At 41.4% G+C, this 72089-nt stretch overlaps 2 protein-coding genes and 2 long non-coding RNA genes across 4 annotated transcripts; all 4 read right to left on the bottom strand.

Moving 5' to 3' along the window:
• Positions 1-33755: 33755 nt before the first annotated feature.
• Positions 33756-34971, bottom strand: LOC131254014 (uncharacterized). The gene is made up of 3 exons (XR_009175431.1): positions 34933-34971; positions 34680-34753; positions 33756-34564 (listed from the first exon to the last, which is right to left on the bottom strand). It is a non-coding gene; the product is annotated as an uncharacterized LOC131254014 (long non-coding RNA).
• Positions 34972-35098: 127 nt separating this feature from the next.
• On the bottom strand, positions 35099-36718 carry LOC131254013 (uncharacterized). The gene is made up of 3 exons (XR_009175430.1): positions 36169-36718; positions 35263-35346; positions 35099-35168 (listed from the first exon to the last, which is right to left on the bottom strand). It is a non-coding gene; the product is annotated as an uncharacterized LOC131254013 (long non-coding RNA).
• A 30283-nt stretch (positions 36719-67001) lies between these two features.
• Positions 67002-67924, bottom strand: LOC131254280 (probable CCR4-associated factor 1 homolog 11). The gene has a single exon (XM_058255273.1). It carries the CDS (start codon positions 67842-67844, stop codon positions 67002-67004), a length of 843 nt encoding a protein of 280 aa, XP_058111256.1. The 5' UTR covers positions 67845-67924.
• A 3333-nt stretch (positions 67925-71257) lies between these two features.
• Positions 71258-71932, bottom strand: LOC131254279 (uncharacterized protein At2g29880-like). Its single transcript, XM_058255271.1, has 2 exons — positions 71660-71932; positions 71258-71569 (listed from the first exon to the last, which is right to left on the bottom strand). Exons 1-2 carry the CDS (start codon positions 71930-71932, stop codon positions 71258-71260), a joined length of 585 nt encoding a protein of 194 aa, XP_058111254.1.
• Between the last annotated feature and the right edge of the window lie 157 nt (positions 71933-72089).

The raw sequence follows: 72089 nt of genomic DNA, 5'->3' as shown, positions 1-72089 counted from the left end.
TGAGGTGATTGATGTGATGTTTTAGGTAGAGATTCTCTTAGGTTTATAAAGCACGGTGTTTCTTCAAAATATGCGTAGGCCCACATCTCCTGGCTCGGGTATCACATCGGCATGGGATACGCGGCATTGGAACCGCGCCGACGGCGTGGTCGCAATGGTATAAGTCTCGGGTTGAGTTGACTTTGGAATATACGATATGACTCAGGGTCAGGGCAACTGCTATTTACATATCGTGGGTCACCGAAATTTGACCGAGATGACCGCGGAAGCCTACGGAATGGTACGGGCTAGGATACGGGTCTCACAGCTCTCCTCTCCTAATAAAAATTTTATCCTCAAAATTTACTATCACATAAGACAAAGTAAGGGAAGAGGAAGTATCGTCTCATAATAATCAATATCATACAAGGCATAATCAATCTATAAATAAATGGAGATAACACTCCCTAATCTCAACCTCGTGCTCCCAAGACGTCTTCTCAACATAATGGTGACCTTTACTGAACCTCGGATCCTAGATTAGGAACGATCGAAATGGGAACACTATGCAGCCTCACAATCTCAACGGTAGGGAGCTATCTCAGAAAGTCTTTAAGTTATTCGAACTCAGGGATCTAATCATTCTAAGTTCTCAACAATCATAGAGTGTAAGGTAGTTATCAGCAGATATCTGATGTCATTCTCAGGTATTCCCAGGTTATGCTCTGATACCAACTTCTATCACGCCCCAAACCCAGAAATCGAGCTCATAAAATTCCCGTTTGCCGAATCCGGTGCCGACAGCCTCTGTAATACCCCATTCTCGGCTCCTAGCGCCCATACACTAGATTCCAATCCTGGGATCCTACAAGGAGGATTTTCCAATGTACATTTAACTCTTATTAAGCATAACCACAAGTTTACCCAAATCACAAAGGCAACATCATCATCACATATCCACTAATATAAACAATTGAATACAGTGCTGAAAGGGAAATACATATATTCAAGATGGGCCACGTTGGATGGCCTGGATGAAACATATATACCAGGTGAGTCCACAAGTGTGGGACCCACCAGAAATGAATGGACGGTGGGATATAACATATACCTCGTGGTGGGATCCACCGATTAGACGGCTAGATATAGAACACATCATCAAGGTAGGCTCCATGGATGAACGGCCTGGATGAGATATACAGTCCAGGTGGGTCCCATCGTCCTAGGATGGACGGTGTGATCAGAATACATACATTAGGGCCCCACCGTCCACTACTGGATGGTGTGGCAAAGACACAAACATCTGGGGGGCCACCCACCATCCAGATGATGGACGGCTGGGATAAAACACATAATATCAAGGTGGGCCCCCACCCCACATGTGGAGCACATGTGGGTGGGTCCCACGTCCATCAAAGGGACGGACAGCGAGCATAAAATGCATACGTCATTGGCAGCCCACTGTCCAGATCTGTTGGACGGTGTAAATACAATAAATACAACAGGGGGTGGCCCACATGACAGATGGATGGGTTGGATCAACACACACAACATGGTGGTGGGCCACCAGGGTCCGGATCAAGCTGATGTTTATTTCCCTTCATCTGAGCCTGTCCAAAACAGACAGCCTAGATGTAACAGGTGGGTCTCACCGTCCAGATCTGCTGACGGTGTGGATCCACACGTTCATCAGGTGGGCCACAATAGGAGAGAGAGAGAGAGAGAGAGAGAGAGAGAGAGAGAGAGATAGGAATAGTGAAGGGACCCCACCACTATGGGCCCCTCTTTAATACAAATCATACATCAAGATGGGTCCCACCACAAGTGGGCCCTCAATTAGATCTCTTCTTCTTGGATCAATGGCAAGCTAAGCTCCTCGGCTTTAACTTTGATGGAGGTTGATGAAGTTTGGATGGTGAGATTGGATGGTAGGGAATAGGCCACACCTAGCTTTCTCTCTTCTTACATGGAAAGGCTTGGACGTTGGTTGCTTGGGAGTGAAGAAAGAAAGAGGGAGTGAGAGAGGAGATGGGATGGAGTGATAGATGAGAGAGAGGGATGGGTGAAGTGATGGAAAGTTTGACTTTTAGGGTTGCTTTTGTACTTGGGGATGGGATAGAGTAATGGGTTGAGTGATGGGTGTACTTTGAAACGTGAGGTGATTGATGTGATATTTTGGGTAGAGATTCTCTTAGGTTTACAATGCGCAATGTTTCTTCAAACTATGCATGGGCCCACATCTCCTAGCCCGGGTATCACATCGGCACGCGAGACGCGGCGTCGAAACCGCGCTAACGGCGCGGTCGCAAGGGTACAAGTCTCGGGTCGAGCCGACTCTAGAATACGAGTACAACTTAGGGTCATCCGCAACTGCTATCTACGCATCACGGGTCGCTGGAATTCAACTGGGAGGACTGCGGAAGCCTATGAAACAATACGAGCTAGGATAGGGGTCTCATATATATGATGAGATAGAATCAGATTCTGCGGCTGATCCAGATTTTCAACCATCTGATTTTGATGAGCGTATGAGATCCTTAGAGGAAAAGGTGGAAGGTATGCATGTGTGCCAGGAAAATCAATTCAAGTACATGCGCAAATACCTTAGGCACATTAACAAGGGACTACATCAAATAGATCCATCTATTCCTACTCCATCATCTGGATCTGACTAGCCTTTTATTTTATTCTGGACATGTATTAACTCTTTCTACTCTTTATGTTTGGATAATTCTTGGTCTTATACTTTTACTCCTTACTATGTGGACATGATATTATGCCTTAAGTTGATATTAAGATTGTCATGGTGATGCTCTTTCCTCTTATTTCATTTACATCTCTTATCTTTATGTCTTTCCTTTATTATATTATGACAAAAGGGGGGAGAAATTATGGAGATGATTGTGTGATTGTGGAATATGGAATGTAGGGATGTATGGATTTTTTTACAGGTTCTGCAAATCACCTCTCCTGGATTGAGGGGGAGTAATGGAATGAGGGGGAGATGAGACTGTTGATCATTTGTTGCTCATATGGTGCATGATTCGTTATTGTGCGTATAACTGGTGCATGATTCTTTATTGGTGCATGATTCTTTATTGTACGTGATTCTTTATTTGGTTTTGTCATAAATTTGACAAAGGGGGAGATTGTAAATGCTATAGTGTAAATCTAACACCCGAAGAGTTGTCAAATTTTGTTGTGCCCAACCATTTAGAATTTGTGTCATGCTTTGAGTTGAATTGTTCAGGTTCGTGTATTTTAAAGTTGTCTGCATCTTCGTCAAACTTGCCTACATTTTCAAGTTGAAGAGAAGATTGTTGAAGTTCATAGTTTCAAACTCAAATTCAAGAACTAAGGCTCAAGAACTTAAGTTCAAGTTTGAAGTTCAAATACTATACGCTAAAGACTCAAGAACTTAAGCGTAACTTAAGCTCAAGTTCAAGAGATCGAACTCAAGCTTCACGTATCACAAGAAATCAAGGTTCTGAAGAAAATGATGTTTCAATTGTTCCAACTCACAAACAAGGTATGGATGACCCTAGATTGACTATAGGTTGAGTCATATTCATTGCATATTTTACGTAGGTCATTTCATAAGTTTATAGGTCATTTTCTCGACTAGTCTTAGTCCTTGATCGACTAGTCCAAGTACTGGCTCAACCTGTCTAAGAGTTTTCTCGACCAGTCCAAGGTTTGTTGCAATTTTTCAAAATTTTCTGTTGGACTTTTGACCAGTCCTGGAGACTGCTCGAGCAGTCGAGTGAACAGTGCTCAACCGGTCATGCAGTGCTCAACTCAAAGTCTAGCAAGCTTTTCTGGTCCCACTCGACTAGTGGAGCTAGACCAGTCGAGCAGGCCACTCGACCAGTCGAATAACAATCTTATCTTATCGCGCCAGAAATTTTCAAATGTGATTGGTCCTTCGACCAGTCGAACCGACCCTTAAACCAGTGGAGTGAACAGTATTTTCACCTATAAAAAGAGCACGAATTTTAGAGTTTTTTCATTCATTCTAAGCTAAATCAAGACACTACTCTGAGAGATAAGTTTGTGAATTTATTAAGCTATATTGTGCTCATTTTAGATTCTTTTTATTAGCTTTTGTAATTTGATTTTGTGATCTTCATTCCAATCTTATATTAAGAAGGGATTTGTGTTTTACCCTTTCTTGATATCAAAATCAAATCAAGCTAGACCAGGTTGATTTAATTAAAAATCATTTAGAACTAGGACCTTTTCATATGTGAGACTAGACAGTGAACATCTTCGTCTACATCGAATTGGTTCTACCGGGCTTCTTCAGAAGGAGAATTTTTAGATAAGTACTATTTATATTTTGTATATATTTTGTGGTTTGTGAGGTTGTGCCAGGAAAATCTCATTTTTGATTTTGTCTAAGGTAATGAAGAAAATCTCAGAGTGTGGGGTTTTTGTAATTGTGTAAGCCCAACTATAGACACAATTGTGAAGGTTTTAATGCAAACCTTGGAAAACCTTTTTCACAGTGAAAGCCAATATCCCGTGGGTGTGGATATTGGGAGTGGAGTAGTTGTGTGGCTATTTTCTAACAATTGGTGTAAACACAAATGAACCACTATAATTCCTGGAGTTGTGGTGGGTGATTGAATGTGCTTATGTGTGTGAATGTTGTAATTTACCTTGAGCATTTATGGTGAATGGTGTAATTTCTTTTATGCACTTATGGTGAATGTTGTAATAACTTAGTTTATTTTCTTTACCTCTTTATTGGTTTGGGTTTTTTATACTTACAAACATTCTAGTAAGGTTGTGCTGCCATAAGCCTTTGGTTTTTTGTGTTAACTTGTCCTTAGAACTAAGTTTGTATCAACCTCTCAAGACTAGTGCATTTGAGGTTGCTATTTACTTGTGCTTCTTTATTATTTGATTGTGTTATCTTTCATTTCCTCATTTATTTTTAATTTGGCATTGTCCCATTCACCCCCCCCCCCCCCCAGCACGTTTAGCTCGGCCTTTTCAGTTGCTTCCCTGATTACCGCGCTACTACATTGACATATTCGATGGGCACTTGGGGGTAACCAAGAGCCACAACCGGTGTTACTGCTGGCATCATATTACACTACACACATGTTTGCTTGGGCTACTTTTTAACCCTGCTGGTATTCCTTTCTCCTTCTTCTCAGCTACAGGTGGTCTACCAAACCTGGTGAGCCCCTTCCCTTTGGTAACTTCCTCGCCTTTTCCTTTCTATAAGCCTGTGCCAGTTTTCCAATCTTTTACGACTGTTGACCAAGGTCCATGGCTCTTCGGCTTCATGAAATGGAGATACAGGTGCAGATACTGTCGTAATTACTCTTGATGTCATTGGCAATGATAACACCACCGCGACTCCCATTTTCTCGGCCTTGTCCGGATCTAGGTTATTGACTCCTTGATTAATCATCTTTTAGGTTATGCCTTTTAATATGAAGTAGTCTCTTGTCTTGTGACTAATCATTCAGTGAAATCTGCAATATTTTAGGTCCTAAACATGCCTCACTTCGTTCAGTTGGCATGGCTCAAATAACTTTTACACACCCTCCTCGACCATGCAATCCATTAGAGGGACCATATCTTCTAATTAGAATGTATACGACCCATTGGCCAAATTTCTCTTCAATTATCATAGGGCGAGCAATCCTAAATGTTTTCCTTTCCCTTTCAAGTTTTGTAGCTCTTCCTTCCTCTTCTTGATCGGAGTTGCTTTGGTTCCTATCTTTGAAACCTTTCCTCTTATCCACATAGTTTGACACAACCACTTGACATGCCTCCCGTCTTGACCGCTCTGTACTAAGGGATGCCTTAGCAACGACTTTGTGGCCAAATCTTAGAACATCTGGAAGTTGTTGCTGGCCAATCCATATGCTATGGTGGACTCTCTACCCCTAATGCACATTATGACTTGTTATTCTTCACTAGACAATTCCATGTACATTGTACCCACACATCTCCAACTGTTAATGCATTTCTCCACAGGCTCTTGCGACCTTTGCTGAACTAATACCAAATCTGTCTAAGACACTTCTCTCCATAAAGAAGAACTTGGTTATAAACATATCTTACATTTGATCCCAAGTCTTGATTGATCATGCCGGCAGTGTGAAGTACCATCGAAAAGCTTGCCCCTATTAATGTTGACTCAAACAATCAGAGACAATACTGTGGAACTGTGGTGAATTTTTTCATCATTATGATGAAGCTTGTCAAATGCTCTTCAGGAGACCCACAGTCGTTGAACTTTATAAAGTCAGGGCTCTTGAAGTTAGTTGGGAAGGGCACCTTATCCACTTCGGCAGAATAAGGCACTCAATATGTATATTTACCTCTTCTTTCCTGTTCTCTTTCTTGACGCAATGCATTGGACAATATTTGGGACAACACCTCCCACGAGATTTATAGTGGTTGAGAAGGTGCACATTCATACGATGTTGTTCTAGGTTGAACTTGTGGCTCTTCAGGTGGGGGACAATTTGTGGCTGCTTGTGACTCTTCCATAGGCTGACGAGTTGGCAGTACGACGGCCCGATGATGTTATGGGCAATTACTGCCATCATCATTTCCTGCATCACCTCAAATTTCTTCATAAGGTCGGCCTGAACCTATGATATTTCATTTATTTGCCCTTGCATTGATATCGTGTCTTCTTCTTCTGCTTCAGTCACATTCACCATCACTCAATGAGTTGGCCAAACCTTTCGACACCAACCTCCTTATATTTGTCAAAGCCTTAATAACCAGGGGATCAAGGAACACCTTGGGAGTCTCTCGGGTTAATGACATGTTTTGACCATAGGGAGAATGTGCTACTTTGGGAAGTGCCAGGAACTCTTCAGTTGTCATTGTAAAATCGCCCTTTTTGCCAACAGCATTATGCTTTGGTCCAATGGCTCTTACAAGGCACATTGGCAGCCACTACCAATACTTGTGTTGCATGCAACCTTCATTATCTTTAGGTAACAGGCCCCTGTCCTTGCCTTCCTTAATTCTTACCTCTCTTTATGCCCTTGAACCAATTGCTAGCCCTACTCTAGCGCCTCCGTAGCATTCTTAGTGATGCGAGGGAAGTTGAACCCTCCTTTGGGTAGGAAGCTGCACATGCTAAGTTGGTAGAAAGCCATTGTCTCTTCCTTTTAAAGTACATGTTTCTGCCAGTGCACCACAATCATAGAATATTAGTGCAACAAGTAACGATAAATAAAGAAGATCATATTCTTACCAATTGCGGAAATTATATAAAGGAAGAAGTTTCTTTCGCCTTAAAGATGAAGGGAAGAATATTCTCGATGAGAGTCGCTAGGTGCCGAACAGTCCTCCTTATGATAATTTCATACATACCAGTTCACACCATTCATGTATGCCTGAATGAAATGCCCCCACTTTGACCATAGAACCAGAGACTCTCGGTTCGATCCCCAACAGAGTTGCCAGTTTGTTAACACATATTTTGTGACGAATTTTTTCATTTATTCGGCAAATTTTATAGGCATTCATAAATAAAATAAACAAGCACATAAGAACACAATATAAAGGAAGACATTATATTCTAGATATTCATAAGTTCTATACATTTCAGGTCGTAATCTAGCACATGCCCTTAATTACATCATGTAAAATACCCTTGATTAAAATGCGGAAACACTGTCTTTAAGAGACCATGCCATTAAAGAGGATCACTTAGACTATGTGAAGCTAATCATTAGACTACACCATCTCTGATGGATTAAGTGGCTCTAACTTATTTTGTTCAAGTTATGGGCTAGGTACTCATTAACCCTCTGATTGAGTGGTGCAGCTATAGGATCTGCCAATGGGAAGAAGACCTCTAGAAGACCAACTATGACTTTGTGCTCAAATAGTCGGGCCCACAGAGATTAGTTTTTTAATGAGTAAGCCACTGACCTAGTCCTTAGCATTGACAAGACCCATGTGAAGGTAGGTTATTCGGTAGTGGTTTTAATTGGAATGCATACCAGCCTCAGTAGATATATTGGTATTGTAAGGCCCGTATCTTAGCCCGTACTATTCTGTAGGATTTCGTGGTCATACCGATCAAATTTCGACAACCCGCGATCTATAATTAGCAGTTACGCGTAACCCTGAGTCATATCTCATATTCTAGAGTCGGATCGATTCGAGACTTATACCCTTGCAACCGTGCTATCGCCGCAGTTCCGACGTCGTGTCTCGCGCATCGAGGCGATACCCAGGCTAGGAGATGTGGGCAGCATTCAGTTCGAGGAAAACACCACGCGTTGCAAAATCCAAGAGAATCTCTACAACATGTCTCATCAATCAAGTGCACATCAATCACCTCATATCAAGTACAAGAGCAACCCCAAAGTCAACTCTCTCTTACACACCCATACATGTCAAGTACATACCCATCACCGTTCACCCATCCCTCACCCATCACTCACCCATCTCTCTCTCTCTCTTACACCTCTCTTTCTCTCTCATCTTTCTCTCTCATTACCTCCCAAGCGACCCAACCATCCAAGCTCTCCATGAGAAGAGCTTGGTGTGGTCCATCTTCCTACCCCCACATCTTTCATCTCAACCCTCCATTCTTCATCATCTTCCATCAAGATTGAAGCTAAGGAGTTCGGCGTTCCATCAAACCAAAAAGGAGACCAATAGGTAGGTGATCGACCGTTGGATTTCATTTTTTTAGGGATCACTTGTTGTGGGACCCATCATGATGTATGCAGTGTATAGAGGGGCCCATAGTGGCAGGGTCCCTCCTATTTCCACTGATCTCTCTCTCTTTTTCTCTATTTCTCTCTCTCTCTCTCTTTTAGTGTTGGAATGTGGCCCACCTGATCTAGACCATCCATGTGTTGGGCCCCACCTCACTGCCTGTCCATTTAAACGGGCCTGAATGAACTGAAAACACAAATATCAGCTTGATGTTCCAAACTGGTGGGCCACACTCATGTGGACCCACCTTGATATAGTGTATCCACGTCATCAAACCAATGAGGCAAATTCAAATCTCAAGCAGAGTACACCACTAGACAGCACGCTTTCCACTGTGTTCTCTAACGTTGTGGGGCCCACTGCAGGGTCCTGTCCTGCATGTGTGATACTCACACCGTCCATCCACTCCCTTGAAGTTCGGTCCACATTGTGGGACCCACCAGATGGACGAATGAGAGCTCGCATGGATGAGGATTAGCTACTGGCTGGTTGTCTGAAGTGATGTCACTAAGTTCTGTGGGGCCTGCATGATGATGTGGGCCATCTGATACCCATCCAGACCATCTAGGTCATGTGGATCCCACATGAGGTAAGTATTTTATCAATACTGTCCATCTGCTGGTGGGCCAGCAGCCCACCCAGCAGCTGTAGTTGCTGCTGACGTCAGCAGTTCTTTAGACCCACCATGATGGATGTGTTTTATCCAGGGCCGTCCAGTCCCTGGACGTGGACTGGACCCCACATGATGTGTATGTTTTACAGCCACACCGTCCAGTAGGTTTGGACGATGGGGACCACCACTGTGTTGTATGGGTTTTATCTACACCATCCATCGCGTGGACCCCATCATGATATATGTATTTTATCCTGTCCGTCCAATGATCAGGACATGGACCCCACCATGTCGTACCTGTCCATCCAGGGCATCCAGGGCCTGGACGACGCTGGTGTGTATACATATTAAATATTATATATAATACATTATATATAATATATATTATACATATAAGATGCATATTTGGTGGGCCCCACTTGGGACCCACCTAGATCGGAAGTGGATTAGCTGGAATATCTCCCACCAACCATCATGATGTATGTGAACTATATCCACACCGTCCACCAGCAAAGGACGGTGGGACTCCACCTGACGTATGTATTTTATTCATATCGTCCATCTGTTTGGTGGAGTGGGCCCACCCCACACGTGTGACATGTGTGGGCAGGTGGGACCCACCTTTATTTTGTAATGTATTCCACACTATCCGTTTGTCGTGGAGCACACCTTGATGTTATGTATTTTTAGCCACGGTGTCCATTCCGTTTGCTGGACAGGTGTAGCCCACCATGATGTATGCGTTGTATTCTCACCGTCCATTTGACGGTGGGACCCTCTTTAATGTACTTCACAGCCACGTTGTCCATCTGTTTTGGCTGCCACGTGAGGCCCAAATGATGTGTATGGAGCCCATTTGGAATGTGCAGGGCCCACCCCGATATGATAAGGCCCTTGTGTAAGGCCCGTCGTGATGTGTTTATGGCCTTTGAATCAGGCTCATGTGACATATTTTTGGCCCATTGATGAGGCCCGACATGATGTATGCGAGGCCCATTGTGATATGTATTAGGCCCATGTCGTGTGACCCATTTGATGTATTAGGCCCAGATACATGGCCCATTTAATGCATATGAGGCCCATGAGCGAGGCCCATTATGATGTGTTCGAGGCCCATGGGACGTGGCCCATTGTGATATATTTTCGGCCCATATGATGAGGCCCGACTTGATGTATGTTAGACCCATGTGATGCGGCTCATTGTGACGTATTTGAGGCCCGTGGTTGAGGCCCATTGCAATGTATGTATGGCCCGTTACGTTGTGTATGAATCCCTTGTATAGGCCACTCCTTGGGAGTAATGTTGGTTAAATGTCCACATTGATGGGTAATGATGGTTGAAAGTCCTCAATGTGACCCTCCCTTAGCCCCTTTGTTAGGCCGATTGTTGAGGCTGATTCCAATTATCGAGGCCCATTTCGATTGTCAAGGCCAAGTCCGATTAACGAGGCCAATTCTGTTAGTTGAGGCTGATTGTCGAGGCCGATTCCAATTGTCGATTCCGATTGTTGAGGCCGAGTCCGGTTGACGAGGTCGATTCTGTATGTCAAGGCCGATTTTCAAACCCAATTCTGATTGTCGAGACCAAGTTCGATTGACGAGGTCAATTCTGTTAGTTGAGGCCGATTGTCGAGGCCAAAACCAATTGACGAGGCCAATTCCATTAGTCGAGGCTCCAATTGTTGATTTCGATTGTCGAGGCCGAGTCCAATTGACGAGGCTGATTCCATTATCGAGGCCGATTCTGATTGTCAAGGCCGAGTCTGATTGACGAGGCCGAATCCGTTAGTCGAGGCTGATTGTCGAGGTCGATTCTGATTATCGATTCCGATCGTCGATTTCGATTGTCGAGGCCTAGTCCAATTGACGAGGCCGATTCCATATATCAAGGCTGATTGTTGAGGCCGATTTCGATTGTAGAGGCCGAGTCCGATTGACAATGTCGATTTCGTATATCGAGGCTGATTCCGATTGTCAAGGCCGAGTCTGATTGTCGAGGCTGATTCCATTAGTCGAGGCCGATTCTGATCATCGATTCCGAGTATCGAGGCTAATTCTGATTATTAAGGCCGATTCTGAGTATCGAGGCCGATTCTGATTATCGAGACCGATTCCGATAGTTGTGGCTGATTCCGAGTATCGAGGTCTATTCTGAGTATGTGACAGCATAGCATCATGATACATGCCCATATGCATCATTTGCATGTTTGATTATGAGATATGGTTGGCTATTGCATATGACAGGTTGTTCATAGGACTCTCTGATAGGCAGAGTTGCCCCACATGAGTGCACGGTATGCGCAGGATTGATGCATGATTGGACTGTATGACTCATGTATCTTGCATTGTGTGTTGTGATTATGTACACCCTAGTGAAATCAGGGTCGTAGCCTCCACAGGCATTTCATGGATGGCCAGATGGGACATAAAAAATCTGTTCTACATGGGGTGTTATAGATATCCCTTGGTGAAAGTCCATAAACCCTCTTGGTTCCAGAAGTTGCTCTAACATCTAAACCGAGTGGATGTATGAGGGTCGTATACCGTTAAGCTGCGTCTCCCACTATGTCGTGGTCAGTTGGAAAGGGGTGTAGCCTTACCTACCAGAGAGGAGAGGACAAAGCTAGGCTGAGTTTGATCAGCTCGAGGAATGGGTCCGCTATCGACAAACCGGGCCCGATATTAGCAGGCAGATAGTGAGGTCTCTTCCACTCACCTTGTTGCATGCGATGGGGCGGCAATCTGGTTTGGAGTATAATAGACTCCGGTGATTTTTCAGAGAGGAACCGTACTGATATGTGGACTTATTGAGTAGGAGTTTCATACTCATTCATTCATTCATTCATTCACTATCCACTCGGGCTGGTGGTGTACAACTATTTATTACGTGTACCTTTGCAATGGCTAGGATTTTGGTTGGGGCGCTCGACTAACCTGAGATCAGGAGTTTACCACATTGAGTTTGACTATCCAAATTTAGGTATGGGACTGGTTTGGATGGAAGTCCCTTGTGATGGACCTTATAGCCTATGATACTATGTGCTATCATCCCAACTTCACACTCCAGCATGGTCATTCAATTCGCACCGCATATCACATTACATCCGCAGCATATGGCATTTTGGGTTACTATGTTTCTGCATTTATACGGCCTAGATACGACTGACGGTATTCATGGACTCATCTGGATTTGCATATTGCATTGCATCATCGGCATCTGATATTTGGTTTGCTATCTCCGCATTGCATAGCTGATCTATATTGCTTCATCAGTATATGATATTGTTTTTATTATATTTCTGCATTGCATAACCTGGATAACGCTGATGGTATTTATGGGCCTATCAGTATGTTTTCGCATTACTTTGATATCGTATGATTTATGAACTTGCCAGTATTTCTGATATTATATGATTTATGAGCTTATCAGTATTTCCACTTACTTTGATTTCTCTGATATTGCTTACTTAGCACTTACCTTATGCACACACTTTCGCCACCTACTAAGCTTTCTATAAGCTTATGCACGATAGATGCGTGCAGGTGGCGTTAGGTTGCAGCAGCGTTGAGTATGGAGCATGCAGCGGTCTTCTGGAGCTTTGATTTTGATGTATGTATTTTCCCTTCAACATTGTATTAAAATGTTTATATTAGTGGATATGTGATGATGATGTTGCCTTTGTGATTTGGGTATACTTGTGGTTATGCTTCTTACAAGACAAATGTACGTTGGAAAATCCTCCTTGTAGGATCCCAGGATCGGAATCTGGCGTATAGGCGTTGGGAGCCGAGATTGGGATACTACGGGGGCTGTCGGCACCGGATTCAGAAATCGAGAATTTTGTCAGCCCGATCTCCAGGTTTGGGTCGTGACAGGTATCACATGTTAAAGCTATTTAACTATGTTGATAGGAGTCGGGCGAATGGCCTAGTAGTTATCGCTGTGGCTCCTCGGACAATGAATTATGCGAGATGTGTGTGTCATATCCAGTGTAGGCCTATTGTGGCCTTGCCAATAGCCTGGACTGCACAGATGCAAAGAAACCAATGATATGACTGTTGCAGCCAGAGCTTATCAAATAAGAGCTCGGTTGGAATCCTGATGAACTTTTAGAAAATGTAGGTTAGCGTTCACTAAACAAGTGCTGCAAAGGACAAGATGACTACCGTAGAGGCCTAGTGGACTGCCACATAGGCATGATGGGTTGCCGCAGAGGCCAGATGGGCTGTTGTAGCCATAAAGGTCTGACGGGCTACCATAGAGGCTGACGCACGAGGTGACTGGTTGATGCACCGGGCGGTCGGATCGACGCGCCTGAGCCACATACTTAAGTTTCTCCTCCCTTTCTTTTCTCCAGGCGTGACATGCTTTGCTAGAAGCTAGCCAACCGATCTTTCCACTAGAGTAATACCACCATACTAGAGATATTCTGATTGATCCTTCCCTGACGTTCATGGGGTGTTGGAATGTATCTCATCTATTGGTGGTCAAAACTTGGGATTCATGTAGCCAAAAAATGAAATTCTAATGAACAAAGTTTGGAATTCCAGCGAGATCTTCTTGCTCTCTCTCTCTCTCTCTCTCCATCTTTACCAAACAGTCAAAAGCCCCATTCTCTAGAGCAGAATGGGCTATTTATAAGCAAGAATGTCGATGGACGAAGGTGAATGCGTACGCTCGTACCAATCGAACTTGTCAAGTAACCCGATTGGCCTACTATGTGTTTACCATGTATGAACACTACTGCTTGAACCTAAGGTACCCCTTACCAATGTAAAGACCCATTTTAACCATGGTACCATGATCCGCCAAGACTCATAAGCCGGGCATGGTGGTATGGGACACCTTGGTCGAGCTGTCGGCCTAAGCTGGGGTGACAAACCTCCCCGTAGTGACCAGTGAGCAACCCAAACTCTTGAGCCGATTATGGTGGTATGTGATACTATATTCGAGCTGTCGGCCTACACTGGCGCAGCCTGGTTGTGGTCCCCAGTCGGGTTGGTGACGAGCCTTCGAAAATAGACTGTCAATTGGTAGGGCGTTAGTGGAGTGACCTCGAGTATGAAATAGGCCTACCTCGGTACAGCCTGGCTGTGGTCCCAAGTCGGGTTAGTGACGAGCCTTTGAAAATAGACTGCTAGTTAGTAGGGCGTTGGCGGTAGTGACCTGAACTTGCCTATCGTATGTGATTAATTAGGATTGATGACCCTAGATGGATCAATGTTTAGTCAATGATATAAAGGGTCGTACCTTAGCTTCCCAACCTACTGTATGAATAAGACTAATTAAGAACTTGGCTAATCATGTGCATGCACCGGATTTGCATGTGCCTTTGGCGTTGGAGTTGAGCACAGAGGAAGGGGTGTATGCCGCGATCATAAGATGTTGTCGCAAGAGGGAGTGTAGGCGAGGGCATACATCATTATCATATACCATCCTTGCATTAATAAGAGTACTTAGGACCTGATTGTTGTGTTGCTTTATCATTACTGCTTGACTAAATTGATAACATGTTAACCTTTGCTTTATAGCTCCACTGAGTTTATCACTCACTCTCACGTTACGGGACAGTGTTTTAAACACCAACCAGACCCTGTTTTGGTTTCAGATGATGGTGATGCTTACGAAGCAGAGCCATACTTTTATGATGATGAGGAGGGTTTTTCCTATATGCAGCTATCAGGCGAGTCTATGTAGACCATGTTCTGATCGACGGGGTTACAGGGATGCTGATTAGACGCCATTACACTTGTTATTTTGTACTTTTGGAACACCCATGTATATTCATTTTGTTCATTTTTGGAGTATACATGTATATATTTAACCTGGTAACATGTCACACTCTAGAGACTTACAACAGTATATATATTTTATATATCTATCACAGTCTTCCGCTTACGTAATTTAACAGTCTTTGGAGTATGATATGCTGATTTGGTATAATCTCATTCATGTTTAATGCACTAATATGGACAACATTCAATCATCATTACCTATGTTGCATAAGTGATGCGTTGGAACTCGGGAGCTGATCTTCTGTTCGACCCTCAATTTTCAGGGTATTACAAGTTGGTATCAGAGCATGATTTGGATTAAACTAGACCTGGGTTATGGTCACACGACACACACTGACATACTCTGACTTAGGAAGGAGCGTTGAAACGTAGAAACTAGCACATGATTTCCAATTTCGTCGATTGACGAAATTGACCGAAATTGACCTTTGGAATCGGGGCCCGTACGCATCTGAGATCATGCGTGGTGACCCCAGATCATTTCTAGACCGTCAATCGATGGGTTTAGACCCTAATTCAACCCATTCCAACCTCAAACAACCCAAAACAAGTGAATATACATGAAACGGGACCCGAAATGACTCAAACGGACTCGGGGGCCAAAACAGTGTGAATCGGGGGGACCAAAGTGGACCCCACACATTTTCAGCACCCCAGGGGGGGGGATGACATCGCCCCTGGGGCGAGCCATCGCCGGATCGACGAGCCCTCGCCGCCTAGACGGTCCAGGCCTGTCGAGCCGATGCAGGCCAATCGGGCCGGCTCGTGTCCAAGGCTGTGGGGCCCACCAAAACTTGTGGAGACCCCCTTTTCGACCTCATTTGCTCTCCTCTCCCCTCTTACACAATTCCAAGCTTTCCTTTTCCTTAAAAACCTATTTTTTCTCTCTCAAATCTTCCCCCCATCCTCATATTTCCTCTTTTTTCTTCATTTCACACACCCCTCCACCGTTTTTATCAAAACCCCTCTCCTATCTCCCTTATTTCCTTTCATTTGAGTGCACAAACCTTCCTTTGTGTTTCAAAAGTCTCAAGGTTCAACAACCCATTCCATTTCTCCACCTCATTTCACTCTCATGGCTCTTTTCAAGCTTGTGACGGCCATTTTCTCCATTTCCACGCTTCTTTCGCTCATGGGGAAGAAGAGAGCTTCCACAGATGAAGCCGAGCCTAGCCGCCCTACTCGTTCAAGGAGGCCGAAAAGCGCCACGACAGGTCCGAGCACCAATCGAGAGATAAGGACAAAACAGGACCTTGATCCCCAAGCACCCCTCAAGAGAGCTCTATTGGCGGATCTGTCCTATGGAAGATTCAAGGGCTGTAGGGTCTTTATTGAAGCACACGTGGACGAGAAGCTCTTTGGAGAATATCTGGTGATGGACCACTTGGTGGATGCCGAGTGGAGTCCCATATTTGAGGGCAAGTCTCGTACGAATGTGGGCACTTTCTGAGCCTTCCATGCCCATATTCGAGAGCCAACGCTGGAGCCTTTGCAATTCAAAATCCCCGTGGGAAGGCGGGAGGCCACAGTTGATGTTGGCTTAATAGCCCGACTCATGGGGATGCCGCTTGGCGAAGTCCATGCTAGCGGGAAGAGTCTTAGGAGTGCACGTGAAAGGAATTGCCGCATACGATTCTTTTGTGGCCAACTGGCCCATTGAAATCCAAACAACCTGGCATCCAATATAACTGACGACTTCCCCCTACTCCACCACATCTTCACGCACAACGTGTAACCCAAGTGGAGCAATCACAGCGAGTGCACATGCCTGATGGTAGACTTTCTGTACCGAGCTGGGCAAGGAGAGAAGGTATGCGTGCCTATGTATGTACTACTACTGATAGTGCAAACTGCGCGCTCTGCTAGGACGTCTGTTTCGCTCCCCTTCAGCCGACTTATGTGCAAGCTTGCACGTGAATTTGCCTACAGACTTGGCGCAAAACTTCCTGTGTCGATCCATTTCATCAATGACACCACTCTCAACAACATGGAGATGGGGCCACGATAGCGTCAGGCCCGACTCGATGAGAGTGAGGATGAGACAAAAAGCGAAGAAGAGGAGAGTGATGAAGATGGCGGAGATGGGATTAGGGAGAAAGGAGAGCAGGGAGAAGAAGAGGAGGCCCAGGAAACTGATGAGGGCTCCCCTCCTGCTACACAGGAGCGCTCTGATGATCAGGCTGCCATGGAAGCCCGCTTGGCTTAACTCAAGGAGGGCCAAGTCACCCTGAGACAGGAGATCCAGGAGACCCGGGCTGAAGTGAAGCAGAAGCTTAAAGAGAACAAGGCCTTCATGAAATGAAAATTCAACGTGTCTCGCACCCTGAGGGCTATCCTGTGTTATGTGCAGGACAAGGATACACCTCCACCATCACCAAATTCGGACGAATAGCCATACATGCGGTTGTATTTTAGTTTGCTTTGTTGCATGTTTACTTGTTTCCATGTATAGCCTTGATAGGCTTAGTAAGGTGGTAGAGTGGTTTGTAGGTTTTAATGTGAGGAACCTTGCTTAGATTAGCTCACATGTATCTTCTGTCATGATTCATGTAATGCTGTATCTCATGTACTGTGATAATTTTGTTAAATGAAATGCATGGAGTTTCTTTGAGCTGAGAGGTGAATGTTATGTAGTTGAGTTTGTGAGTATGCTAAATCTGACCTGGGTTGCACCCTATGTTGTATATAGGGAATACCACCTAAGGCCACACAGAGTACAGTACGTCTCTCACTTGGTGATTCGATTGACAAGGCACCTCCCCTAAGCGATGTCAGACGGACCCCATTTCGGGCCCGACTCACAATACTATGCCGAATTTTCAGCCGGCCACTGGCCCTACTAATAGGCCGACACCTGTTGCACCACCAGTTCCTGAGCAGAACCGTGCTTCTACTTCTACGCCGTACCTGCCTCAGTCGGCTCTCCCTACTGATAGGTTGGAGCAGATGATGCTCTTGATGCAGCAGCAACAACAGCAGCAACAATCGCAGGGGTCTTTGCTCAGAGCATGGGTGTGGTTCCACCTGTACCTCTTGTGCAGCCTGCGGGCAATATGAGCGCTAGTGGCCTATTTGAGCAATTCCAGCACTTTTGACCTCCTACTTTTGCGGGTACTCACAGACTCGAGGAGGTCGAGTATTGGCTCGACGGCATCTCTAAGATGCTGAAGCCGCTGCACTGCACTGAGGCAGAGCAGGTGGAGTTGGTCACCCACATGTTTGACAAGGAGGTCAGCCTCTGGTGGGATAGCGTTCTTCGGACCATTGCTATCGGTTACGTATGGACGTGTGAGGCCTTCGAGACATGCTTTCACGATAAGTATTTCCCCCTCACGTGCCGCCATGAAAAAGGGGGAGAGTTTCTTCGCCTCCGACAGGAAGGGATGACCGTGTCGAAATATGAGAACAAATTCACAAAGCTAGCTAGATACGCCCCTTTGATCTTAGCAGATGAGTCGATAAAAATGCAGCATTTTTCAGATGGTCTACGGCTTGAAATCCGTGCTAAGATGTGTTGCACTAGCATTTTCAACTATGCTGAGCTAGTCAACATATCTCTACAAGCAGAACAAGATGGAGACAGAGATTCTCAAACACGTATACCAATGGGCTCGTGGCCTTAGCCCGAATTACAGCACCGGCCAGTCCTAGGTAAGAGGCCACCTATAGACTAGCCTCTCAGGCTCGTGGCTCTGCCGACCCAGCAAAGGCGAACAAAACGTTAGTGTACATATTGCAACAAAGGGGGACACACTGACCCCTTCTGTTTTACTAAGATGAAAAACAATGGTATCTCGCCGCCTCAGAAGATCGACCGTCAGCTACCACATGGTATAACGACTCCACCTCTATGATCTGCACTACCAGCACAGCCATATTACTGATCGCCTATACCTCAAAATAGGCCACCTCAACGACCTATGGCAGCGCAACCAAATCATCCTCAACAAGCCCATGTGCATGTACTTGCAGCTAAAACACTTGAGTCAGCAACTGCAGCGCCTTTGACCTTTAAGGTCACTGCCTATGGTCAAGGTACACCTATATTCCTATTAGTAGACATTGGGTCAACTATTTTGATAATGTCATGCTCTATAGTCAAGTGTTTGGGGTTGAACACTACCCCTACGAGTGTGTTGAGAGTCCTTATCACGACAAGGACCTTCTCCAACACTACGAAACCTTGTAAGGATTGCCCGATAGACTAATGAAACAGAACGATGCACATTGACCTGATAGTCTAACTAATCATAGGTGCGACGAGAGCTTGGTGGGCTAATAACCCAATGGCCCAAGATCAAAGGAAATTGATTCAGGTTATACTTAAGGTTATGTCACTAAGCAGGAGCTGGATCTTCCTTAGAAGGTCAATAATGAAGTCGTCGAAGGAAAGCAATTAGGATCCAAGTATTAAACCAATTCATGTGAAAGAATAGGCCTAACAATGGATTACTATAAAAAATTATAAAAATAATATGGTAACTAGAGGTGACAAATATGTTATAAATAATAGAATGGTTGAAACGAAGAAATTTGTACAACTTTGAGTTACCAATAGACTGGTCATATTTTTTCATATTAAAGGTTAGTATGTAGTGTCTATTTAGGAATTATTGTAATCATACTAGGAATTATCCTGTGATTAAATTTGATTACGTAAAGATATATATATTTTTAGTTATTTTTGTACAATTAAATTAGGACCCTCGGGTAGGATTGAGTTTCATAGTTTCATACTCCATAAGCCCATGTTAGTGGCAGACTATAGTAAAATATTATAAGTTTCTTATTCTCTTATAAAGTCAAGGTTCATACCGCGTCAAGGAGATGTCCCTCTTCTTTCCTTTCCCGCAGCTTTATGTTGCTAAGACCCTAAATTCTGAAATATTTTAAAACTCTTGACTCTTCCTTCCCTCCCCAAGTTAATGAAACCGAAGTGCAATCTGACCATAACCCCCTAACTGTATGATCGAAATGGTGACATACAAATATAATTTTAGGAGATTGAGAACCCTTCTAGTATAGTCTTTCGACTATGAGCACCATGGAAGAACTTATTATCCACCAAGTTAAACATAGGTTAAATAAGAACTCTCGTTAAACAAGACCCAAAGGACAACCTAATTAACATGAGGCTTGAACATCCTAATGAATTATAGTACTCCTTAAATACTTAAGATGATCAGATTTCAGAATTTCAGAACCATATCCCTACGGGGCGTTCGCGGCTTAAACTCAATTCTCAATCCTGGGTGATTACTAAAGGACTCACTGCTTTGACCGAGCAGAAGACCAAGATCCATCAGGATGTTATCTGCCCTGGTCAGGCGGACAATCGACGTATCAGATTTAAGCCTACCACAACTGTCTTTCCGTACTAGCCCAATCATAAAAAGTATATTATACCACCCTTAGGTAAACTTTATCATCAAACACTTAGCACGATAATAATGATTTAGACATTTATTTTCAAACCTCAAAGGTAGAAAGTCTTTAAGGGGCGTAGACCATTATGAGCTAGGCTAGTATAGTTATTATATGCCCTAACTCGTATATAAACCTGAAACCAACAGAGCTAAGCAAATGAAATAATAAAACATTTACTTATTACCCTTAGGCAATTTCGGGGATGAAATTTTTCTTTAAGGGGGGTAGATTGTAACATCCCGAAAAAATCCGTACAAAGACCCGAGTACCACCTTAGGCAAAAATCACTAAGGACCAAATCCTTTAGAAATTAGACGAGAATTAACTAAGTGCTAAACTAAATTATCTGTGAAATTAGCACTAATCACTTTAAATACAAACTGTAAGACCCAAAACTAGCAGAATCGCTAACGCTACATTACTTAAAAACCTAGGATCAATCTCAAAACTCGATTGCTCTCGGGAGCACACCGAAACTCCGTATCAGACCTGTACCGTACGTCGAAAGTCCGAATACTATGAACCCATACGGTTATGACCTCCTTACTGGGCTTGACTACCATCTTGGAAATCAAGTCCAGATAATATCCCAAAACGCACAACCTGAGCCCGAAACGAAGTGTGTGAGAAATGTGAATATCTTTAGGAAATGAACTAAAACTTAAGTGAATTGAGTCGTTCACTTGCAGGCCAAATCTAAGGATTCAGACCATCAGAATCTGACCTAATTACACCCTCGGATCAGGGAAGATTTTCAACACATGTCAGTGAACTTGTGGCCCTAATCGAGTACCGGTGACCGTCAAATTGAAACTGGTCTTCCGCGGTCGATCTGTAAATTCGATCGGACCAAAAACTTAGCCTGGCCTGGATCCAATATAAGGGAGTTTAAATCCGACCGCATGCAAAAAGGGGGCCTCCAGATGTGCTCCGTTGAACCGAAACGGCCACCGTTTGGCTATAACCTAAGTATACCATGGCCTTGGGGCCATTCCCATCAGTTCTGGGCCTATATAAGGGCCTTAAACCCTCTCTCTCCCTTCACATACGAATTTGCAACCCTAGGAGAGAGAATGGAGAAAAGAGAGAAGGAAAGAGAGAGAAAGTGAGAGAGAAAGTGGGAGAGAGTTCCTGGGATTCGATCTCATCACTCCACGTGCTTAACCACCCTGTCTATATCGCTATTCCGGCAATTCCGACTCCATTCTTAGGTAAGAAATCCTAACCCTAATCTATTTTAGGGATTCAATCAGAGCAAATAATGAAGTAGCTAACTTATTTCATGCTATAGATTGTCGTTGTGCCGTAGGCGAGGACTTAGTGTTTAAACTGAGTTCGTTACGAGTCTACCGGCGAAAGGTGCAGACTATAAACGTTTAGGTTATGGTTTTCAAGGCTTTAAATGTCAGGTAATGATTTATGACTAACTTGATTGCTATCACGTATGCTTAGATACGATGTTTTCCGTATATTACACATATGTGTAAATATGTTGATTTTAATGCATTCCAAGTGTTTGTTAAAATGTCTGAATATATATGGAATATGATTTATGCTTGCCATGACTATTAACCTAGAATACATGATTGTTGTATGTATGACAACTCCGTTGTGAAAGGATCTGCTATAACATACGTTATAACTAATATATTACATGTATGTTTATATGTGTAGTCTAAGTGTTTGATAAAATGCCTAAATGAGAAAATGTTGGCTGAAATGTGTTTAAGGAGGGTATTGAGATAGGATTCTCAATTACCTTATCTTTAGTTACAGTTTCCTTCATGTAACATATCTTACTACTACGTGCTTTATGGATGAAATGCTACATATGATAACATGTGTGCTATGTGTTTGTCAAAATGCTCAAATTAGATTTATATTTGAATTGTTGGTCACATGCTGTTTGGACTACCACATATGAATGCCTAAAGTGTTTGAGTATGATTGGGACTACTGCATAGTCCAGGCAATCGGTAACAATTCCAGTTTAGTGGCCGAATTAGTTTCAGCACATAAGATACATTCGATGAATCCGAGTCGTACGACGATTGTCGACAGTGGTACCTTATTGATTAATTTAGCGTACGCTCGTACCAATCGAACTTGTCAAGTAACCCGATTGGCCTACTGTGTGTTTACCATGTATGAACACTACTGTTTGAACCTAAGGTACTCCTTACTAATGTAAAGACCCATTTCAACCATGGTACCACGATCCACCAAGACTTATGAGCCGAGTATGGTGGTATGGAACATCGTGGTCAAGCTGTCAGCCTACGCTGGGATGACGAACCTCCCCGTAGTGACCAGTGAGCAACCCAAACTCGTGAGCCGAATACGGTGGAATGAGACACTATATTCGAGCTGTCGGCCTACACTGGCGCAGCCTAGCTGTGGTCTCCAGTCGGGGTTGGTGACGAGCCTTCGAAAATAGACTGCCAGTTGGTAGGGCATTAGTGAAGTGACCTCGAGTATGAAATAGGCCGACCCCGATGCAGCTTGGCTGTGGTCCCCAGTCGGGTTGGTGATGAGCCTTCGAAAATAGACTACCAGTTGGTAAGGCGTTGGCGGTAGTGACCTGAACTTGACTATCGTATGTGATTAACTAGGATTGACGACCCTAGATGGATCAATGTTGAGTCAATAATATAAAGGGTGGTACCTTAGCTTCCCAACCTGCTGTATGAATAAGACTAATTAAGAACTTGGCTAATCATGTGCATGCACCGCATTTGCATGTGCCTTTGGCGTTAGAGTTGAGCATAGAGGAAGGAGTGCATGCCGCGATCGTAAGATATTGTCGCAAGAGGGAGTGTAGGTGAGGGCATGCATCATTATCACATACCATCCTTGCATTAATAAGAGTACTTAGGACCTGATTGTTGTGTTACTTTATCATTACTGCTTGATTGAATTGATAACATATTAACCTTTGCTTTATAGCTCCACTGAGTTTATCACTCACTCCCACGTTACGGGACGGTGTTTTAAACACCAACCAGACCCTGTTTTAGTTTCAGATGGTAGCGATGCATACGAAGCGGAGCTGAACTTTTATGATGATGAGGAGGGTTTCTCCTATATGCAGCTATCAGGCGAGTCTATGTAGACCATGTTCTGATTGACGGGATTACAAGGATGCTAATTAGACGCCATTACACTTGTTATTTTACACTTTTGAAATACCCATGTATATTTGTTTTGTTCATTTTTGGAGTATACATGTATATATTTAACCTGGTAACATGTCACACTCTGGAGACTTACAAGAGTTTATATATTTTATATATCTATCACAGTCTTCCGCTTGCGTAATTTAACAGTATCTGGAGTATGATATGCTGATTTGGTATAATCTCATTTATTTTTAATGCACTAACATGGACAACATTCAATCATCATTACCTATGTTGCATAAGTGATGCGTTGGAACTCGGGAGCTGAGCTTCTGCTCGACCCCCGATTTTCAGGGTGTTACAGGCGCAGCCTGGTTGTAGTCCCCAGTCAAGTTGGTGACGAGCCTTCGAAAATAGACTACCAGTTGGTAGGGCGTTAATGGTGTGACTTCGAGTACAAAATAGGCCTACGTTGACGGTGACGAGCCTCTCGTAGCGACCTAGAGTGTAAACTCTCGAACTTGCCTATTGTATGTGATTAACTAGGATTGACGACCCTAAATGGATCATTGTTTGGGTAAATGATATAAAGGGAGGTACCTTAGCTTCCTAAACCTGCTGTATGAATAGGTCTAATTAAGAACTTGGTTAACACGCACATGCACCGCATTGCATGTGCCTTTGGCGATAGAGTTGAGCACAGCGGGAGTGTTGCATGCGCGACCGTAAGATGATGTCACTGAGGGAGTGCAGGCGAGGGCATGCATCATTATAGCATATCATCCCTACATTAACAAGAGTACTTAGGACATGATTGTTGTACTGCTTTATCATTACTGCTTGACTGAATTGATAACATGTTAACCTTTACTTTATAGTTTCACTGAATTAGCTACTCATTCCCACCTAAGACGATGTTTTAAACACAACCCAGACTCTGGTTTAGATGCAGGTGATGGCGAGATCTATACAGCAGAGTTGGACTTCGCAGGCAAGGAGGAAGAGTTCTCCTACGTTCAACTATCAGGCGGATCTATGTAGATCTCATACCGATGCGCAGGGACTACTGGGATACTTGTTTAGTTGAACACATTTACTTCCCGCATTTATATGGTTAGAAACAACACATGTATATATTTAGCCCGGTTTCATACTCATACTCTGAAATTTGTGAAATGTTTTCATAATTACATGTGCCTGGTGTGCACGCAGCCCAAGGTGGGGCTCATCGTGATGTTCATGATAAATCCACTCCGTCCATCCTCCTTCTCATCCAATTTAAGAGGTTGAGACCAAAAACGAAGTATATCCAAATACCAGGTGGGACCTAAATCCGTGATTTAGTGGCTGATCTGTTCGTTGGGCCACTTCCACAAATTCCAAGAGCTGAATTTCGACGTGTACAGTTAATTTAGGGTCCTCAGGCCAAATATAAAGTTTTGAGCCAAACAGATGATGGGAACCCTGTGATCTTGTATTCAAGATGACTTTCAGGCATCTTTATTGTTAATTACTTGATTTTCTCGGATCTTTAGCATGTGAATTCTTTGATCTCAGTCCCCTAAGATCCGTCCCATGCCTTGGTGATTCTTGAGCGTTAAATCTACACTGTTAATACTCTTTTTCAGTCCAAGCTCCTAAATTCATCTTGCAACACAAACATGATTAAAATAGGACGTAAACATTATCATGTCCATAAAATCAGGTAATAACTAAGGTCTAATATGCAATATTTGACCCTCAACAGTGAACCCCAAGAAGGTTTAATCAACTCATTATGATGCTGGTTTTTATTAGAGATATTTTTGTGATATTCTTTAAAATGATCTTGCCTTACGGATCGTGAATCAATGGTTGTGATCGATGTTTATTTTTATTGAAAATAATTTTAAGATTTTTGAAATGATCTTGTCCATTGGATCGCGAATTGATGATCACGAAGGATGCCGATTTTTATTAGAAATGTTTTTATTAATTTTAAAATGCATATGATTTTCTCTCTCTTTCACATAATCTTTTCAATTTCTCTTGAGTTATTGGATTTTGAATTAAAATTCAAAATTTTCCACCAACTCCCTCATTTACTCTCTCTCTCTCTCTCTCTCTCTCTCTCTCTCTCTCTCTCTCTTCCATCACTTCATTCTCGACAAACTGTGCAAGATTTCACGCAGGAGGTCTTCCCAAGGGGAGAGGGTTAGGCCAAGTCCTATCACCAAAAGGGGGACTGACGGCAACGCCACCCCCCCCCCTCCGAGGTTTCTCCCAGGTGTTGGGTAATAGGTTAGCTCCACTTCCTCTATATTCCTCTATATATTTCAGGCTATGGTAGCCCTTATAGTGTGCTTAGTTCCCACAATTTCTTTCTTTCTTTTCTTCTTCTCAAGCTCTCTTTCTTCTCCTCTTTTCCTTCCTTCTTATGGTTTTTGTTAGGGGCTTCTTGGGAGTTTGGACATCAAGGGTGGTGCTCCTTTGGTGGCAAGAGGCAAGTATAAAGGAAGGATCCATTCATGCTTCATTTTCCTTCCTTTCATCCCTTCTTTCTACATATTCCTTCCTTTCTTTTTCTCTTCTTCTTTCATAGGCACTCCCCTGAAGACCATAGTGTGGTGTAGAGTAGTGGACAACAAGGGCCTCCAGAGACCTAGGTGGTGCATGGAGTTGCAATAAAAAAGACTTTCCACTCTTTCATTTCTTTTACTTTCTTTCACTCCCATCTTCCACATGTACAAATAATACCCCTTTCATGTACATCAAGCTATATGAGGGGGATGTTATTTTTGGGAGCTTGTTGTTGTGTAAAAGAATGGTTCTAAAATGATTCCTTGGGCCCCATGTGTAGATATAAAACAATGCAACACTATCCACTAATTAGATTATCAATCATTCAATCCCCTCCACTGCACCAACTCAAGTCATGAAGAAATAAGAAATTAATTACTACATGACTCTAAAGAGTGAAACAATAAATAAATAAACATTACCATTAACAATAGTAGCCATTAAATTAGTCATCAATGATACCCATCAAAAGAGGGGGGGGTGTTGAGGTGGGAAGAGAGAGAGAGAGAGAGAGAGAGATCTACTAGGAATATCTACTGGTAATGCATAGTTCAAGATGTTCTAAACTAATTCTCACTGAACTAACATTACAAGTAACAAGAGTAGAAAAATTGTTGCAGAACAAATACAAACCATGCCATCTGTTGATGCAGATACTAGGCGAGTAATCATCCAATGACACATTGATAAGTTAGTCACTTCCCCCTCATGTTTACCAACAAGTTGATTGCATCAATCAGATTCTCAACAAGGCCTTTTGATTATGACCCTTCATGGAGGCACCATTAACTATCTTTAATTCATTACTTCTTGTATAAAACAGTCTCGAACTTTAATTGAAATGGACTGTTAAGGCCAGATGCATCTAAAAGGACCACATCTATAACTACCTTGTTGAAGCATTTCATCAAACAGTTTTAACCACCAAAACCTTTCTTGTTGAGCCATTTCATCAAACAGTTAGTATGCATGAAATCTGAAAGTAAGACAGAGAGAGACGAAAGAGGACGAGATCAAACATGTGGAGAGGAGCTTCAAATTCCTTCAATTTAAGACATGCCCCAAAAATCTGAAAGGGGCTTTTGAATGGTACGTGTTTCCTTTGGATAGGAGTCTCACGACTGCTGTAATGGATGTCCAAGCAAAATGATGATGTAAGGGAGATACAAGAGATGGTGGAGATGTGATAGAGAGAGAGGGAGGCGAATGAAAGAGATGCAGTAGGTGAGAGAGGAGAGGAAGAAAGGGTATGGAGAATTGGGGGCGGAGATCGGGTGAGAGAAAGAGAGGGAAAGAGGAGAATCGGAAGAGAGAGAGAGAAAGAGAGAGAGAGAGAGAGAGAGCGAGATCAAATGAGGGGGCGGGTTAGGGGTTTAGTCATCTTCGGGGCCCTTTGCTGGTGCAAATGACTACAAGTTGGGTGAAAACACTACCATCCAACTATTGCCAAATAAGTCCAATGGTTTTTCTATTTAACTTCTTTCATATCTCGTTCGACATGTCTTTAGGTTTGGCTTCATCTCCTTTAATAGGTGCATATAAATCCTTGCAATATAAGATGTCCTCTATCTTGGCTTTTCAAATCATCCAATTGAAGCCATTAAGGCTGACCATTCTATTTATGATGCTTGCCTTTATTTCAACATAAACACGACAAACAATAAACTCCTCCCAAAATGACCAAGCTTGCAACCAAAGCTCTAATGCCACTTGTAGGGAAAACAATCCATTTCCTAGCTATGTTTAAATTAGTGAGATTTAAAATATGGAGAGATTTGATGAAAAATAAGCGATTCCAAATCAAACAAGCATGTCATCGAACATGTAGAATGCAAATGTGGCATCATAATTTTTAACGTGGAAAACCCTCAAAAATGAAGGAAAACCTATTGGACCTAGTCCAACAGCAGATCCACTATAACGATAATGGAAGTAAAATCATTAAGAGAACATCTTCTCGTTGATGCCCAACATACACCACACAACAACCTTTGAGATAATACTCTCTTGAGTAACCGAAATACAACACCCAATAGGTGGATTGCAAGCATTAATAAAGAAGAAAGAAGTTTCTTATCAAAGAAGGAATGTAGAGAATAATCCACGAACCAACCCTTCGAGAAGATTACCGATGAATCCAGCGATTGTGGATGGAAGCCTCACTTTCCCGGATACGAATATTGAAATCGACAAAAGACTTAAATCAGGGCCTTGTCGAAAGAGCCTTGCTCTTCTTCCTCTAAAAACCCCCTTCTCTCTTAGAAAACAAAACCCTCCAAAGGTTACTAGCTGTTGCGTATGACCATGCCTTTTAATAATAATAATAATAATAATAATAATAAAAGCCTTCTTTTTTGCTTAAAAAAAAATCTTAAACAAAGAAAAGCCAAGGTAAAAAGACAAAAATGTCCCCATTTATTCCTCACACGTGGGACTTACCTTCACATGGGGATGGATCCTAACAAAACATTGGTGATTGACCATTAAAACTTTTTGTGGGCTACAAAAGTTTTAGATTAATTTAATATATTTTTTCCCTTTCATCCGGGTCTTCTTGGTCTTTATGACCTTACCAACACGTTGGATGGAAAATAATTATTAGGGAAACATTACGGTGGGCTCTGGGAAGGTTTTAATTGTGGGGCATTCAATCACCACTGTTTAGTATCGTCTTCCTGAGATTTGGATCTACTTTTTTTTTTTTTTTGTGGGCTCATGGCCTACATTGTTATGAAAAACAGATGGATAGCACGGATATAAAATACATGCAACAAAGTGGGTCCCTCGATATGGACTGCATGTGAGGTCAGGCAACACCTAATCCACTTTAGGCATATTTAGATAGAATAAGGTACTTGTTTAACAAAAGTTGGATCATTACCTTCTTAAAAATTACTTACTACCTTAAATTTTCTTATGGCCACAAGTAAATTTATATTTTTTAAATACCTTTTTTACCTTTTTACTTCTATCTTTCTTTCCTCCTTATCTCTCCATGTGATCCATAATAAGGTGGCCCCACAAGGCGTACGACCAACATCAAATGTGGGGCCCACATGATGGATGGTCCACATCAAAGGTGGGCTCACTATGATGGGCTACAGACAATGAAGTTGGGCCCCACATAATGGAAAAATAAAAATGATGGTGGGCCCCAATGATGTATGACCTACATCAAGGTGGGCACCACATAATAGACGGTCCACATCAAAAGTTCGCTCCAATGATAAAGGGTCCACATCTAAGATATCCATGCCGTTGATGAAGAATGGCCTTCTAAGAAACTGAACATGGACAGATGACCATATTTAAGTTAAAAGACTAGCCAAGAGTTCAATGAAAGATATTACATAACTATTTTATGGAATAGGAAGGGGAACACAGAGTCAGTATACCAGTGAATGGATACATAAGATGCATGAAAAAACTTTGTAAGATGATTCGATCTAAGTGAAGACTGAAGAGATGATTCCCACTTACTAAGATAGTGAGCCCACCTTTGATGAATGGTTTTAAACCATTCCCAAGTAGGGCGTCGCTAATGAGGAACGGTTTTAAACCATTCCTAAAGAGGGCGTGGCTAATCAAAAATATAGGAACGGTTGAAAACCGTCGCAATTTTTAGAATGAAAACCATCACAAATTTTTTATTTAAAAATAAAAACCGTAGGAAACAACAATTTCAAAAGGCCTATAATTTTTTATTTTCAATTGGAACCTGTATTTTTTATAAAATATTTGAAACCCAAAGAATATTGCAGTACAATTTAAAATGAATATTAAACAAATATTGTACAACTTTTCAATAAAATATATATAATATTTACAACAAGAAGTTGAAAATTATCCGAATACAGTATTAAAAATAAAAAATAAAAATCTTCCATGTCAACCACTCCTTGCTTGGCTGATACAACTATCTCTAGCCTCTTTGTCCACACATCATTGCAACCAAGCAGCATTAGTACCCATCTGCAACAGTCACCGTCCAAGCCTCCATTTGCAAGCTTAAGAGAACAAACATATTAAGAAGTAAGTCAAACAAGATTGAACATCTACAGTGACGGTCAATGAAATAGATTTAGGAGAAGGGATTGTATTGTAAAGATGACATCGACCTCAATGGAGTTGAGGACAATTCAACAGATTAGGCAAAGCTCTTTTCCCAATCTAAACATCTACGGTGATGGTCATGCCCTCAAATCTCACTTCCAAATTCGGAACTTAAAGGCCCACACTGTTTAAGAAAGAATTTAGGATCGTGAAAACAAAAAAACAAAAAAACAAAAAAGAAAAAAAAAGAAAACAAAAAAGAAAAAATTTGCAGCGAATAGAAAAAATAATAAGAGCAATTGACTATTTTCTCACTAATCATGGTGAGAATCACATATTCACGCCTAAAGGTTTTGAGAAATCACTTTTAGAATCACTAACAAGAAAATTAGAATGTTTTTACTTCATAACATAAAGAACGTCCAAAGTTGTCTTAAAATTGGGATATAACAAATAAAAAAATTATTGAATATTTTCTTGTTGAATTTGAACCATTGATTGTTTTTAAGTTGATGGCAGGTAAGCTAATTTGGACATGGTTTAAACGTGATAGATCAAGTCTATATCAAGTTATGGTTCATAATACGGGATGTGTGCAAGGAATATGTAGCATCTAGTTGTGTGGATCAGCATGAGTAAAAGAAACCAACTCAACACGTGTAAATGATGAACTTCAGTAAGGCATGGTTGGTGATGAGAGTGAACCGATAACCGATAATCCAAGTGGGTCATGACACAAATCCAACCTGGTTTGTAGCATGTTGATAGAAATAAAAAGGTCCCCTCTTGGTGTCCTGCCTTTTATCCTCTAGCATCATGCATAAGTCAGATTATAGCACAAACATGCCTACATTCATATCCATATTTCTAACAAAATGGCCTATCCATCCAAACCCAATGCCCAAGCATAAGGCTTACACCCTTACAGTGGTCAACAATGGAAAACAAGAGAACCTCATCACTCTTGACAATGTTCAAAGGCTGTTGTAAGTTTAAATGTCCCACACTGACAAAAAATGCATTAGAATGAGCTTAGTGATACAAAATTCAACTTCCCTGTTCATCTTGTTGGTTCTTGTTTCACAATTTTCAGTGACTTTAACATATCTTCTAGCTTGAAATTACTTCTACATCAATGGTGACGGCGTCAAGAGATATTCAGTGATTCTTTACATGCACCAAAATTAAAAACAGAGATCCATCTTATGTAAATTAAGCAACAATGATAGTAAAAAACCCAAAAAAGAAAACTGCCCATAGAGGTGACAAGATAAGATTTTCTAAGATCACGTTAGGATGCACAAGTGAATTAAATTGCAAGCATTCAGTTTATTCAAAATTCAGTCTTAAGATTGAGTTTGGATGTATTCTAGCATGTAGTGTGGAAGTAACCCTCAAAATGGCAGTTACCTTTATTTTTCAAGTTCAGCTTGAAAGTAAATTGCAATTTGGAGCCGAGAACCTAATATGAACTCTTAAGGAAATTAGGATTCAGCTATTTTCACTTTATGAGATTTATAATAGTGAATCCAAACACACCCTAAATCATGTAATATGACAAATCATAGACCAGATGTCTGTAAGAAAGTTCTACACAACAGATTCGAAACATCTTTTTGTTGGGTTCCTTTCGCAAATGTAGGAAAACATCAGATTCCAAACATCTTTTTGTCTCAGACCCCTTCCATGGATGGATAATGGTGAAATTATCCCAGTCATTGGAAAGTCTGTAGGCTCTACACTGGATTATAAACCAACAGCTAATGCCTTAAAAGATATACAGTTCACATTCTTTAAGCAGAAGTACCATGGTTGGATGAGCAAGATCAAGTAATTGGCATGATTTTCTCACAGTGGGCCATCTACCATTGGGGCCACCAGATGAATTGTATTGATTACTAAGATTTGGTAGGGGGTCCAACGACTCCTAAATTAGTCCTACAAAGAAATGATGAACTATTCAATCCAGCAAACTGAGATGTGTAGAATCAGGATTTAGAAATGCATATGTTTAGGACTAAAATCAGGAGAATATACATATATATATATATATATATATATATATAGAACCTCAAAAAATCAGGCTGGTCCATCCATATATATCAGCTTGATATCCCAGAAACCTTTTAAAAAAAATACAAATCATCATAGAAACTGGATAAAGAAGAAAGAAACAGCTACATGGAATCAATAATAAAGCAGCATAGGAAGGTAAAAATTAACTTTGTTTCATGCATAAAACCTTTGTGATTGTCCAATTTCAGGCTTGGATACCATCTCTTGCAATCAAATAGAACAAATGGAAATAAGGTTAAATAGATGTATCAAAAGAAACCAATGGTTCCAACACAATTCAAAGCAAATAGGAAAGGGTGTACAAACTTGTTTGACATAGGAATCAATGTATATTGAATTCAATAGTTCAAAATTCTGGTGGTGTGGGGATCTAAGCCTCATTGGCTGAAATACTTCTGTTTTTGGATATCCAAACATGCCATTGATGTCCATTTTTTGTTCTCAGACACCAAATGCGCCAATCTGAAGCAATTAAAAACTACTATGGAAATCTAACTGATTAGTTACTTAAATTATTTCAAGATTGAATCTCTAAAATCAAAGAAAAAAAATTTACTTGAGATCATGTTCTTCTATATGAATTCTAATATAAACTTTTAAAGACCTGAAGTGCCAACATAATTGGACAATAACAAACAAATTACAAATTCAACAATAAGCAGATGCTTAATTTTTTAATCCGAAATCTCCAAAGCACAAGAGTGCACACCTTTTGAGCCAACATGGACAGTTCTGTGCTCAATCAAAGGTCCGAAAGTGTACAGATTTGCGTCTCACTGGAGTTTTCCAACATGTACAGTTTTAAGGCAAATCTTATTGTCCCAACTCCCAAAATGGATAGATTTGGGGGCAGATTTATGGATTATTCAGAGTTGTAAGATTGACCAGATTTTGTGACATCCAACAATCCTCTATGCAAGCTTGTTCCCAAGCTCTATGATGGGGGTAGAGAACTGCAATGAATGAAATGCTACCTGCAAAATTTCAAATATGAAATCAAAACATGCCATGTTGTGCACCAAAAAAGTAGAGAAACTAATATATTGCCATGGTCAATTGGGTTGGTTGCTAAATGTTTGTCTTCAATTGGGAGGTTTGCCAAGCCCATGCACATCTGGAGCACTACCCATTCATAAGCAAGCACGCACGTGAAAATGGCAGATATGCAAGATCTGAGCTTCCCATGAGGGGTTGAAGGCTTAAACCACAATATGAATTTTCAAGTTTTTGTGAAATAATCCACAACTCAATTAAGGTTTCAGGCATTATATCACAATTTTAGAATATTCAATCAGCTTTTTTCATGTTTTATGAAAAGGAAAAAAGTTACCCCTTAACCTAAGATTTAATCGGGCCAATATAAGTTAATGTAACCCCCTAGAATCAAAATATCAGTAAGAACAGAGCTAGCAATTACCTTGCATCTAAGCTTCTGAAGATCAGAAGGTAGACCCTTGGAGAGTTTGGAATCCAATCTTTGCAAAAGCAATACTCCCTCCTTGTTAAGCTACAAAACAAGAACGGAAAGGATTGAATCACAATCTTTGCCCCATATGGCATAAATGGAACGGAAGTCTTCATCAAGGATTTTATTAACCTTTTTTCAACTAATAAAAGCTCATCATCTACAAAAAAAAAAAAAAAAATGAGAAGAAGATAAAAAAAGACTTTAACTTGACCAAGTCTTATCAAGTTGGGTTTGACTCCAAATGTTTTTTCAAAACTCGATCAAATCCTTTAGCAATAATGTTCAACTATCAGATAATTTGTTAGGCAGATGAGCTGAAATACACAAAGTCCACATTCAGGCATCTACCAAACAGTCCTTCAACAGGGAGGAGAACACAAATTGTTAGTAATGAAAAAGGGGAAAAAAAAAAACAATTTGATCATGATCAACCTTGCATGGTTTACTTCAGGAACAGAAAAAACCTAAACCAAAGAAAATCTTGAGAATATATCACCTATAAAATGTGCATCCATAGATTTAAATATGACATCCATAGGATTAGATCTCCACTGGAATGATTTCTCATACCCTAGTTCAAGCATTTGAACTTTCAAGTAGAAGCGAAAACTAGGAAAAAAGGGGGAAAAAATAAAAGAATATATATATATAGGACATGTCAGGGATACTCAGAGTCTTCTCAGTGACAGCTGAGAATTTTAATGGAGCAGTCAGTGATGCACCTCCACCCATGACAAGTCCATGAACAATCGCTACCTGCCAACATATCAACAGCTGATTAGTATATTTTCTGCTATAGATGTAAAAACACAATGTCATTCAGTTTCACAAATAGTAGAGCTTGATTTAAGGATAGGTTTCAAAATGGTACCTCGGTTTTCCTATATGTGTGAATGTGATAACATAGCCAATACATTCTATACACAACTTCAAGACAGGAATCATCTGCCAAAAGGTACCCATTTTTAAGAAATCTTTAAACATGTGACAATCAGTAAGGGGATTGACCTAGTGAATCTACACCCAGATAGCATTTGGATAATCATCAAAACACTTCGAGTGTTGATATGAGCTAAATGATCTAAATGATAAAATTCAACTTCTGCAGAATCGTTTCTCTCCACCTGACCTCCCATCATAGAACATCTTTAGATCCCCACCAGCAGAGAAAACATGTCCAGCTCCCTAGGGGAAATAATAAGCAAAAAGAAACACATAATTAAGGAAACTGAAACAATTTATTTTCCAAAAAATCAAGAACCACCCAAAAATAGGAGGAAGTTTCACTAGCCTTAATTATCACAAGCTCTGCATCATCATCCTTCTCCCATTTTTCAAGGAATTCAGCTAGCAAAACAACCTGCAATGAACCAGACCACTCCATAATCACTTCAGAGGCTCCTGAATCAATTCTAATATTACAAAAAATACAACTGAATTTTATCTGAACATACCACTTTGGATGAAATGACATTCAATTGGCGAGGCCGGTTTAAGGTGATCAACCTTGCATGGTTTACTTCTTCTGCCAAAACAACCTAAGACAAGGACACAATCCCAGAGACATTTAGCAATCCAAGAACTATATACCTAATCATTCTCATAGCCTTGTCCCATCTATTTGGGGCCATCAGACATCTATCAACTCTTATCTACTAAGAGAGGGATAAGGTCCACTAAAGAAGATGAATATTTCATCCTCCTAAGTTTATTTACATGTGCCACATGTATGAGATGATCTGAATGTCTCTTTAATCAATAGGGCCCATAAAAATATCAAAGAACAGAAAACATAGAGATCAGACAATACTAACCGTGTAATGGTGGAAATAAAAATAAAAATCATTAACTTGATTTTAGTGATTTTTTGAACCAAATTTTAAATGGTTAGGATTGTCCAATAACTTCGATTTTTGGTCTATAACTTGTTCATGGTTGTCCCCGGTGAATGAAAGTGCTAAGTTTCACCATACACATATGCCACGTGTCAAAGATTGAGAGTAGGTGGGGCAGAATTTTTGTCCAATTAGGTCGACTGGATCTCCTCCCCTCAACTAAACATAGAAATTACAGGAATCAATTAAACAATCTTTTATCATAAAATCCGGCCATTTCACTCCTCCTTTGGGGCAGGGTTGAAAACAAATGAATGGCTAGAAAATTTCAACATCCCTTTTGTTTTATACAATGTGGCCCACCTAAAGATTGAAACAGATTTTTGAGCCAGAAGATATAATGGGCTTGGCCCACCTGATGGAAAGCTAGGATCTCAGACACGGTTGCTGTCATATGGGAATCTCATATATGTGTAACAGAAAGTAGAGGAAGAGAACATCTGGAATTATTATTTTTTTAAGTACCTCTTCTGGATTTATGGGTTCTTGTGCCATTTAAATACACTTTAGCTTGTAGAAAAGACAAACCTGCAAAATCCAAAAATCATTAGAGACATAAAAGTAGGAAAAACCATATATAAAAAACAAATGTTCAAACAAAATGCAGATCCAAAATTAATATGGAATTTCTCAAGTACCCCAAAAAAAAAAAATCAGAAAAACCAATTTAAATTTCAAAGTACAGAGTGCCCAAGAACCCCCTCCCCCACCAAATAAAAAAGTGCAACCACCCAAAAAAAAAAACATGAATGAATTTAAGCTCAAGAGGAAGAACACCCAATAAAAGAAATTGCAAAAATAAAATAAAAATAAGGAACTAAAATGGGAAATTGAGGTGAGTATGAATAAATGGGAAGTGGATCCATGCAAGAAATGAAAGAGATGAGAAGCAGATGAAAACTCATGACAACAGTGAAGGGTTTTGTGTAGAGATTGAAATCAGTAGAGGAAATGAACGTTGGTTGGTAGAACAAAAGGGGTGGGTCTATATATCAACCGAAGAAAGAAGGTGGTTGGTGAGATTCCTGCCTTTCTTTACGGAATGCTTACATGCTTGGAACTTGTGGTTAGTTATGTACAATTCTCTCGAACTGTGTCGGGCCCACCGAAATGTTTAAGTTCCATCTACCCATCTATTATATGTGCCTTGAAATGTTATTTCTACATGCCAAAATCCAGATTGATTTACAACTTAGATGGGCCCATCAAAACGAACCATGAGAGACATTAGAGAGAGACTCTTACCGTAGAAAGTTCAAGATGAAATTTGGAGTTCATCGCATTGTGTATAAGTCATCCAAACCATTCAGCCGGTGAGCCTTACCAGGATGAAGGGACACACCAAAAATGAAGGGACCTTCAGCCGCACCTACAACAAAAAGAGCAGAACTCTGCCCCAATCATCAACCCACCACTGTCACAGATTGCGAAATCGCAGGGCCTTCTTCTTCGCTGGCTTCTGTCTTCGTGCCTCCATTAAATCCAGCAATCCTCTCAAATCGGTGACCCCTGCTTGTCACCTAGCCATTGAATCCGTCATCCTCTAATGTGGCTTGCTCAAACCATAGATCCAGACCTCTGGCCCCCATCTTCTACGGCTGCTCCCAGTCATGACTTCCACCCCTGCTCCGTCGAGAGCAACACACATTGCTTCCACACTTCCTTCAATGCTAGGGTTTTAAAAAACCCCCTTTCGTCAAACGACGACATTGATCTACCATTCCGATCTGTGAAAAAGAGAATCACAATGATAGCCTAATCTAACAGCTGGAGAAAAAACTTCCCTCGATCACAAATATTGCGAAAATCCCTGCATAGGGTTTGGAAAAGGAAAAAAGGATATAAAATGCCGGAAAATAGCGAGAGAGAGAGAGAGAAAGAGAGAGAGCGCTCTTTTAAAAATCAAATCAGGCTTTTATTTTAATTACCTTTTTAACCTTTATCATGTACGGCCTAAAACCGTTTCTAAACCAAAAACAGAGCCGTTTCTAATCGTCGATTTTGGTGTAGTGTCATTCCAACTGGTGCACTGCACTTCAATTCAACACAGAACACAATAACCCATTATCTAGACTGTTTAACAGATGGTACCACAGTGGATGTATCACAAGATCATCGGGATTTATAAGGACTCACAAAAAATTTCAAATCATAATAATGAAGCAATCATATTACTTGAAAAACCATCAAAAGTCGCCCCTGGAGATATAGTAAAAATCATATATATACCTGAGCATCATACATGACAATGGCAGCAAAAACAACAGACATCCTGAAAATTGAGTCCGAGAATATCCCCTAATTATCCCAACATAATAGAGATGCCACCCATCCATCCACGCTCTACCACATCGTTAGGACAGAAGATGGTTGGAAAACAAAATCAGGATATGAACCAGGTGATCCGTAGGATGGCCAAACGGGCATTTGATAAAGATTGGCTGGCAATTGAAGATGCTTGGTTTGTTGGTTTCCCAATTTGGTTTCTTGTTCGAATGAATTAAGATCGACCTGAGGGATATTTTCATGAACTTCACAGCATGTTCTATAAGAAGACAGTCAGAACAGGAAATTCAGTTGAGAGAGGAATTAATAATTGGAACTGAAGTGTTGTTGTTACCAACCTGCCAAAGAGATTTAAAAAATAAAAGAAATTAATCAACGCTTCGTAGATGATGGGAAACTGGAAATTGAATTAATATGACTATTACCATGTCGAAGAGGCTGGATTGATGCTTCTTCTTGTTGAGGCTAATCTGTCTTAGGAAATATTTTTGGGCATGACTTGTGACTTGGGTCGATGGTCGACAGCGAGATGTGTTACCTGAGGCACTAATTTATAGAATAACATGTCGCTGCTCTGTTTCTTGCATGCCATTTGAGAAAAGCTTCAAAAGAGTAGCAGGTAATAAAGTGAGTTGTTTGGGAGAGGGACGATGGAATGATGACATAAATAAAATTCTGATCTTACCTTGTAGAAAAATGGACTCTTGGCAGCTAGAATTGGCGAGCTGATGTGTATCGTTTTAACTCTCAGAACAGTAGAACAATACAAACTCCAAGATGAATCATTACTATTAGCAGCTTCATCGCCTACAAAGCAAATAACAAAGCATTGCACTCAGAATTATATTATAGGGGAAAAAAACTAGAAATTGAAAATTGTGTTGGTTTGCTTTGGGTCTGAAATGTGTGTTTGGTAAGGAAGAAACACAATACCACTAGATTTTATTGTAGAAATCAAAATTCTGATCATTTTAATACCATGCAAGTGCAAGTCCTAAACAATTTGACCAGGCCATGATAAAAGGAAATCAGGCAGCGTGACTGATTGGTCGGGGGCTATAAGAACAAACACAACGAAATACCTTAAAATACCAAACCAATAACTAACTACATGAAACAGACAGATACAGGTAGAAAGGAGGAAAAACCAATTAACATGTGCCTTTTATCATGGGCTGAACCCAGGTTGAACACATTGCACAATAGTGAGTAATTGAATCTGCTCAGATGGCATACCCTGCCATGAATGGGCCACGATATTAAAATTTCACTGCAGGCCAATCTTAAACATCAGATTACATGACCTAAGAGTAGATGATAGAAAACAATATTTGCAAGCATCAACAGGTGAAAGTCCAGAAATCACATGGGTATTATTGTTCAATCCGTGTAATTTTCTGGGTGTGGCCCATCCAACAAGAGAAAGACCCCATGGATTATCTGGATCACCAGATGGTTATGGGGCTTGTCCTGGCCTAGCATATAAAATGATTGTGCCAAGCAATTGTTAAAAAAGCTCAGGAAAGCACATAGAAGATAAAGAAAATCATTGGAAATTAAAATCTTGAATTGCAATAACTAGTATTTGGTAGAATGCAAAACAGGAATAAGCTATGGTCAAATTGCACGTGGCATCCAACTACTAGCAAGTAGATGGTTTATGGAAGCGAAACAGACAACGCAAATCAACAGTCCATTCAACAAAAAACATTCCCCTTTCCATATCTTCAATAGAAGAGGGATGGTGAAGGTGCCGAAAAGAAAAGCTACCATATTCTGTTTAATTTAATTTATAGACCAAAACTTTCAGACCAACCCAATTCCAGATAAAACTGACCTTGAAACTATCATCAGAAACTGACTTTTCAACGAACTTGAACAGCTGTTAAGCGATTCTATTGAGCTGAACTTCATCCTGAGCTTGCTTGGGCCAGAAAACTCCAGCCCCTTTCCTACCATGTTTCCAGTGATGCATTCCAGCTATCTATTCAATGAAACATTGACATGTGAATAGGAATCATTTGTAAATAAAGCACATTCTAGCCAACTTTCTCCACATAAATCAAGCAAGAAATCAAAAGAATCTTTTGAATTTCATATATATAATAAAATAAAATAGAAAGGAGGGCTCGTTTGTCTTCTCTAAAAAGTGAAAGAATCAATGGATATACAAAGGTCTTTGGTGTGGCGGGTCAGGTCATTTGAGCGTGACCTATTTAAAGTTCAGTGGGTCAGAGCAGGTTGGGATTTTAGCATATATTTCACATAATCTATGCACCAAATACAACAATAGTCATGAACATGACTATAAGGAACTTTAAGAACAAAACCCTTCTTTCCATTGAAAGTTCAAAAATCTAAAAGCCATATGGCAATGTAAACTACCTTTATCCAGGTATTCTCAAATCAATGACTGCAGTGAAATCAAATGGAGCAAGAACCCTTTGGAAACACCGCATGTCCTCCGAAGTAAACTTCTCTCGAACTTGAGCGCCGACAGATCATTTAGAAAACAATCCACGTCTTCTAGCACATTGGATCTGCTTTTGCATGGATCTCAAAAATCCCTCTACCTAGAGAAGAGCAAGGTGATAAAAAGAACCAAAACCTAAGCACTTAGTTTAAGGATGCACAAATGGTAAAAGTACAGGTAAAGAAACAAATATGCTTAGAAGCAATTCAAGAATACAGCAATCAGAAACATGGGTGTAAAATATATGACTGGACTTTTGTTTTAGCACCAATGTTTTAAATAGCGAATGAATAGTGTATAGCATGGCATTCACACCAATGTCAACTTACGGGATTTTATGAAGAAATCAGTAGCATGATAGTAACTGAACAAAGTGGTTTTCATGGTGGAAAAGCGGAGGGCTGATAACCTACTGGTTTAGTTTTCTTGATCTGTTTGATTGAGTATAAGAACATAAAGGATGAGCTTGGTTTGTTGATGAAAATCAAATTGCCACATTGGGCCTCTTTTCACTTCTTAAAAATGGTGTAAGATTCAACTTGAGTTTTATTATTATTATTATTAATTTTGAGGTAGCAACTATAGATTCATTACCAGAAAAGGAAGGTCAAATACAAAACAAAGGAAAATGGAAAGCCTGAGATTCATCTTGAGTTCACCACGTTAATTAGCTTACAGAATTCCCTTAGGCAGTCAGCTGGGAGAAAATTTAAAGGAAACCCATTGTTTTAAGTGTGAAAAAGGCTATGAATATTTGTTTCTTTAGCAATTGAAGTGCATTGTGATATTCTAGATCTTAGGAGAGTTGTTGTCATGCCAGTATCTTGAGGATATGCAAGATCAAGTGCCAGGTGAATGGTGTCTTATGGATAGATGGGGGCAGAAATGGACTGAAAGCTTTTCACAGAGAGATGCACAAAAGGTTAAAATGGATATCACTGATGAAAACAATCTTAACCATTTGATCGGTGACCTATAAACTGAAACTAGATAAACAGGTCAAAGAAAATGCATTCAATTTGAATAACGTGACAAAATGAGGCAAGTTTCAAAGGCTGAATTCCAACCGAACAACATTGCACCACTGGTTAAGTTTCAAAGGCAAGTCACGCTGCCCCCTTGTCTACTTTGAATAATAGGGATGCATCACTATTTCACTTGAGGGACTGATGGCAATATGGATATCCAAATCAGTATCTCCAGATTTCATAACCTAAGCAACCTAAAAAAATGTGGAAATGAGAATTTGTGAGCCATGGCAGCTGTACATGATTGAATCAAATCATATCCCTAGTACTAGGACAGATATCAAAGGGGATAAATATGACAAAACGAGCACTTACCCAAAGCAACAACCTAAGCCCCAACAAAATTTAGCTATGTTATGTGGTATGCATCACCTAACAAAATAAAAGAATTTGTTATTGCCAATGGTCCTACTCTCTCCAACAACAACGACCTCACATCCTTGGGGCTTGGTCTGGGCAGTTGTCGGAAGCAAAATACCACCAGTAGTTTTCTCCTCGGCGGTTTTGATTTTAACAAGTACTCTATCGCCCAGTGGATTAATTGAAGTGTACTGCATAATTGGACAGTGTATTAATACAATGCAACAATAAAATGAAAAGAACAAGAAACATAAAGACCCACAAGCACAATCACCAAAAACCACCTGTCACATAAATCCAAGAGAAAGCCCAATACCGTAAAACATAATCACATGGGGAATTCACATCTTCAAACCCACTGCACAAGATCATCCTATGAATAGAATATTGTATATATGGGTTGTTAGGTGTAAAATGCCATGTATAGAGAAGCTCTTAAATAACCTTCCTTGTATAGCCTTATAATGTGGTTATTTAAACCCACCTTTGGGTTGAAGAAATATAGGAAACATTCTCCAAATTCATGTGTTTACATGGTATCAGAGCTAGGTTTCTGAACCGGCGCTCCTCCTTTGATTCTGGTGGCTCTGTCATCTTCTCTGCAACCTGCCATCATCTCCATCATGTGATGCAGGACATGAAAATTAAATATGATATGCGAGATTTCAAGCTTAAGATCACGTTAGTTCAGAAACAATTACACAAATTCCATATCCCACGTGAAAGTCCAAACATTCAATTAAGGGGAATCTATGCGGGGGTCCATGCCTACACATGATAGGGCTGGATCAATAAAAATCATGAACCAAACGATACTTAAAGATAAGAAATAATCATCCACACATGCATAGTAATCAGTTCCTAATCCAAGGGATTCACCAATTTCAAATCAAGGAACCCTAGGATAAGAAAAGGGGCATAAAATTGGAGATTTGAGTAATTTAGGGTTAGGTTTAGGGATTTTGGGTAAAAGTGGAGTGAAAGAGAGGAGAGAGACGAGCCAGAGAAGTATCGCACGCGTGGAAAACAACAATGGCCCAGACGCCCATACATGTGATCTTAGCCGCACATGTGTGAGGCCCACTATTAAGAAAAAGGCTACCTTGGCCCTAGTCGGCCAGGGATGAACTCCAAGACCCCAAATCTCAGCTCGATCCGATGTGCGGTTTATGCGTGGTGCTCCGCCGAAGTTTCAGCCCTCCTGTAGGGCCAGATTCTGAAATTCTGCTGTGGGGAGGAGAATTGCTGCAATAGATGATTGATTCAAAGTGTAGATGATGGGGTGAGATGAGAAGAAGGGATGGTAGAAGATGGGTAGTAGAGATGGCGATAAATGGGGGCGAATCGGGATAGATGTGGCTTCGCACCACGGTGGTTAACCTTCGATGAAGGGAGGGTTTCGCGCCCTATTACGCTTCACAACTCAGAGAGTAGGAAAACGTAAAATTTTTATTAATCTTCAATGAATGAAAAAAAGCTACAAGGGGTACCTATTTATAAAAAAACCATATACCCCAAAACTCGCGCCATGTGTGCAACCTATTACTTGGCGATGAAGTAAACCAAAATAAAAACTAATCAAAGAAATCTGAAGTGTCCATGATGTTCTAAATAACATTAATAAGCAAAACCTAAAATATGAAATCAATCTACTAGTGGGCCACGATCATGAGATCCCATGATAGGCTTTTCTTGACTAACGGGCTCACTCTTTTGAATCAAAACTTCGTCTTCTAGCTAAGAGGCCCTCCCTGGACATCGTCATCGATCCAGATCGACGGTGGGGCCCTCCTTCCGGCGTACGTGCATAGGGGGGGCAGCGTGAGTGCGCGTGTGCGCGTAATGTCCCCATCAATTCTCCCCGGCTGCAAAGATTTCGCCACTAGCGAAATAAAACTCCTGAACCGCTCCAGGATGTCAGGATCAAATATCTCAAGCTCCTCCTCAGTGAGTCATGTACTGTCTGAAGATAGGCGTGACTTCCATTTAACCAGGTACTTTTGAAACCCGCCGTCCGACGTTGAAACTATCTGATGGTCCAGGATATCTTTTATTTCCTTTTTGGGTGTGTGAAGGTTAGGTATGGGAGGTAGAGGCTGGGAAAATGGGTCAGAAAGGATAGGTATGGGAGGTAGAGGCTGGGAAGATGGGTCGAAAAGGATAGGTATGGGAGGTAGAGGCTAGGAAGATAGGTTGGGAATGGTAGGTATGGGACGTAGAGGTTGGGAAAATGGGTTGGGACAGGTAGGTATGGGAGGTAGAGGCTGGGAAAATGGGTCGGGATGGGTAGGCGAAAAGCCGGACAAAGTATCAGTCGTCCCCTGAAAAGTAACTAGATCCTCCACGTTGAATGTGGAACTAATTCCGATAGAAGGTGGAAGATCTACCTCATACGTATTGAGACCATTTCGTTTTATGATTTTGAAGGGCCCAGCGCTATGCACGTGTAATTTATGAACGGCCCTCGGAGGGTACCACTCGGGCCAGATGCAAACTATCACAAAGTCCCCAATATTGAATTCTTTGAAATGTTTATGTTGGTTTGTAGAAAATTTGTAATGTTCATTACTAGTAGTGATCTTCTACTTGATTTTTTGATGCCATGAATGAATGTGATACGCAAAAGATTCTATAGGCTCTGACACCCTATGGGACAGTGACATAGGGACAAGATCGATAGGTTTCCCAAGTTTATAAACAGTAATGACTTCGTAAGGACTGAGACCTGTGGACTTATCGACAGAACTATTAAACGCAAACTCGGCTGCAGGTATTACGGTGTCCCATGTTCTGGTGTGCTCTATATCCCTCTTACGGGGAGACTCATCCAGTAGATCATCAGGAAAGACATCACGTAACTCATCCATTATTGAAATGGCCTCAATGGGTAACTCTACACTAGCCTCTGGTGCACTCTCTCCAGCCACAAGGCCGCACATGTCATACCCTTCAAAATAGTAGTCTTGATGTCTCTCATGGGGTGGGTGCACAGGTGCACACCCATAATTGATTCCTTCACCAACTCCATTCATTGGTTTATCCTCCAGGCCACCTGCTTGAGGTTGGACATCTACCCCAATGGTGGGGTCTATCCCGGCGATGGTCTTTAGTCGGGTAATGCGTACATCAAGCTGTTCAGAGCATTGGTCCATTTCCAAGCGCTTAATCAAAAACTCCAACTTCTGAGAAAGCTTGTTTAGTGACTCTTGCAATTGTTCCATATTTAGTGTAGGGTGTCAACCAAAATTCAGCAATATAGTAGTCAAAATATAAGATTTTTTTTTTTTTTTTTTTTAGAAACAACCTAGTTTCTAAAAATGAAAAGGAAAGTTTTTTTTAAACAAGTTAGGAAAGTTTTTATAAAAAAAGCAACCTAGTTTCTAAAAATGAAAAAGGAAAGTTTCTAAGAAAAACAAATTAGGAAAGTTTCTAAAAAACAAAAAAACAAATTAGAAAAGTTTCTAAAGAAAAGCAACCTAGTTTCTAAAAATGAAAAAGGAAAGTTTCTAAAAATAGAAAGTAAGTTAGTTTCTAAAAAAGAAAAAGGAAAGTAAACTAGTTTCTAAAAAAGAAAAAGGAAAGGAAAATAGTTTCTAAAAACAAATTAAGAAAGTTTAAAAAAAAAAAAAAATAGTTTTTAAAAAACAGAAAAGGAAAGTTTCTAAACCTATAAATAGAAAGCTAAGTTAATTTCTAAAATAATTCAAATAAGGGGATAACAAAAAATTTCAGCAGCTTATGTCAGGGTTTATGGACTTCTAAACAGCCATATATGATGAGAATTGATGCGTGATGGACATAAACAACCAAACCCTAAACATGTAATGAATTCCCCTACAAGAACCCTAGGCTTTGAAACCAAATTTGATGCAGGACATGAAAATTAAATATGATATGTGAGATTTCAGGCTTAAGATCACATTAGTTTAAAAACAATTACACAAATTCCATATCCCACATGAAAGTCCAAACATTCAATTAAGGGGAATCTATGCGGGTCCAGGCCTACACATGATAGGGCTGGATCAATAAAAATTATGAACTAAACGATACTTAAAGATAAGAAATAATCATCCACACATAAGTAGTAATCAGTCCCTAATCCAAGGGATTCACCAATTTCATATCAAGGAACCCTAGGATGAGAAAAGGGGCATAAAATTGGAGATTTGAGTAATTTAGGGTTAGGTTTAGGGATTTTGGCTGAAAGCAGAGTGAAAGAGTGTAACGCCCTGAAAATCGGCGGTCGAGCATAGACTCAACTCCTGAGTTCCAACGCATTACTTACGCAACATAGATAATGGATTTAATGTTGTTCGTGTTAGTGGATTAAAGATGAATGGGATTAAGCCAAAACAGCATATCACGCTCTAGAGACGAATAAATTTACGCAAGCGGAAGACTGTGTGATGCAGGACATGGAAAATTAAATATGATATGCAAGATTGCAGGCTTAGATCACACCAATTCAAAAACAATCACACAAATTCCACATCCCACATGAAAATCCAAACATTCAATTAAAGGGGAATCTATGCGGGTCCAAGCCGACACAGGCTAGGACTGGACCAATAAAATTATAAGCCAAACAATGTCAAAGGGAAATAAAATCAACTACTCATGCATAAAAATCAGTCCCTAATCCAAGGGATTCTCTAATTTCAATTCAAGGAACCCTAAAGTGATAAAAAAGGGGCAAATCAATTAGGGATCATGTAATATATGGTTAGGATTCATGAAAAAATGGCTATGAGAGGATAAAAGAGGATAAAAACCTGAGCCAAAAGATGATCCCGCGTGTGGACAGCAACAATGGCCCAGACGGACGTGCGTGTGATCCCGGCCGCTCGTGTGTGGGGCCCACTATTCAGAAAAAGGCCACCTTAGCCCTGATCGGCCAGGGATGGACTCCAAAACCTCCAAATCTCAGCTCGATCCGATGTACGGTTTGTGCGTGGTGCTCCGCCGAAGTTTCAACTCGCCTGCGAGCCGAAATCTGGAAACCTGCTTCAATGAAGAAATCTGAAGCAACAAAAGGATAAATTCGAAATATGGATGGTGGGGGAATATGGAAAAAAAAGATGATGGAAGATGGGGGTGAATTGGGATCGATGTGGCTTCGCACCACGGTAGTTAGCCCTTCGAAAAGGGAGGGCTTCGCACCCACTTTTGAATTCTTTCACAACTCACGAAGAGAGCAGAAAAATAAAGCAGGAATTTTTTTATTAACTTCAATGAATGAAAGAACTACAAGGGGTGCCTATTTATAGGGATAACCCTATACCCAGAAACTCACACCATATGCGACACCTATTACTTGGCGATGAAGTAAACTAAAATAAAAACCAAACAAGGAAATCTAAAGCGTTCACGATGTTCTAAATAATAACAATAAGCAAAACCTAAAATATAAAACCAATTCGACGAGTGGGCTACGATCATGAGATCCCATGGTGGGCTTTTCTTGACTATCGGGCCACTTGTCTGAACCAAAACTTGTCTTCTAGCTAGGAGGCCCTTCCTGGACGTCGTCATCGAGCCAGATCGATGGTGGGGTCCTCCTTCTGCGTACGTACGTGCGTAGGGGTGGTGGTGTGCGGGCGTGCGTGTGCATGATGTGCTCATCAACTCTCCCCAGCTGCGAAGATTTCGCCACTGGCGAAATAAAACTCCTGAACCGCTCTAGGATGTCTGGATCAAGTCTCTAAAGCTCCTCCTCAGTGAGCCACGCGCTGTTCGAAGTTGGGCGTGACTTCCATTTAACTAGGTATTTCTGAAACCCACCATCCGACGTGGAAATTATCTCATGGTCCAAGATATCCTCTATTTCCTCTCTGGGTATGTGACGGCTAGGTATGGGAGGCAGAGGTTGGGATGAAAGGTCGGGAAAAGGCCATGGATCAAAGGGTAAGGTTGGGACATCAGGATGGGTGGGCGAAGGGCTGGACAAAGTATCAATGGGTCCCTAAAAAGTAACTAGATCCTCCACGTTGAATGTGGAACTAATTCCCATGCAAGGTGGAAGATCTACCTCATACGCATTGAGACCGTTTCGCTTTATAATTTTGAAGGGCCCAGCACTACGCGCATGTAACTTACGAACGGCCCCTGGAGGGAACCGCTCGGGCCTGATACGGACCATCACAGAGTCCCCAATATTAAACTCTTTGAAACGTCTATGTAGGTCTGCAGAAAATTTGTAATGCTCATTACTAGTAGTGATCTTTCGCCTGATTTCTTGATGCAATGAATGTATGTGATGCGCAAAAGACTCTGCAGACTCCGATGGCCTATGGGACAATGACATGGGGATAAGATCAATAGGTTTCCTAGGCTTATAACCAGTAACGACTTCAAAAGGACTTAGACCTGTGGACCTATTGACAGAACTATTGTATGCAAACTTGGCTATGAGTAGTATGACGTCCCATGTCCTGGTATGCTCCCCCACTAAACATCGAAGTAAACTCCCTAGGCTCCTATTAACCACCTCAGTCTGGCCATCGGTCTGAGGGTGGTAGGCAGAAGAAAACTGGAGCCTAGTATTCATCATGTGCCATAGTGTCTTCCAAAAGTAACTCATGAATCTCACGTCACGGTCAGACACTATGGTTTTTGGTAACCCATACAGTTTGACAACCTCACTAAAGAATAGCTTGGCAACATGAGAGGCGTCAGAGGTCTTAGAACAAGGAATCAAGTGGGCCATTTTAGAGAAACGGTCCACGACAACGAATATGGAGTCATGCTTTCAAATAGTCTTAGGAAGTCCAAGCATGAAGTCCATACTGATGTCCTGCCAAGGGATGAATGGGACTGGCAAAGGTGTATATAATCCTGTATTCTGTTTCTTTTACTTTGCCAGTTGACAAGTACGGCATTGCCCTATAATTTTGGCCACGTCCCGCTTGAGGCTTGGCCAATGAAATCTATCCTCCACTAGGGCAATGGTCTTGTCACGACCGAAATGACCTGCAACCCCCCCTGAATGTAACTCCCAGACAAGAAAATCGCGAAGAGAGGTGCGTGGTATGCACAAGTGGTCACTCCTAAACAAATATCCGTCCAAAATTAAATACTCACTGTTAGCTCCTGACAAACTCTCTAATAAAGACATATACACAACTCCAAAATCTGGACACTCAGAATACTCTTCTTTGATGCGCTCAAGGCCCGTAACTTCAACGTTCATGGAGTTGAGTAATGGGACTCGACGACTCAACGCGTCGGCAGGCTTATTCTCTACACCGGCCTTATGCTTAAGCACAAAAGTGTACTCTTGAAGGAATTGAACCCACTTAGCATGCCTGGGGCTTAATTTCTTTTGAGAGTTCAAGTATCTTAAGGCCTCGTGATCTGATAACAAGACGAATTCTTGCGGTAACAGGTAATGTCGCCAATGGCGTAGTGACTACACTACCGCATAGAATTCCTTGTCATAGGTAGAATATCTTTGCTTCGCCTCATTCAGTTTCTCACTAAAAAAGGTGACAGGGTGCCCTTCCTGGCTAAGTACTCCTCCCATGCCGACTCCTGACGCGTTACATGCGACTTCAAAAGCTTTTGAAAAATCTGGAAGTCGCGTGACTGGAGCTTCGGTCATCTTGACCTTTATCTCCTTGAAGGCTTTCGAGGCGGCCTTTGTTCATTGAAACTCTCCCTTTTTTATGCAGTCCGTGATGGGAGCCACAATGGAACTGAAGCCTCGAATGAACCGCCTATAAAAAGTGGCTAAGCCATGAAAGCTGCGCACCTCATGAATATTGCGGGGTTCAGGCCAATTAACGATGGCCTTGACCTTCTCGGGATCCGCCGATACGCCCTCAGCTGACATAATAAAACCTAAGAAGATCACACTACTAGACAAGAACGCACACTTCTTTAGGTTGGCGTACAACTTCTCGGCCCTAAGGATCCCACAAACCTGCCTGAAATGGTTGAGGTGTTGCTCCTTAGTCATGCTATAAATCAAGATATCATCAAAGTATACGACCAGGAACTTCCCCATGAAGGGTCTCAACACTTGGGTCATCACACGCATGAAAGTGCTTGGGGCATTGGTTAACCCAAAAGGCATAACTAGCCACTCATATAGCCCATCCTTCGTCTTGAAGGCCGTCTTCCACTCATCACCAGGGCGTATACGGATTTGGTGATACCCACTTTTGAGGTCGATTTTTGAGAAGATAGTAGCATTAGCCATCATATCTAGCATGTCATCAAGACGCGGTATGGAAAATCGATACTTGATTGTGATTTTGTTGATGGCCCTACTATCAACACACATCCTCCATGTGCCATCCTTCTTAGGTGTAAGAAGGGCGGGCACGGCACACGGACTCATGCTCTCTCGAATGAAACCCTTCTCTAGGAGTTCATCAATCTGCTTCTTCAACTCAGCGTGCTCCTTCGGGTTCATTCTGTAATATGGGAGGTTTGGTAGAGTTGCCCCAGGGATTAAATCAATGGCATATTGTATATCCCTCATAGGGGGAAGCTCATTCGGTAAATCATCAGGAAAAACGTCATGAAACTTGTATACTACCTGAATGGCCTCAGTGGGTAACTCTACGCTAGTCTCTGGTACACTCTCCCTAGCCACAAGGGCGTATATCATTGAGTCCGCCTCCGTCTCTCGCTCAAAGTCTTTGGCATTCAAAATATGGAGCGGTTTGGACTCGGACTTCGACTCCTTCACTTCTTTTGGGCCGCTCACACCACTCTGTGTGGTGAACTCTTTTCCAGTTGTATTCTTGGGTGGTAGAGGATTTAGCTTGACCTTCTTACCCTCAAACCAGAATGTACACACATTTGAACGACCAAATATGGTAACATCTCTATTATAGAGCCACGGCCTACTCAGAATGACATGGCCCACATCTATAAGAACAACATCACACCAAATTGTGTCTTTATAAGATCCAAACTGAATAGGGATAAGACAGTGGTGCGAGACTAGAATGGATGTTTCATCAACCCAGGAGACTCTATAGGGCTGAGGATGGGCTTCCAGCTTCAAGCCTAAACGACTCACGGTGCTAGTCGATGCCACGTTGGCACAACTACCACTATCCACGATTAATGTACAGCTCTTTTCCCCACATTTTGCATAAGTGTAGAAGATCGTGTTGCAGCGCCAGTCATCAATGTTCTTGGCTTGAGCCAGGGCTTAACGCATAATTACGAGGGTCAAAGACTCTTGTGCTCCCTCTTCCTTATCACTAGGGGTTCCAACTGGCTCATATTCCTCCTCCTTACCATCACTCTCTGGGGGCACTACTTCTACTTGCCCATCAATAAGGAGTACTTTGGTGCCCTCTCTCGTGCTGCACTGGTGAGCAAAGTGACCAAACCCATGACACCTAAAACACCTAGTGGCCCCACTTCCACGTGAACTAGACCCGACAATTTCTTTACCCTTATCATCCTTAGGTCTGGGCTGAACATTAGGGAAAGGTTTGTTTTGGAATCCCGTGTTAGGTCTAGCCCTAGAGGGGTTGGCCTTAGTACCGGATTCACGAAAGTCAAACCGCCTTCCCACAGATGCTTTAAGGTATTGCTCGACATCTAACACTACTTGGTACAACTGTTCGATAGTGTCTATGTCTTTGGCGAGCAATTCTCTCCTAATGTCAGGACGAAGGCCCATTTTAACGAGCAAGGGTGAGTACGGGGTCCTCATCAACCTCACAGCGGGTCAAGTACTCTTCGAATTTTTCAATATAGTAGCAACACTCATGGAACCCTGTCGAAGAGACTGCCACTCCTCAATCAACCGCATGCGAGAAGAGAAAGGGAGGTACTTCTCTTTCAGCGTTTCTTTCATTTCTCCCCAATAGACTATTGGAAGTTCCCTCACTCTTTCTTTTTTTCGCTCAACCGTCGCCCAAAACCTCTTTGCTTGACCCACAAGCTTCATCTTGGCGAATCGGACTCGTCGAGCATCCGACATATCATACCACTCAAAATAGTGGTCCATATCCGCCAACCAATCTAAAAAAGCTTTAGGGTTCAAGTGGCCATCAAAAGTAGGGGCATCTACCCTAACTCCCTTGAGGAGTTGTGCATCTGGGTCATATTGATCATGATGTCCCTCACGGGATGGGTGCACAGGTACGCGCCCATGACCACCTCCTTGGCCGCCTCTATTTCTTGGTCTAACCTCCTGACCAACTGCCTGAGATTGGGCATCCTCCCCAGTGGTGGGGTTTGCCCTGAAGGAGGCCTCTATTTCTTCGAGGCATTTATATATGTGTTGTTCCAAATGCTTATTCAAGGACTCAACTTGCTGGGCTAACTTGGCCACTGCTTCTTGTAGTTGCTCCATATTTAGTGTGGGGTGCAAACCGAAACCGCGACCCGTACGTGTGGGCATACACTGACTTGCTCAACCTAAGGACCTGCTATGACAACTATATGTGTCTAAAAACTAAATGACCCTACGAGACTCTATATGAAGGAGACTACACACTGTAACTAAAATTCAGCTATATATGATGGACTGAATGCATGAAGGACTCAAACAAACTAAACCCTAAATATGTGGTGAATTCCCCTACAAGAACCTTAGGCTCTGATACCAAATTTGATGCAGGACATGGAAAATTAAATATGATATGCAAGATTGTAGGCTTAGATCACACCAATTCAGAAACAATCACACAAATTCCGCATCCCACATGAAAATCCAAACATTCAATTAAAGGAGAATCTATGCGGGTCCAAGCCGACACAGGCTAGGACTGGACCAATAAAATTATAAGCCAAACAATGTCAAAGGGAAATAAAATCAACTACTCATGCATAAAAATCAATCCCTAATCCAAGGGATTCTCTAATTTCAATTCAAGGAACCCTATGGTGATAAAAAAGGGGCAAATCAATTAGGGATCATGGAATATATGGTTAGGATTCATGAAAAAATGGCTATGAAAGGATAAAAGAGGATAAAAACCTGAGCCAAAAGATGATCCCGCGTGTGGACAGCAACAATGGCCCAGACAGACGTGCGTGTGATCCCGGCCGCTCATATATGGGGCCCACTATTCAGAAAAAGGCCACCTTGGCCCTGATCGGCCAGGGATGGACTCCAAAACCTCCAAATCTTAGTTCGATCCGATGTACGATTTGTGCGTGGTGCTCCGCCGAAGTTTCAGCTCGCCTACGGGCCGAAATCTGGAAACCTGCTTCAATGAAGAAATCTGATGCAACAAAAGGACAAATTCGAAGTATGGATGGTGGGGGAAGATGAAAAAAAGAGATGATGGAAGATGGGGGTGAATTGGGATCAATGTGGCTTCGCACCACGGTAGTTAGCCCTTCGAAAAGGGAGGGCTTCACACCCACTTTTGAATTCTTCCACAACTCACGAAGAGAGCAGAAAAATAAAGCAGAAATTTTTTTATTAACTTCAATGAATGAAAAGAACTATAAGGGGTGCCTATTTATAGGGTTAACCCTATGCCCAAAAACTCGCACCATGTGCGACACCTATTACTTGGCGATGAAGTAAACTAAAATAAAAACCAAACAAGGAAATCTAAAGCGTTCACGATGTTCTAAATAATAACAATAAGCAAAACCTAAAATATAAAACCAATCCGACGAGTGGGCCACGATCATGAGATCCCATGGTGGGCTTTTCTTGATTATCGGGCCACTTTTTTGAACCAAAACTTGTCTTCTAGTTAGGAGGGCCTCCCTGGACGTCGTCATCGAGCCAAATTGATGGTGGGGTCCTCCTTCTGCGTACGTACGTGCGTAGGGGTGGTGGTGTGCGGGCGTGCGTGTGCACGATGTCCTCATCACTGTGATTGATAAATATAACGTATAAGTTGTTGTAGATCTCCAAAGTATGAAAATGTCACCAGGTTAACTATATACATGTATACTCCCAAAGTGATCAAAATGAATATACAAGTGTGTCCCAAAATATAGAACAACAGTGCAAGGGCATCTAGTCAGTGTCCCTGTAGCCCCGGCGATCAGGACACGGCTCACATGAACCCGCTCGATAACTGCATGTAAGAGAATGCCTCCTCGTCATCCTCGAAGTCTGGCTCCGCCTCGTAGGCATCGCCATCACCTGCAACTAAGACAGAGTTTGGTTGGTGTTTAAAACACTATCCCAGAACGTGGGAGTGAGTGATCAATTCAGTGAAACTATAAAGCAAAAGTTAACATGTTATCAATTCAATCAAGCAGTAATGATAAAGCAGTACAGCAAACATGTCCTAGATACTCTTGTTAACACAAGAATGATATGCGATAATGATGCATACCCTCGCCTGCACTCCCTCAGTGTATTTATCTTACGGCGCGCATGGCAACCACCCGAAAGTGCTCTTCCTCGCCAAAGCACATGCAATGCGGTGCATGCTCATGTTAACCAATACTTAATTAGATTTATTCATACAACAGTTTTGGAAAGCTAAGGTACCTCCCTTGTCTCATTTCCCAAACAATGATCCATTCTAGGGTCGTCAGTCCCAGCTAGTCTCATACGATGTTGCGGTTCTAGGTCGCTACAAAAGGCTCGTCACCTGATCAGTGTAGGCCTAGTTTATACTCTAGTTGCTACGGAAAGGCTCGTCGCCTCAACGCAGTCTCAGAGTATGCTCGAGGTCACTACAAAGGGCTCGTCACCTGATCAGTGTAGGCCGACAGCTCGAATACAGTGTCCCATACCACCGTATTCGGCTCACGAGGCAGTGTTACTCACTGGCCACTATGGGGAGGCTCTTCGCCCCAGCGTAGGCCGACAACTCGACCACGGTGTCCCATACCACCATGACCGGCTCATAAGTCTTAGCAGATTGAGGTACCAAGGTTAACGGGGTTTCCACTGGTGAGTTTAGTACCTTAGGTTTAAGCAATAACGTTCATACATGGTGAACATACATCGGGTCAATCGGGTTACTTGACGAGCTTGACTGGTACGAGCGTACGTCGAGATGATCGACATGAAGTGCGTAAGCATTCCGTGTGGCCTAACCACTGTCGACAAACTCCATACGACTCGGATTCCTCGAACACATCTGTTGTGGCGAAGCTAACTCAGCCACTCATTCGGGAACCGTTACCGATAACCTGGACTACGTAGTAGTCCCAAACGTATGTAAATATAAAAGGATAACACATGTGGTAGGCATATCAAAGTTAAACAATTAATTCAAGTAACGTAACCAATTGAACATTTCACAAAATACAAGGTAAACATACTTTGCACAAATGCATTTCATGCTAAATCACACAAATTTAATCTAACTTACATGAAGGGATATATACACATAGCTAAGGTAGTTGAGAATTTCACCTCAACACCTATATAACATACACTTTACTAAATATTTACTCATCTAGACATTTTCACAAACACTTAGACTACACACATCAACATACATAATGTATGTTGATCACAACATGTATTAGGGCAAATCCTTTCACTAAGGAGTTGTTACGAATACAACACGCATATATCCACGATGGATAATCATGGCAAGCAGGGATTCAAATTCCATACTCATTCAATCATTTCCACAAACACTTAGACTACACACTTCAACCTACACGGTACAACTCAGTTATAAGCTATATTAGGGCAAATCCTTTCATAAGGAGTTGTCACGAATTCAACAATCACATGTTCACGGTAAATAATCATGGCAAGCACAAAACCAAATTCCCGACATATCCTGTCATTTCAACCTACACATGGAATATCACTTGATTTCTGAGGTAGTAGTCAAGTCCAGCAAGACAGTCATAACCGTATGGTTTCGTCGTAATCGGACTTTCGACACGCGATCCAGGTCCGATACGAAGTTTCGATGTGCTCCCGAGAGCAACTGGGATTAGAGTTTGATCCTAAGTTTTACGGTAATGTAGCGGTAATGATTCTGCACGTTTTGGGTCTTGTAAATCATATTTAAAGTGATTAGTATTAATTTCACAGGTACTCTAGTTTAGCACTAGCTAATTCTCGCCTAATTTCTAAAGGATTTGGTCCTAAGTGATTTCTGCCTGAGGTGAAACTTGGGTCTTTGTACGGATTTTTCTAAGACGTTACAAAGAGAGGAGAGACAAACCAAAGAAGTACCGCACGCCTGGACAACAACAATGGCCCAGACGCACATGCGTGTGATCTCGGCCGCACGTATGTGGGGCCCACTATTTAGAAAAAGGTCACCTTGGCCCTAGTCGGCCAGGGATGGACTCCAAAACTCCCAAATCTAAGCTCGATCTGATGTACGGTTTGTGCATGGTGCTCCATCGAAGTTTCAGCCCTCCTATAGGGTCAGATTCTGAAATTCTACTGTGGGGAGGAGAATTGTTGCAATAGATGATTGATTCGAAGTGTAGATGATGGGGTGAGATGAGAAGGGATGGTAGAAGATGGGTAGTAGAGATGGCGATGGATATAGGCAAATCGGGATATATGTGGCTTCGCACCACGGTAGTTAACCCTTCGATGAAGGGAGGGTTTCGCGTCTAATTAGGCTTCACAGCTTAGAGAGTAGGAAAATGCAGAATTTTTATTAATCTTCTACAAGGGGTGCCTATTTATAAGAAAACCATATACCCCAAAACTCAAGCCATGTGCGCAACCAATTACTTGGCGATGAAGTAAACCAAAATAAAAACTAATCAAAGAAATCTGAAGCGTCCATGATGTTCTAAATAACATTAATAAGCAAAACCTAAAATATGAAATCAATCTAACTAGTGGGCCACGATCATGAGATCCCATGATGGGCTTTTTTTGACTAACGGGCCCACTCTTTTGAATCAAAACTTCGTCTTCTAGCTAGGAAGCCCTCCCTGGATGTCGTCATCGATCGAGATCGACGGTGGGGCCCTCCTTCTAGCGTACGTGCGTAGGGGGCGACATAAGTGCGCGTGTGCACGTGATGTCCCCATCATCGTGCTTCATCAAAGTGCTCGCTATCAAAAACCATCTCCAGATCCTGCTGTAGTTGTAGCCAGTCTCTACCATCTCCAGATCCGGCGGCCCATACCTACTGCACGACCACAAAAACCTCCAGATCCCCATCAGATTTGGTCCTGCTCTCCATCAACGATTTCGTCCTGCTCATCAGATCCAGTCCTGCTCACCCAGAAATCCGTGGTACATTTCTTCTTCGTGGTTTTTCTTCCTTATGGCATCCATGAATCCCTCCGATAAGATTGAAACTATCCATGTTAAGTTGGATGGGAAAAAATTTTCCGTGGCAGTTTCAATTCAAACATTTTTTACCAGGAAAGAGCCTCTATGGCTATGTGGATGGTTCGATAGGCAAACCAAAGGATGAAAGAGAACTCCTATCTTGGACCACAAATAATTCGAAGGTGGTCACATGGATCCTTAACAGTGTTGAGAGCAATATTGCAATTAACCTCACGTCATTCGAGACTGCATCTGAAATATGGGCTTACTTTAAAATGTGTTATCAACAATCGAATCATGCCCATTACTATCAAGTATAGTATGAGCTGTCAAAATTAGAAAAAGGAGCTCTAAGTATACAAGATTTCTATTCTAAACTTACCTCCCTTTGGCATGAGATTCAACTTATGGATCCAGTTATTCCCGTTGCGGCGGTCGAGACAGTAAAGATACTTCGTGACACAAGTAAATTGATGCAATTTCTGTATAAACTCCGTCCAGAGTTTGAACCAACTCGAGCCGCTCTAATGAACCGGCCTCAACTTCCATCTCTTGAAGTAGCTCTATCTGATTTGATGGCAGAAGAAACACGTTTAAAAACCTTTGCTTCCATGAGAGAGGTTGTTCCTGACACTGCCTTCATTACCCGCAATTTTTCAGGAAAGTCACGAGACACGTCGAAAGTTAAATGTTTTGAAGACAATCATTCTATGATTCCTTCTCTCACTCCTCCTTTGCAGGTCTACCAATACCGTGTGAAGCCTATCTCTCTTAGGTCCTCTCCCTCAGCTGCTCCTGCTTCCAATCAGTTGTCTTCTTCTCCTATTACACAAGTAACTATCCCATCTTCCACTGAGATTCAATTACGACGTTCCAGTCATCCGTCTGTCCCTCCCCATCGATTAAATCTTTTTGCCTCTCATCATGCCTTGTTTTCTAGATTAGATTCTTTGGTTGTCCCTGCTTTTTATTCTCAGGCATCTACACAACCGTGTTGGGTCAAAGCCATGGATGATGAGATTTAGGCACTCGAGGAGAATGTTTGGACGCTGGTTCCATTACCTGAGGGGAAGCAAGTGATAGGAAGCAAATGGGTATATATTGTGAAATTAAAATCTGATGGGAGCTTAGATCGATACAAAGCTCAACTTGTGGCTCAAGGCTATAAACAAGAATATGGAGTTGATTATGATGAGACGTTCGCTCCAGTGGGAAAAATAAAAACAGTCCGTTCCTTGATCGCTATAAGTGCTTCTAAAGGTTGGCAACTCAGTTAACTCGATGTCAAGAATGTTTTCCTCCATGAAAATCTCAAAGAAGAAGTATACTTGAAGTAACCTCCCGGTTACAAATCCAAGGATCCACACTTAGTTTGCAAGCTATTTAAACCTTTGGATGGACTCAAACAAGCACCGAGAGCATGGTTTGAAAATTTTCATGGGGTGTTAACCACGGCGGGCTATTCTCAAAGCCAATATGATTCTTCATTATTTATTCTCAAGACTGATTTAGGTCTAGTTGCTTTATTGGTCTATGTTGATGATATTCTCATCACAGGAAGTGATGCTCAAGGAATTGTTGATCTCAAATTATTACTTCACTCCTCATTTCATATGAAGGATATGGGGCCGTTAACGTATTTTTTAGGTCTTGGAATTTCTCATAATACTCAAGGTTATCTCTTTAGTCAACGGAAGTATACCTGTGATTTGATCAAGCTTGCAAACCTTACAGATAACAAGACCCATGAGACTCCTCTGGAATTGAATGTCAAGTATGGGAAAGATGATGGTGACCCTCTCTCCGATGTCACATCTTATAAGCAGCTGGTGGGAAGACTAGTCTATCTCACTAGGTCTCGTCCCGATATTTCATATGCAGTTTATGTTGTTAGCTAGTTTGTTGAGGCTCCTTGCACATTGCATATGACGGCAGTTCATCGCATTATTCGTTACCTTAGAGGTACCCTCAACCAAGCGCTTCTCTTTCCATCACAGCCTGATCTACAATTATCTGCTTACTCTAATGCAGATTAGGCAAGATGTCCCATTTCACGACGGTCCACCACGGGTTATTGTGTTTTCTTAGGACAATCATTGGTTAGCTGAAAGTGTAAAAAGCAAACCACGTTATCTAGATCCAGCACAGAAGTAAAATACCGTGCAATGGCAGATGAATGTGGTGAAATTACTTGGTTCCGGGGATTGTTGACAAAACTTAAGATCCTTTTGTCTATGGCGACTCCATTATATACTGACAATCTTAGTGCGATTCAGTTGGATTCAAATCCGATATTTCACGAGCACGCTAAACACATTGAAGTTAATTGCCACTTTGTGAGAGAAAAATATACAGCTGGAATCATTTCTCTTCCTCATGTGACTTCAGAGATGCAACTTGCTGATTTTTTTACCAAAATATGACATCTTCTCGTCATAGGTTTCTTCGTGGCAAACTGATGTTGGTTCATTATCCCACATCAGTTTGAGGGGGGATGTGAATAGAATATTGTATGTATGGGTTGTTAGGTGTAAAATACCATGTATAGAGAAGCTCTTAAATAACCTTCCTTGTATAGCCTTGTAATGTGGTTATTTAAACCCACCTATGGGTTGAAGAAATATAGAAAACATTCTCCAAATTCGTGTGTTTACACATCCTAGTGTAATACGTGAGACATGATCATCAACAAATTTTATAAAATAGTCAAACCAATACAATAGATGCCTAAGGGCCTGTTTGGAAGTCCAACAAAAATGCAATCAGTTGCGCCTTTTCAAAGAAACCAATCCTCACATTTTTAAGAACCCAATTATGGTTGGGTTGGACAATGTCCTCAGAAAACTTCCAAGCGGGGCCTGGAATTTTCACAGGAACTCAAGTGAGTGATGGTGAAATTATTGTTTGGGGATGTCAAGGGATACATTTGGGACTGCCAGATAAAATGTCAAGAGAACAAACATCGGGAAATAAATCATAATAATATCAAATAATGGACAAATTACTAACAAAATAGCAACCATGTAATTAACACTAACAAACAATGCAGATATAAGTGGAATCCAGCATCCACATGATTTTTTGCAATACATGTTAAATACTCCAGTGAGTCATGTTTCTAATCAATGCAATTCAGAAATGAATATGTCTACATATATGTCAACAAAAACCCAGAACGATAATGCTACAAGTCCAAAATACACTCACATGGCCACTAGTAAACACTAAAATTCAATCTCTTAAAAGGGAGGAATTAGAAAGTCATATTGCATTAGAACCTACATGATGGACCATCAGGTACAAATGGAACATAGTTTCTACATCCAGACAGTCGATCTTGTGGTTCATACTTTCAATGGGGAACTTATCAAAAATCTCCCAGATTAGAGGTTTCTAACCCTTTTAGTGAGCCACAACTGGATAACTTAATAAAAAATTACTGGTATGGTTCAAAAATAAGGCCAAAAATTGATGTATAGAATCATCCAATTTAAAATGTTCTGGTAGACAAAATCTTACAAAATCTTCCTATTTGGAAAACAATCTCATCACATAACAGAGTTTCAATACAATGGGAAATGGATCAAAGAACTACATGCATTAGAAGATAGCCATAATTCAAATCTTCCAAAGGAAAATAAACAATGAGACGAGAATTCAAAATAAAAATAGAACATTTTTCGATAAACAACTACTATGAGGGAGCAATCCCTCATAGACATGATGCTTCAATAAGCCATTCTTATTCCCCAACCCTTCTTATTTATAAGAAGTTAGGACACTAAAAATAGAAGATAAACATAATCAAGTCTTCTTATATCTATATCTAAACCTTCTTTTTTCTTTTCCTGAAAGGTCTACTAGGGATTGAAACCTGGATCGCTCATACACACTGCTGGGATTTGTTCTACGGAATCACAACAAGTGGTATTAGAGCAATCGTTGGGGCACAGATCTGAATATGAGGGATAAGCTATAATGGTTAGCACTAGGTATGATATTGAGAAGTACTTGGGGAAAAATAATTTCGAGTTATGGAAGATCAAGATGATCAGTTCCTTAATCAAGCAAGGTGAAGATGGAGCTATTGAGGAGCGAAAGTCTACTATGACTGATGATGATTGGAATACTCTCGATAAGAAGGCCTTATCCTCAATCCGTTTATGTCTCACAGATGAGGTTCTCTACAACGTCATGAGAGAGAAAACTGCGACTAACTTATGGGTGAAGTTAGAGGATGTCTATGCGAAAAAATCCTCTGAAAATTGCCTACACTTGAAGTAGCAGTGGTATAACTTCAAGATGGCAGAAGGTGGAGATCTGGAGGCTCACATCAGCAACTTTAATAAATTGGTTTACAAATTGCTGGAAATGAAGGAAGTAATGAAAGATGAAGAACAAGCATGTATGTTGTTAAATTCTCTTCCGGCATCGTATAAGTCATTGAAGGACACAATGTGCACCACGAATAAAACCCTAAGTGTCGACACCGTTATCTCAGCCCTTCAAGGGAAGGCTATGAGAAAGCTTAACGTCAAAATGAGGATATCTTTTGATGCACTGTTTACAAGGGGTAGGAATTCTGAACAAGGTAAAGGTTCTTCAGGTTTTAAATCCAAATCTAAGGGCAAGGGCAAAGGAAAGGTAAAGTGTTGGAACTGTGGGATGGAGGGACATGTGAAAAAGGATTATACAAATCTTAAATCTAATAGAGAAGAATCTGAAGCTTCGTACAGAGAGGCTAATGTTGCCATGTCAGATGGATCGAGTGCATGTGATGGTGATGTTTTGTCTGTGTCTAAGATCAGACGCCCATACGATAATCGTAGGGGCGAGTGGATTCTAGACACAGGGACATCCTTTCGCATGACTCCTCATTGGAGTTGGTTCACCAATTACAGAGAGTGCGATAGTGGACAGGTGTTTATGGGCAATGACAATGCCTATAATGTTGTGGCTATTGGTACGGTGCGTGTCAAGATGTTTGATGGGACAGAGCGCACCCTGACTGGGGTAAGGCACGTTCCTGACATGAAGAAGAACCTGATTTCTCTCGGTACACTCGAGGCTATAGAGTGCGGGTTCATAAGTATTGATGGTGTCCTTAAAGTATCTATGGGGGCACAGGTGATCATGAAAGCGCAACGACTCAGTAATCTCTACAAGTTGATAGAGAGCACTTCAAAAGGTGGAGCTTCAACGGCTGTAGTGGATTCCACCTTTGCATGTGTGTGGCATGCAGGGCATGGCCACATGAGCGGGCAGGGCAGGAAGGATGTGACGCGCGGTTAAAGATACAAAGCAGGTGGAGCAGCCACCTGTGAGAAGAATCACACCGCATAATCATAGGTGATAGGTAAGGTACATGAACGACTCCAATATCGCAGGGGATCCATCTTCTATTCAGATAGCTCTAGGTGAGTCTGGTGCTGTGAAGTGGAAGGTGACTATGGGTGATGTGATGGACTCATTATACCAGACCGACACATGGGAGCTGGTGGAGCTTCCAGTGGGTTGGAAGGCTATTGAATATAGGTGCATCTTCACGAGGATACAACATAGATACAGAGCGAGGTTGGTAGCGAAAGGTTATGCTCAAAGAGAAGAGATCGACTTCTCAGAGATATTCGCGCCGACGATATAGCGGGTGTCTTTTAGATTTGTGATTGGCGCTGATTGGCCAATGCAATCTCGAGCTGGAAGGATGGATGAGGAGACTCCACTTCTGCATGGGAAATTGGAAGAGCGGTTCTTCATGGAGCAACTAAAGCGGTTCGAAGTTAAAGGGGCCAAGAAAAAGAGTTTGCAGGAGGTCGTGGTACGACCTGTCACCTAGGCAGTGGTTTGATTCTTTCATGGTGAGTCAGGAATTGTATGTTGATGACATGTAGATCGCCAATTATGACATGTCTGAAATCAATGTACCGAAGATTTAGTTAAGCGAAATATTTAGGATGAAGGATTGGGGGGCTGCAAAGATGGTTCTCGGCATTGAGATTGAAAGAGGAGTATGCTTTGGTTATCTCAGGCAGAATACCTTGGGTAGGTATTGATCAAGTATGTGATGGAATAGGCAAAGCCAGAGAGCGTTCCCTACGCGTCTCTCCTCAAGTTTTCCTCAGTACATGTCCCAAAACTGGTGAGGAAAAGCAGGATATATCTCGTGAGCCTTATTCGAATGCGGTTGGCAGTGTATGTCATGGTCTGTATTAGACCGGTTATTTCACAGGCTATCGATGTTGTGAGCAAATACTCCAGTAAGCAATATTGGGTGGTGGTGAGATGGTACAGAAGACTAAGAAGACATGAGCAAAGTAGGTTAGGCATGTGATTCAGATCCGGCAAACATACTCACCAAGTTCGTTCCTACAGAGAAGTTCAAGTTCTGTGCAACTTCTCTGGGCTTAGCGATGGCGAAGAAGAAGGACGGAGTATGCACGAGAAGCTATGATGTGATGCAGAGATAAGAGAAGAGGTCAAGAAGCTACACAATTAAAGATTGAAGACATGATGGAGATTGTTGTAAAACAGATGTCTTAAATCTGGTTTCACCGCGCTGCTCGACCAGTCGAGGGGCTGGCTCAACTAGTCGAGGATCCCTTCAACTAGTCGAAGCCTGCTCGACTCGAAGTCTAGCAATAATGTTTCTGAAAATCCCAAGGTCTTCAACCAGTCGAAGCCCAGACTCTACCAGTCGAAGGTTACGCAGATGCTGCGCGGATTCTGCATGGACTGCGTAAATCTGAGGTGGTTTCAGAGAGGTGCGTAAGTGGAGTTTCTTAAACTACAAATATGGGTCCCTAGGGCCTTTCTAAGTAATTCTAAGGCTTCCTAAAGGTATTCCAATGGTTTCTAAAAGGTTTCTAAGGTTATCAAAGGGTGTAGCAAGGGTGAGATTCGAGGTTGTTCGAATCGGGTAAGTCCTCTCTCTTTGTAATTTTTATTTTCATAGTGGATTTCTATCGTTTTGTGCCGTGATTTTTTCCCACAAGGGTTTTCCACGTTAAATCTGTGTTTCTCTTGTGATTGCTTGGTGCTCTTGGATTGATATCCTAGATCTAGATCTGTGTGATTCTGCAGCACAAATCCCAACACACACTACACTGTCTCTATCAAGTCATCTAACAAGGGGGAGACGAATCAACAAGATTAACAAGATCGATCTCACCATCCTACATCTAAACATAAAGTAAATCCCCAAAATAGGAATTGATAATTTGGGTTGAAAAGAAAAAAAGCCAACTAAAATAAATCAAACAGCATAAACCCCAATATGAAATCCCACAACCTCAAACAATCAAAATGCAACACCAAAACTAAAAATGAAATATGACATTGAAGGAATTCACCTGATCTTCATTGTCGGAAGAATCGGAGGATCCACCAAGATAGGAAGAATGGAGAACCCTAGCTCCCTTAAATCGCACTTTGCAGACTCCATCCAAAGAAGACGACAATGCAGCTGCATCCTCGCTACTACTCGATCCCATCGCCTTCTCCTCAATCAAAATCCTCCTGAACACAGCTCGAGTTCCTCATCCCATTGCCTTGTAAAAGTGTTCTTTTTTTAATGTTCTTGTGGTCTAGCGATCAAGATTATTGATATGATGGGCCCACAGTGGATGGACCATGCTACAAAATGTCCTTGATTGGACAATCTAACTAACTGTGAGCCTGTACATAGAAGATGAGAAAATAAAATGCAGCAACAGTCCACATTCAACAGCAGAAAGGTCAAAGATTGCATGCCTGATATGCCTCAACCAAGAGATTTTATGCAAATCCTCCTGACAAGGATTGTACATTGTATTTATATATATTAAAAAAAAAAAAAATCTATAAAATGGAAGGGCATGTTTGTTATGAGAAAAAATTATGCAAAGGAACAGATGTGATAGTTTACTCCGTTTGAGAAACAAAAGAAAAGGAAAAGAAAATGAGGAGAATCAATTTCCTCTTCTTAGCTTTTACTTGCAAAAGAAAACAAGTAAAACTAACCCCTCCGAAAAAAATATATACATTTTAAATGTGGATTTCCTATGCGCTATAAGGCCAACTGTAATTGTTTGTGTTTTTCGCTTTTTTCCTTTTAACTTAAACCAAAAAAAGGTAAGGCAAAAGGACTAAAATCTCTTCACTTAGTCCTCACACGTGGGACTCACCTCCACATGTGGAGGGATTTCCTAAGCCCAAAAGGTAGTTGGATCAATCTAATATATATATATATATATATATATATATATATATAAAATCCAGGTTTTTATAATAAATATTATGGAAACATTACAGTGGGCCTTAGGAAGGTTTTAATTGTGGGCCATTCAATCGCCACCGTTTAGTACGGTCCACCTGATATTTGGAACTACGTTATTTTTAGGCTCATGGCCTACAGTGTTATAAAAACAGATGGATAGCATGGATATAGTGCATGCAAAAAGGGGGGTACCACAATAAGGGCCGCACATGAGGCGGGGCAGCACCTTATCCACTTTAGGCCTATTTGAATAGAGTAAAGCATTTATTAAGAAAAGTTAGCTGAATAATTACCTTCTTAAAAATAACTTGTGAACTTGAATTTTCTTATGGCCACAAGTAAATTTACTTTTTTACTTTTTTACCATTTTATCTCTCTCTCTCTCTCTTTCCTCTTCCACCTCATCTCTCCATGTGGTCCATAATAAGGTGGCCCCACAAGATGTACAACCAATATTCAAGGTGGGGCCCACACGATGGATGGTCCATGTCAGAGCTGGGCTCACCATAATGGGCAACGGACAATGAAGCTGGCCCCCACATAATGGAAAATTAACAATGATGGTGAGCCCCAATGATGAATAAACAACGTCAAGGCGGGACCTAAATAATAGATGGTCCGCATCAAAAGTCGCTCTAATGATAAAGGGCCCACATCTAAGATGGGCATCACATGATGGATGGAAAATTTTGAAGTTGGACCTCACATGATGGACGATCTACATCAAAAGTTCAACATGTTGGACAACCCACATCCAAGGTTGATAGTCCACATCGAAAGAGGCCCCACACAATGGATGGTTCACATGTAGATAGGGATAAGGTGGGGTCCATATCATGAACAATTAATCCACATCAAAGGTACGTCGGCCCCACATGATGGATAGTGAATATTAAAGGTGGACCCATATGAATAAGTAAAAATTGGAATAGACTTTGTACTATGAGGGAGAGATTAGTTGAAGAATTTTAAAAATCACTTATGTGATATTAGAAACCAAACATAATTTTCTACTTTTTTTTGCCATACTTTTGCTAAATAAGTATAAACCAACATTGTGTCCTTAATAATGCCTTATTGAGAGCGTGGGGTGTGAGTACGTGTGAGTGAGTGTACCACTTTTAGATAGTAGCAAGATTCATAGGTGCACATGTCTAAAATATTTAGCACTTGCTAATATAGCGAGTTTGTATAAGATCCAATCCACCCATTGGATCATCCCCACCATCTATGCACCATGGCCTAAAGTTTCCGTTGTTGGAAATGTTTAGCACTTGCTAATGTAGCAAGTTTTTACTAAGTACATCCTACTATCTGATAGGAGTGCAAATGTTACTTTTCTATGCTACATTACCTTGTTTGTCTATTTTTAACAAAAATATTCCCAATTACCTTTTTCTTTTTTTCAAATTTCTATACACCTGTGACTTTTATTATCATTATTTTCTGTCAAATTCTTTGAGATAAACTCTTGCGACACAGTGGACCTGCTCATAATATTCAACTGGTGGACCGCACCATCAATGACTAAAATTCAACAGGCCCCATGCTTTAGCAGCCAAAGTACTGCAATTTGCTATAACTAATACTAACAAACATTTAAAAATTTTATATATATATATATGTGTGTGTGTGTGTGTGTGTGAAACAAAAAACACTAAAAATATAATCTCTTAAAAGACCTATTTACATGATGTACGTATATGAAAAATAAAATAAAATATCTTCAATTCACTGAAACAGATTTCCCAAAGGGTATTTTAATCCATACAATACTCCACAGTGGTCAGGAACATACAGCTGAAAACCTCTATCTTTGAGCCGTGTAAAAACATGCAATGTTAGCAGGCTATCTGATGCAGCTTGGTGGCATTTCCCAACAGCCCTGTCCACCCCCAATTCATTGGCCACACGTTCCAACCCTCCATATAAGTTGTGACAGAACCTCATGAGATATTTTATGTCATAAACCTTGTACCCAAATATATCTTTCATCAATTTGAGAAACTCGCCAATGTCATCCGGTAGCTCCCTCTGAGTGACCACCTTTATCAGATAGCCAAAGTCGTAAGCACTGTGGAAGGTGATCCAACTAAAACAATTGTTCCCAACAAGTCCGCATAGCTTCATGAGGAACCCGAAACGGGCCTCATCAATCCCGTAGAATCGATTGCGCTCGAAGTCAATGCCGTTCTTACGCAATAGTTCGATCGATTCGGGTGCGTGGAGGTCACACCATGGATCGAAGTTGAAATTAAATTGCCAGACGTAACAGTAGTTGGTCCCCAAATCAGGAAGGTTGCTGGCTGAGTCGGAGAAAGTGAGTCCGACTTGGATGAGCTTGAGCGCGTTTATATTCGCCCGAAGGAGTGCGTATCGATCCCTGGCTACAGAGTCGGGTGTATCGGGCACGTTATGGTAGACGACACCAGGGAACTCAGTGTCCATAGAGATGAAAGGGTAGTCTTTGAGGAAGCCGCTGATTATGCGGAACTCAGACTCCACATTCAACGAATCCACATTTCTGATACGAATTGGTTTTCTGTAGACACAACTAGGTCTTGATGGTAGCATCTCTCCTTTTCGCTCGCTCGAAGAAATTTGAAACAGAGGAGAGAAGAAGTGGGTAGCTTTCGAAGAAATTTGAAAGAAATTTGAAACAGAGGAGAGAAGAAGTGGGTAGTTTTCGAAGAAATTTGAAAGCTAGGAGAGAAGAAGCGGACTTTTTATAAGTAACGCGTCTCTCTCACGCGCATGCGGAAGTCTTTCGCAGGAACTTCCTGTGTTGGGAACTATGTGGGGCCCATCATAAATTTTTTGATAAATCCACCACGTCCATCGGCTTTTTGAGCTCATTTTTGGGCAAGATACCAAAAATAAGCCGGATCCAAGATTCAAGTGGGCCGAAAAGGTGAGAATTGAAGGTCCACAGTTGAAATATTCGTGGGCCATAGAAGTTTGGAATCAGGTTAGTATTTGTTTTTTCAGTTTATCCCAGTATTAATGACGTTATGAACGGTATGGATTGCATCTAAGAATCACTGTCGACCCTAAGGAGATATCAACGGTAAAAATTTCCCTACAAACCTTTTCCTTTGTTGAGGCCCACTTGAATTTTGGATCGGGCTTATTATTGTCCTTCCATCCTAAAATGAGTTCAAAAAACGGATGGACGTAGTGGATCTGTCAAAAACATGATGGTGGGCCCACATAGATTCCCAGCGCAGGAAGTTACTGCGAAAGCTTTAGCAGGACATCTGCGTCCCTGTCAATCCGTACCGAGTTACTCAGTACGCTCTTATAGTACTGACTAAACTCAGTTGGCCCACCTTGAATGTATGTGGTCTATCTACGCCGTCCATCCGTTTTTCCATCTAATTTAAGGGGTTGAGCCTCAAATTGAAGAATATCCAAGGTCAACTGGATCATACCACTGGAAACAGTGGGGATAATGATTTCCAATGTTGAAACCTTTGTGCGCCCTACAGTGATTTTTATTTGTCATCCAACCTGTTCATGAGAACAGGATCAAATAGGCATGGATGAAGGGAAAACACATGTATAAGCTTGATCCAAAACTTCCGTATTCCCTAAGAATTTTTCAATGGTACAAGTTCAATTCAACTATTTCCTAGGGTGTGGTCCATTTGAATATTGAATATGCTTCATTTTTTGGCTCAAGCTATAAAATTATCTTGGACAGAGCAGATAAAATACATAAATCTTGGTGGACCTCACAGAGTTTACTCAATACCCTAAGGGCCTATTTGGTTTTCCAAATACCCCGGTGGTTGGCGGTAAAGAGGGCATTAATTACAATATATATGTACTAGCAATGATTGGGTAAATTCCGGTTGACTGCTATCCCACGATTGTTTTCCTGAAATGTAATAGTGTAATAAACAGTCTTTCTAAAATGCTCTGTTTAGACGTGCGGTGTTATAGTCCTGTCAAACCGATTTTAATGGTATGGTGTCCAGCACCTCAGCTCTACAAGGATTGCATACCACTGTTTGATTTCTTCAGCAGTAATAACTAGAGGTGCGTATTGTTTTATACCCCCCTCACTGGATCGATGGACTGTGGTCACCATGACCTGTGGGACCCACTATCTATGATATCATCTACCACAAAGTACGGACGGTGCTACAAGTTCATGTGGGGCCCATATGTATGTATGCATTTTTGTGCCCACACAGTATATAGTAATGTACATACAAAATTATCAAATTTTTTCGTAAAACTGGAACAAATCTTCTCTGACCGATTATTGGTCAATCACCTAAGCCTGGATAAACGAAATAAACAAAGATCAGGTTCAAACTAATCTCCCTTAACCGATTATTGGATGAGATTCAAAACTTCTTACCGTGTGATCCACCTAATATTTGAAACTACCCCATGTCAAAGATGAACCTGAACTGCAAAAATGCATGAATATCCCAGTTGCAGAATAGACATAGAGCTATCAATCCCAACAGCTCGGACCAGTGCAAAATCTCACCTAATCCCATGAAGGACTCCAAAATACACCTTAAACATCTACCTACTTAGCTTTCAATAGAAGGTAAGCTCAAAAAGTCATGCTAAGGAGACCATTTGTAAATAGAAATGGGGAAGACACGGTCCTCCCTACAAATATACGGACCCATTTTCAACGTCCTAGTTGCAATATCCAAAACAGATACAATTTAAGCAGATTAAAAATAATAATAATAATAATAAAAAGAGCAGGAATTAGATGTCCATATCAATTCGAGCAGTTCAGTTAGCGCCAATACATGATCTGAACGGTGATAATGAAAATCAGGCAACCAGCAATAAACCTAATCAGTGCTGCAAATGACTCTGGTGTATCTTTCATAGCTTCTTGCTGTTTCCCGTTGTAATCGTTGAATAGACAGAAACTGTATGGTGCTGGGGCAGTCGCTGGAGGCATCGGGTAATTGCTTGCGGAACCAAGTCCACTGTTCGAGATAGGATTGTCCTGTTCCTCCTCAATTTTCAGTACGGGTGCATTTCTTCGCTCCAAAGATTCGCAATACGCTGTCCACTCAAAGAAAGCCTCGGATGTTGATTTGTATCCCCGGAAGCAGGCCATTGAATAGCCCTCGACATGCACCGGGCACTCTTCCCATGTATAGTAGATTCCAGGTCGTCGTCCATTGAAAACAACATATATCTTCTTAACTCATTTACACATATAACGAAATTATGATAAAGAGCATCAAACAGATGGTTTTACTAACAGAACATATTAATATGAACGATCGAAATTTTTATCTAACTATAGAAGGAATTCTTCAATTATGTAAAGATGTTTCAATACCTAAAACACACAGTGAAACTGATTTTGAAATACCTATGTACGTATCTTATTCGTTGTGTACCTATAACCATCATAGTCAACAACATCAAACATGTAATATTATGAGGGAGATTATAAGCAAGTTATGCAGGTTGACAGTCATTCTTCTGATTAAGCAGTAATCAAACATCAACATCCAAAAAAAAAATGAAAAAACCCATACCATCCAAAATTACCAACATATCAAGAGCTAGTAAACTTCACTAGCAGCAAAAAATCAAAAAGTACTGTCTAAAAAGCCAAATGACTGACCAGCCATATCAAGCATAAACCCAACAAAAAAGATGAGGGATTTGTGATCAGTCAGAAGACTCATCTGGTGCAAGCAACATCGGCACAAAGCCCAGCCTCCTATGCTCAAGAAGAGAAATGAATGATACAGATTGTTGTTCATCTTTTGATAGGATCCTTGTTGCGCGTAGGATCTCGTTAGTTGTGAGGCCTTCAATCTACTTCAGTGCAGGTACAGTCTGCTCCATATGTATGATGTCCTTCCCTTTGTGTATGGTTATAGCTAGTGAGTTGACAGCTTCTGCTACGTCACTCTTCCCTTTGCCAATGACGTCGCAAGGGCATTCCAATTTGGCTCTCTTCCTAGAACTGTTTGTGCTGCCCGTGTTCACAAGTTGTTGCCATTGAGATTCAGACTATGGTTTGTAACATGAGTACCGTCATGAGTTTGAAATGACCACTGGATGTCATGTCCACTATCTCCCACATCGTCACTTGATAAAACAAGTGTATCGTCATTAAGATCAACCGACGTTATCAGTGTAACATCGTCATCGCGAGACTTTCTCAAACGCATCATACTATGCATATTTCCTATCGAAGCATGCAATCCAGTAGCTCGGTCATTTCCAAATAAGTACGTGAGGTCATCATACCTTCGCACCGGTTTCCCCTGAACATGTTGCATATATGGATGTGACTATTGAAAATGACATAGAAAAATATTGATTAGTAAACAACATTCGATCAGATTTGGACAATAGTATTTAGATGAAATTATCAATCTCACCCATATGTTATCCTCCCAGACGTCATCTGGTGCGGTTACTAGATTTTTGTCATCATCCCATTCAAACCCACTACTCAGGGCGTCCCGAACATCAAAATACAACATCTTTAGTGTCCGAAGGCAATTACTAACATGCTTCTCCTGAACTGATATCCCTAGTGCACTCCTGACAACATCCATGACCGTTTTATAGGTCTCCTTTTTAAATCCGTTGGCACTCTTGCGGCCATTTGCAACCACATCCATCAATGTATCGATTCGACAGTCATCCATTTCATCAGTCTAGCGCATTACACCACCAGACATAACGTTTTCATCAAGTGATTTTGATTTATATTTGTGTGGTGTCTTTCGTGGTGTGTCACACTAGCCTTGCCCAGATTGTTTCGTAGGTGTAGACTGGTTGTCCCGCCTATTCAGATCCATATCG

Source organism: Magnolia sinica, chromosome 8, assembly GCF_029962835.1.
Source record: "Magnolia sinica isolate HGM2019 chromosome 8, MsV1, whole genome shotgun sequence".
Taxonomy (NCBI): Eukaryota; Viridiplantae; Streptophyta; class Magnoliopsida; order Magnoliales; family Magnoliaceae; genus Magnolia; species Magnolia sinica.
Note: the sequence above shows the minus strand (reverse complement) of the source record. Positions and strands in the feature narration are given on the sequence as shown.

Excerpts from the sequence above, each read along its gene's own strand:
- LOC131254280 (XM_058255273.1), bottom strand. The coding sequence starts at position 67,844 with ATGCTACCATCAAGACCTAGTTGTGTCTACAGAAAACCAATTCGTATC.
- LOC131254279 (XM_058255271.1), bottom strand. The coding sequence starts at position 71,932 with ATGGATGACTGTCGAATCGATACATTGATGGATGTGGTTGCAAATGGC. Across the intron at positions 71,570-71,659 it reads TCTGGGAGGATAACATATGG|TCACATCCATATATGCAACA; the intron begins GTGAGATTGATA and ends CATTTTCAATAG.